This window comes from Juglans microcarpa x Juglans regia, chromosome 4S (genome assembly GCF_004785595.1).
Source record: "Juglans microcarpa x Juglans regia isolate MS1-56 chromosome 4S, Jm3101_v1.0, whole genome shotgun sequence".
In the NCBI taxonomy this organism is placed as follows: domain Eukaryota; kingdom Viridiplantae; phylum Streptophyta; class Magnoliopsida; order Fagales; family Juglandaceae; genus Juglans; species Juglans microcarpa x Juglans regia.
Window position 1 is genome coordinate 1,691,035 of NC_054601.1, and position 72,089 is coordinate 1,763,123.

A 72,089-nucleotide genomic window follows, 5' to 3' on the forward strand; every position below is an offset into this window, starting at 1 on the left:
TCACGGGAACTGTAAACTTTTTGTCACCAACCAATTCCCTCACTAACGAATGCATATATCACAGCAAAAAATATTATCTACAAACTTTTTTTTATGATCTTAATTTTGTGGGAAAAAGTTTTTAATTTTCACATATTGTAACTCATGACAAATAAAATTGTCCAATATAATTATTTGCGGCGAGAATTTTCTAACCACGTGAATTTGGTGGCAAAACGTAATTATTTGCTACCAAATAGTATTTGCGGGAACTGTAAATTTTTTGTCACTAACCAATTCCATCACTAATGAATGCATATATCACCGCAAAAAAAAAATTATCTACAAATTTTTTTTTTTGATGATCTTAATTTTGTGGGAAAAACTACTTTAATTTTCACAGATTGTAACTCGTGACAAATAAAATGGTCCAAAAAAATTATTGCAACGAGAATTTTCTGAACACGTGAATTTGGTGGCAAAACGTAATTATTTGCTACCAAATAGTATTCATAGGTACTGTAAATTTTTTATCACCAACAAATTCCGTCACTAACGAATGAATATGTCATTGCAAAAAAAATTATATGTAAACTTTTTCTGATGATCTTAATTTTGTGGGAAAAAGTTTTTAATTTTCACAAATTGTAACTCGTGACAAATAAAATGGTCCAATATAATTATTTGCGGTGAGAATTTTCTGATTACGTGAATTTGGTGGCAAAACGTATTTATTTGCTAACAAATAGTATTTGCGAGAAAACTTTCTCTCCCAAAAACCACTATTTTTTGTAGTGTGAGTTACAATCTGTAAAAATTAAAGATTTTTTCCATTAAATTAAGATCATTAGAAAAAGTTTGCAGAAATTAGTTTTTTGCATTGATATATGCATTTGTTAGTGATGGAATTGGTTGGTGACAAAAACTTTACATGACCCGCGTGTATTTCTTCTCACTTCAAACTTCCCTCTTATGTATTTCTTCTCATTTCAAACTTCCCTCTCACCAGACCAAGCCACTCTCATAATCTCCCTCCTCCAAGAGTGATAAATTTTTTTACCTTCATCCCCGTTAGTGTTGCGATTTCATGCAAGACCTAGAATCTCCTTGCCGCAACTGTCTCCACCGAGCTTGAGGGTCGTGAGATTGTGGTCGCCGTCGAGGCTTTCTCACCTGGAAAGCTAAACCGCAGCATCCCTCTACCACCACGTCAGGTGCATCCACCGTCAAGTATCGTCTTTAGTGGCTCTCATCGACGCCGGTAAGCTTTTCCCTCAACCCCTCTCACTCTTTGATTTGATTTCATTCTCACACACGAACACACAGGCCCTCACTTCTTCTCTGTTTGCACACACTCAGATCTCTAATTTCTCTCTCTCTCTCTCTCTTTGACTAATAGTGTGATTAGGGGTATTTTTTTATGTACGACGGGTGTGGGTATTGAGTTTGTGGTTGTAACGCCCTAATGAAAGACCCAAACCACATGACCTAGACTTCAAAAGGACTAGTCAATGATACAATTGGAGCTCCATTGAAACCTTATAAAGTTCAAGAACTTCTCATTCCCAAGCAATGTGGGATCTCATACACCACTTACCCTTATCCTTATCATATGAGATATCACAATCTACCCCTCTTAAATTCTCGACGTCCTCGTCGGGCCTGTTTGTTGTAGGTGGCACGGCTCAAGTCCCGCATTTCTGGTTGGGATAGTTTCGGATACCATTTGTAACGCCCCAATGAAAAACCCAAACTACATTGCCTATACTCCCAAAGGACTAGTCAATGATACAATTGGAACCCCATTGGAAACTTATAAAGTTCAAGAACTTCTCATTTCCAAGTAATGTGAGATCTCATACACCACTTACCCTTATCTTATCATATGGGGTATCACAGTGGTCGCCGTTGGGTTCTCCTCACTGGAAGTGTCGGCTGGTGGTAAGTTTTCTCAGTCATTCTCCCTCGTACTCATGCACACTTTGAGGCTCTCACATCCCCTTTGTTTAAACGCACACACACTCAGATTTCTCTTCCTTATTTCTTTGCTTTCACATGAGTACAAAATCATATGAAAGACTTGGATCTTTGTTTCCATATCTGAACTTTCTCTCCAAAGCTCTTCTTATAGAAGCTGCCAGACTAGTCTCTCCAAAGCTCTTCTTCCATAGTTGTTTATTTTATGAATTCCTATGTGTACGATTGTGCCCCTTTTTCCTAGCTTAGTTGTTTATTTGAAGCCAAATCTATAATGGCTCTCAATGGTTTGATAATTAATCACTTTGAATTGTTGTTTTGAAATTTGAGTTGTTGTTGGATTATATAATTATTACTAGTGTGGAACTGATCTAATTCAGTGGCTTGGAATTAAATAAAAGTAGTATGTTTTGCATGAATTGATGCAATTAGATGAAATAATTTAATTATAATTTGATTATTAATTAAAATATGACTGTAGAATTTCAATATATGAGAAAAATAAAGTAGATAAAAAATAATAATATTATTATTTTATTAGTATTTTTTATTTCATAAAGACTATTTCCGGTGATCATAAATCGCCGGAAATATTTTTTTGGTAGCAAATGCGTATTTCCCACGTTTTCCACCACGACATATAAGTATTTCCGACCCCAGTTAACCATGGTTGTTACACTTTTTCCATGAAAGTTTGCACTTTTTGCGTGAAAAAAAAATCATTGAAAATAAGAGTATTTCTGACACATATTTCACTCGAAATACTATAAGTTGCCGCGTATTTCTGAAGAGTCTGCAACGAATTGGAATGGTAGAAAAAAGTTATTTTGGACAAAAATATGGATTAATTGTGACAAAATTAGTTGTGGAAAAAAGGCTAATTTATTGTTGTGTTTGTAGTCACACTACAACAGAATGTGTCACAAAAAAATGGCAAACCGGCACAAAAAAATGGCAAACCGTCACTAAAGATATTTGGTGACGGCTTGAAACCGTCACCACGACAGTCACCTAAAGTGCGTCACATAAAATAATTGGTGACGGTTTACTGTTCAACTGTTACAAAAAAAATTTTTAGTGACTGTTGGAGGTGTTCCGTTTGGTAGGACGTTCGAACGTTCCATTTTTTGTGATGGTTGAGAACTGTCACAGAAAGTCACTTTCGGACGTCAAATTAAACGTTCGAACGGTAGCCCGACTGATTGGCGTTCGAATGAGAGAAGTTGACGTTCGTTGAATATAGTTCGAACGTATCATATTTACATTCGAACGTTTAAGTGTCTGAACGTTAATTAGAATAAAAGTTCAAAATTCCATTCGGACGTAAACGGACTAATGTTCAAACGTAAGCGTTTAACGTTCGGACGTTATTTCAAATGTAAACGAAGGAGCGTTCGAATGCAAGTGGTACGTTCGGAGGTTTGTTGGAACGTTAATCGTTTACTCATTCGAACGTTTTGTTCGTTTGAGGTTCAGCACGTTCAAACGTAGAGGCCTACATTCGAATGTTACAATACACAATATGTATTCACGTTCGAACGTTGGTTCAAATGTGAACAAACGTTTGAACGTTTTTACTTTACATTCAAACGTACAGATCAGAAATTCTAATTTCATAAAATTTAAAAACATATTACTTGTTTCATCATATTACATATCATCAATTAAAAACTAACAATGTCTTATAAAATTTTAAAATTAGATATTAAAACTAGCCACCACTACAAAAGGCAAATTTATTTCTTTTTTTTTCCTCGCCCACCGCGATTCTATTGCAACGACATAACACGCTCCATTTGCACCATCATCTCCCATTGCACTTGCTCTTGCACTTCACTGCGTATTCTTTCCTCCTTGTCTCTCTGTTGGTCCTACAAACGCGTCTCTAAATGAGACCGTCGTTCTAAGAGAGTCTCTAACTCTTGCTGTCTCGACCTTATATACTCATTCTTACGCCTTGTAGCTTCTAAATCTGCTGTAAGATTATTAATTTGTGAAGTCGATGGGGTTGAGGAGGATGAACATCTGTGCTTGATAGATTGTCCCAAACCTCTTGCCATACTAGATTACGGCCCGAGCACTTGCTTGAATATGTCTATGTCACTAGGAGAGGATTCCCCAGAAGTCGACTGCATCTCCATCATTTTTTCTTTTAATTTGAAAGGAAATGATCGTAAATAATTAGTAACGTATTAAAAGAAATAGAAATAAAAAATAAATTATTCAAATGTTACATAAATAATTTATTTAACAAAATTAACATTGCTTACATAATTATTTGCAGCGACATGATCCATCCACTCACTATGCTCATTAGTGTGAGCAACATCATAGACATGAATGAGGGAAAAGTTTTTAGGATCATCACGTTTCTAACAAAGCGACATTAGCAATTTTAAAAATATAATATTAATACTTAAATAAAAGAATATCAGGAAAATAAATGAAATCTAAAATTTTTTAATTACCATTTTTTCAGCAAGATGGTAGAATGACCTTGAATCGGAATGATGGTAGACAGTCAGAGCGGATCTATTCTGTGCATTTGTAGAACTCAAGTGCTACAAAATATATTAAGAATGTTTGTAATATGTATACATATAATATATAGAACGAATATGAATGTAAATAATTAAAAGATATAAATGTAAAATACCTGATAATCTGGAGATGCGAAAAGATCACAACACTTTCTCCAATCATCTGACTTCATCTGCTGAAAAGGAGACTGCCCAGCCTCTTCCAACGTCTCAAACTTCTTGAAGTGGTCATGACATCGTCCTTTATGACGTCAGAATAGTGTAGCCATCAACTCATTCACGTTTTCAAATCCTCGCTACAGCCAAAGTCGAGGTCGAATTCATCCTAACAAGGGAATCAGGTAAAAAATATTATATACTAATCTAGGTGAAAAAAATGTACTCTCAAAGTAAACTCACCAGCACACGACTTCAAATGTGCTCCTTAATCTCATTCGGAACATCTCGCCAAGAGCGCACATAAAATGTAGCATAAGCTTGAACTACTGTGCTAATATAGGAGGAAAGCGCTGCTGCACTATCATCTACTCCTCCAGTGGAATTATCAGGAATTGTGATCTTCAGTTTTCCGTGCTTTCTATTTTTTTTAAGAGAGATGCCACGTGTATAGCTACGACTGCGACGTGCAGATGCATCAACTACATGATAATAGATAGTATAATTATAAATTATATAGTTATTGAGACAAAAGTATTAACTATATGATTAATTATCAATGACAATATTTCCTTACTGGTAGGTGTCGACTGGCTGTTGTTATCTTCTGTGTTAACTTGATCTTCAGGAACGGATTCTTCGAGTGGGAAGTTTTCAATGGGTTCATAACTTGGACTTGGCAGAGGCACATTTTTTCGTTGTCGTTTTGGTGGCATTCTTGAAAATAATTAATTATATCAAAGAAAATTAATTAGAAGAAATTATGAAAATTCAAGATATTTTATAGTCACCTATATGAATTAAATATTTAGTACTTTTATTCATCTTCGGATGAATTTTCCATGCTTGTTTTAGAATCTCCATTTATAACATATTCATCATCATCATGCACCTCTTCTTCATTGTCCTTATCCACCTCCTGTCCGGATTCTGATTCGACTTCATCTTCTGACTCTTCCTTTTCTTCTTCCTCCTCACTTACTTGAATTGAATGATCATTTAATACAGACAGGTCAAGATGGACGGGTGGGACATCATCTCTACACAAGGGGAGCAACTCGAGTGCACTGAGATCAACAAATAAGTTAATACCCTCTCCATCTTCCTGGTATGCCTCTACAATCAGAGTGTCATGATCTTCATCTCCACTATTCTCGTAATCTGCACTCGTTCCTGCTTCATATATATTTCGAGGGACAAATTTTTGTACGACTCGCCAAGTTATCTCTCCACTAACTTCATCAGCACTTTTCATTGGATCAATCAAGTAATAGACTTGGGTAGCTTGACAAGCCAATACAAATGGATCATCTTCGTACCATTTAGATGCAGTATTGACACTCGTAAAGTGATTATTTGTATCGAAACCCGACCACCGCCTAGATCCCACCAATCACATTTAAAGACATATGTTACAGACCCACCCAGATATTTCAATTCGATAATATCACGTATGACACCATAATAGTCAATATCATCTGTTCCATGACTCCCCTCGACCAACACACTACAGTTTTGAGTCTTTCTCTTACGTTTATAGTCCAGAGTATGGAATCTATAACCTCGAACCGTGCATACAGTGTATCGAAGTGCTCTATTTAAGGGACCACGTGTCACGACCAAGTCCCAGGAAGGACGGAATCCTGACTTACATGCCTGTTCTTTCTTCTCTTTCTATCTTTTTCATCATTTTCTTTTTCTAATAACATGCGATCGGCATGGACATGACACACGTGCACTTTAAATTTTTCATTTAATAAAAGAGAACACCTAATGGACATTTTATTTGAACATTCATTCTTAAGAGATTCTCAGAGTCCATCCCAAAATAAAATATCTATACGTAACATAACCCATCATTCGTAACATAACTGTCCTCGTTAGGGAAGGTCCTAAGCGTCTGCCTCTCCATCTGCAGTAATGCCTTGCTCCCAGCCTTTTCATCATTACCTGGACATTTGAAACATTTAACACAAAATGAATCGAATACTCAGTAAGTAGTACACCATGCAGTGAACATACTAGGCATCTATTCTTTTCTTTTGAAACATGCATACATAAACATTTTCGTTATTCTTGACAATGCTTTCATGCATAATAGTTTAAGGAATAAGCCATACTTTCATGCATAAACATTTCTTTGCTTTCATGCATAAACATTTATTAGCTTTCATGCATAAACATGCTTTTCATGCTTTTCATCTTTTCACTTTCATAGGCCATTGCACATTGTTACGCCCCGCGTGCTAGGGTTAGTGGCCCTGTGGCCAATGGATTCGCTCGTAGCCACGGGTTGGAATCCCATTCCGTTAGGGTGTAGCACTGGGTGCACTACCAGATACTACTACCCGGCATTGCCATTTGCCCATTCATTCATTGGGTACCCCTTTTCATTCATTCTTGTGGCCGTTACGTAGTTTCATACATTAAAGCATTCATTCATTCAGTCCTTTCTTTCATTCATGTCAATCCTTTCAGTCCATTTCATCATTTAACAGTTCATTCATGGAAAACGTAATTTAAAAGCATGAACTTAACATCATCTTTTCATTTAACAGTGCATTCATGAAGGAACATCATTTTCAAAACATGAGCTTAAACATCATTATTCATGATATCCATAAAGCATCAGTTCATAGGGACAATTTAATATCAGTTCGTAGGGACATCTTAAAATGCTTTTCTTCGCATTATTTAAGACATGAGTTCATATGGGCATTTTAAAACACTTTCTTCGCGTCATTAAAAGCATCAGTTCATAGGCGCATTTTCAAACTCATTTAAAGCATCATTTGAAGCATAAGGCATGAAACATTTAAAACATTCTCATCATCTTTCTTACTTTGATGCACATGCATTTTCATGAAAAAGATACATTTTCATGCTATACTACATATAGGGATAATCAATAAGTTTATTGAGAGCATGTATGGAAACCTCATGACTTAGAACCTATGTGCATGCATTACCTTATACACATACACATAATTATAATCGATAGGGTGCTTAACAAGGGCTATCAAGAAAGAGTTTGTACATACTATATTCATTTACTCTTTTCTTTAGAAGAACATTTACAATAAGAGAGAGAGACATTCTTTCATAAAGAGAGCTTGGTGTAAGAAGCATGGTCATAGCTACTTACCTGGGAGCTTTACTAGTGAGTTCCTTTGATCTTGAAAATAAACTCATATTCAATGAAATGGAATAAATACATCAATATTCATTTCACTTTAAGCTTACTAACCGACACCCATACGAGCTCACTAAACTTCCCAAGTTAGAATTAAAACGTTTCCTTTAACCCATTTTAGGTACATACATGACACTAATTCAACCTTAGTATTCTCATTCCAATATTTAAGAACCCATGAAAGCATAAAGCTTACTTGCTGTCCCTCTTTAAAGACTACCCTTTTCTATACAAGGGATATGTAGGAATCATGAGTTAAAATGTATAGGATGGTAGGGATTTATTTGAGCATAGTAGGGAACAAGGAAGTACCACCCAAATCTGGAAATTTTATCAAAAGGGTACTTTGACAGCTTTGTAACATCATGTGGAAGTAAATCTAACAATAGGCCAATGCCCACAAGAGGGTTGGTTTTTGCACTTATTCTTCAAGGGTTCTTCCTACTAAGGTTTATCTTTTGGTTAGCCAAGGAGTGAGGTTGAGCAAAAGGGGTAAAAGGGCTGGTTTAGGCTTCCATGATGGAACATAATTTCAAAATTTTACAAGGCATGGGCAGCTAGCAAGTTCTAGTATTTTTATGGCTCAAACATCCTTCACTTAACTAAAATCCTATCTATACAATTAAACAATATAAGAGTGGTAAAAACTCAAGAAAGCCTTATATATGTATACATATTCTGAAAACAGTTCCAATAAAGAGATATAACTCTTGGTAATTTACGAATCCCTAAAGTAAGCTTACTAAATTAATTTAAAAAATCTTGGTGGCTTACTTAGGCCATAAATCTTAGGGAAACATGTTTAAACTATAAACTTTAACTCTATTAATTTAACACATAAATATATGACTTTAACAAGGTTAAAACATGGCTTAAACTTGATAAAACACAAGGGTGGACTACAAGTTTGCTTTGTGCAACACACGGCAGGACACTAAAACAGAACAAAGCATATTTCACAAAACATCTTCATTCCTCTATTCGGCTACCACCCAACTAGAGCAGTTAATAGAGGGAACAAATGAGAATTAAACCTAGAAATTACTATACAGAAATCGGTTCACACAATATTCCGAAAAATCCCAATTCACCAGAAGATTCGTGGAAGGTGTGTTACCTGGTTGGGTCTCTTTTGAAGCCACGAAGTACACGGCAACAAGAAGAGAAAGGAAAATCTGAAATCTCAAAGCTGGACACAAACAGGAAATTTCTTAAAAAAAATAAACCCTAGATTAAACCCATAAATTTAAGATTTCAAAATCAGAAATTAGAGTCATAGAAATCCACTTACAAGGTTGATTTCCTTGAAGAATTTCGGTGGGAAGCTTAGGTTTATGAAATGAGAGAGATCGGCTTGAAGAAATGAGAGGGATCGCGCGGCTTGGGTGAAACCAAAGGGTTTCTTGTGTGAAGAAGGAGACTGGTTTTCTCTTTTCTTTCGTATTTCTTATGACTGACGGATGAGAGAAGGAAGAAGAAGTCCAATAGCTTGTTGAGGAAGCCGGCGTGTAGGAGAAGCAAGGAGATTTAATTGGCTTGCTTGGGAAGCTACGGTTAGGGGAGAATAAAGTCAATGAGTTTAATCAAACTTATCCCATAAGCTAGGAGATAAATAAAAAAGAGTTTGGACCATTTTTTGAGTAAATAAAATTAAAGGGTTTAAAAAAAAATTGCGAAGTCATAAAAATCACACCTGTGAATTATTTCATAACCCACCTAAAAATAAAAGCACACCCATCTTTAAAATAGATTAGTAAAATATTAAAATGATAAAATTCTTTATCTCAAAATATTTAGCTTAAAAATATTAATAGATGATGTAAGGACCTACGTAGTAGGACTCGAGTATTACACCACGGGCCAATGCATACAATTCAGAAGAAATTGATCCGGAATCACGAGCACGTTGTTCCAAAATCTAAAAATTGAAATAGTATATATTTATTATTTCATTATCTAGAGTTAAAAATTTCAAAATATAACATATATTTAATTTTAGTTCATACACGTTCTTCAAACCATCCGGGAAATTCTTCCTCGTGTCTTGCCTCTATATTTTCTACGCTTTCCATCTTAAGTTTGTCTATGTGCTTACTGTTATAACATGTTGCAAAATAAGTATATTTTGAGCACAACAATTATAGTTAATTTTAAGAAAACTATAATTATTCGAAGCATGGAATGACATACCTGAGATAATCATCAATCTCTCGGTAATTATTTAGCACATACCACCGAACTTTACCCAACTCTTCATCAATTAAATCGTAACCCATTTGTGCACCCAAGGGTCGTACATTCTGAGAAAACAGTGATAGCTCACGAGGAGGTGGAGTAGCAAGATCAGCATTTCGCTCTTGAAGATTAAATCTTGTCTCAACACCACGAAGATATAGAGACCAAAATGTTAATCATTCATCGTGTATATAGGCCTCTGCTATTGAACCCTCAGCTTTGGCTTTATTCCCAACAATGCGCTTCAGTCGACCCAAATATCTTTCAACTGGATACATCCAACGGAACTGCACTGGTCCACCCAAAAGTACCTCTCACGGTAAATGTATTGCTAAATGGACCATGCCATCAAAAAATGATGGTAGAAAGATCTGGTCGAATTTACATAGTATAGTAGCAATGTCTTTTTCCAATTTCGACAACATATCTCGATTTACTACCTGAGCGCACAAATCCTTAAAAAACATACAGAGTTCAGATATGGCGACACGTACATTAGATGTCATCTTCCCATGAATTCCCACAGGTAATAACTTCTGCAAAAATACGTGACAGTCATGACTTTTCAATCCACTGATTTTCCAGTCATCAGGACTCACGCATCTACCAATATTTGAAGCATAACCATCTGACAACTTCACACCTTGCAACCATTTGCAAAAATCCATCATCTCCTCCCTGGTCATCGTAAAACATGCATGTGGCATGACCACCTTATTGCCTTCCACCTGCAAATGTAGATTATGTTTAATTCACATTATCTCAAGATCTTTTCTCGTCTTGATCTTGTTTTTCGTCTTTTTGTTAATACTCATCAATGTACCCAGTATATTATCACAAATATTCTTCTCTATGTGCATTACATCCAAACTATGTCGCAACATGCAGGACGACCAATACGGCAAGTCAAAAAAATACTACGCTTTGTCCAATTCAATTCTGTTGCGCCTCGTTTTCTCTTGTTCTTTCCCTGACCTTTGCCAAAATTGTTCACTTTAACATGTTGCAGTTGTTCCACTATCTCTTTCCCAGACAACTCTTTTGGTGCAATTCTATCCTTTACTCTCCCATCAAACTTAGCACATTCTCTTCTCCATGCATGATTTATTGGTAGATAACGTCGATGACCAATGAAACACAACTTCTGAGAATATTTTAGCCACTCACTAGCAGTTTCTTTATTACACGTCGGACATGCTAACTTCCCTTTCATACTCCAGCCGGAAAGATTCCCATATGCCAGAAAATCATTTATGGTCCACATTACCGCAGCATGCATCTGAAAAGATGTCGACGTGGATGCATCATAAGTTCTAACACCTGTTTCCCATAACTCTTTCAGCTCTTCAATCAACGGCTGCATGAATACGTCAATGTCATTCCCAAGTGATCTCGAGCCAGGGATGAGTAAAGTTAACAAAAATTTTGGCGCCTTCATGCACCTCCATGGTGGAAGATTGTACAGAATCAATACTACTAGTCAAGTGCTATAACTTGTACTCATATTCTCAAAAGGGTTGAATCCATCTGTTGTGAGTCCCAGGCGCACATTCTGAGCTTCTATCCCAAACTCTGGATATTGATTATCGAAAGACTGCCAAGCAAGTGAATCAGCTGGGTGCCTCATATATGCGTCATTCTTAACTCTTTTCTCCTCGTGCCACCTCATATCATGAGCTGTTTTCTTACACATATATAGTCTTTGCAACCTAGGTTTCAAGGGAAAATACCGCAACACCTTAACCGGCACGTTTTTCTTATCCTTCCACCTCGACTCTCCGCATACAGGACATGCTTGTTTCTCCTCGTTCTCCTTCAAGAATAGAACACAATCATTCTTGCATGTATGTATGGACTTATACTCAAATCCTAATCCATTTCTCAACTGTTTCGTTTCATAAAAGTTCTTGGACAATGCAGACCCTTTGGGAAGCACCTCGTTAAATAAGTCCAATACCATGTTTATTGCTTTCTTCGACATCCCATACAATGACTTAATGTGAAGCAACCGCACAATAAACGACATTTTGAAATGTTTTGTACAACCTGGATAAAGCTCGCGCTTTGCATCTTCCCACATTGAAGCAAAACTTTCACAATCAGTCCCTCCACCACTTGAGGCATTGTCGTTAACCTCATCCATAAACATCCCCACTCCAATGTCACCCAACATCTCCTCCATCTCATCCTGCTCATATTCATCATCCATGTGCCGCAAATAATTGTGATGATCGACCAATACATCTGTTGATTGTTCATACGGCTCACCATGCAGTACCCATTGGGTATACCCCAGATCCATACCATTTACAAATATATGACTTTCTACTTCATCCAATCCTATCGCACACAAATTTTTACACCCTCGACATGGACACTTAATGTAACCACGACTATCAGCAGAGGCCCGTGCAAAATCAATGAAGGTTCTTACTCCACGTGCATAGGGTACGTAATCCTTTCCAAGTTTATCGCTCAGACGCACCCAATTTTTGTCCATTTCTAAAAACATCTATCTATTAATAACACGTACATTGAAAAATCATATGCATCTCATGCTCCAATTCTCATTGCTTTTTTGATAAGGTAGTTGGTCCTATCCCATTCGAAATTATATTATTCATATTGCACAAATCTCGTCACTCTACTACTTTCTACGTTAGTAGAAATTTCGGCAGCACCTCCCCATAGTTCTCCAAATATACAAGTTCAAATAAAGGGATTGTGACCCTACGAACAGTATACTTGAAGAACAGTAGAGGAAGACACCGAAACTTCATATTAAAAGTGGAAAGTAAGGAGTAACAAAAATGTGCAATATAGATAATATAATCCCAAACTGTCCACACTGGACAATTCAGGAATTAGTGGACAAATAAATGTACACTAATTCCCAAACGGGTCTAAGGTTATTTATGCAATGACCCACCATATCTATAAAAAAACACTACAAACAATATCCTCATGTTCTGTGTCTAGATTGTCAAACAAATAGTATTGCATGTTATGTTGTTAAACTAGAGAGATAGAAGAATATCTTCACAAGTTTCCTATTATGAATAGATAACGAGGGAAAATGATCTTGAAGAAATATCTAAATTTTAGTCTAATTGCTTAACTGTTATAGACTCTCCAGTCCTGACAACTCTCAATTAGTAATTGTCAAGACTGGAGGGGAGTAGTCAAGGCCGGAGAGACAATGACAGTCAAGCAAATTGATAGACATTTCTTTAAGATCATTCTGCCTCATTATTATTATATAATTGTTATTATAATTGTTATATATAATTTTAAAGGTTATTATATAATTTTAATTATTATCATTCCACAATTATAATCTTAATTGTTATACTTAATTGAGTGAGTTATTTATTTATATAGACAATAAGTATATAATTTTTATATAAGCATTTATTTGATCCTTATTTACTTACTCTTTAGTTTATAATAAATAAGTATATTTATTCCAACTCTACTTATTTCGTAGGTACAATACTTTTTTATTGAAGAGTATTTTAAAGGTTATAATATAATTTTAATTATTATCATTCTTAAAGTATAATTTTAATTGTTATACTTAATTTCAAAAGTTATAATATAATATTAATTATTATAATTCTTAAAGAGTTATATTAATTGTTATACTTAATTCCAGATGTTATTATAATATTTTAAATATTATCATTCTTAAGTATCATTTTAATTGTTATACTTAATTTCAAATGTTATTATATAATTTTAATTGAGTGAGTTATTTATATTTAATAAGTAATTATTAATTATAGTTATTGTATGTATATATATATATATTTTATATATAGTTAAGTTATATACTTTTTTTTCTTTTTTTTTAAAAGCAAGTTTTATACTATAGTTATAATTAGAATAATAATCATATTCTAACTAAATTAGTATGAATATATTATATATACTTATTAAATGTTGGATATTAAATCTAATATTAAATGTATATTAAATACTTTTAATCTTTACTTAAATTAAAATCCTAAATTTATAATTTTCTTGTCAAAGAACAAATTCAAAAAACATAAAAAAAATTATTATATAAAAAATTCACATAAATACGAAAAACTAAACACAATATATTTCTAACCATATAAACATATATTCACACAAAATTCACAAATAATAATCACAATTATTTCAAGAGTAAGCATAAAATGATAACAATATGTATTAACATATTCCTAAACTTGAGTAAGCAATAACCATGTATTAACAAAACCTAAAGACAATATATTTCTAAACATGTTAACATATTCAAACAAAATTCACAAATAATAATCACAATATTTCAAATCCATATCACAACATATTCACAATAACTCACAAACTATTCACAAACTATTCAAACAATAATCACAATATTTCAAGAGTAATCATAAAATGTATAAACATATTGCTAAAGTTTAGAAATATACCTAGCACTCACAATATCCTCTTACAAATCCAAAGCTTCCAACTTTCCAAAACAACCAATCCTTAAAAAAAATACAACACTAATTTATTATTTTGTATTATATAACAAAAACACAATACAAATATCATAAAATTAAAAAAAAAACTCAATATTTTTTTTTACCAAAACTCAACGGGACTCTCACTCTAACTCTCGCTCTCCCTAACTGACGTCCCTCTCTCACTCAACTCTCTCTCACTTAACCCTCTCTCTCTCTCTCTCTCTCTCTCTCTCCTGCAGGAGACTCTCTCTCAACTCTCTCTCTGTTGCGCGCACGGGAGAAGCAGAAATGAGCCGCTTCCTCCCGTGCGTGTATTCATTAAGTTCTAAAATTATTAGATCAGACGTTCGAACGTTTAAGTTGTACGTTCGAACGTTATATTATCCCGCCCAATTTTAAGATGACGTTCGAACGTAAGAAAATAGGAAACTTTCCCGCACTTTTATTTTCATGTTTGAACGTTAATGAATTTGTCATTCGAACGTTCATAGATTTTCACCGACTGACGTTTGAACGTACAACTTGCACGCCGAACGTTCATATCATCAAAGAGTTACCATAATCGAGTGGGAAATTTTCCGCACTAATTTCCTAACATTCGGACGTTCATAAATTTGGAGTTTGAACGTTATAATTTTCTAGTGATTTTCAGTCACTAACATTTGAACGTACAGTATAAACGTTCAAACGTTTAGATCATCACAGAGATACCTTAATTGAGCGGAAAATTTTCTGCACTTTTAGTTTATGTTCGAACGTTATAATTGAAACGTTCAAACGTACCCTTCCTAACAGATATAAAAAATATAGCGGGAATACATTATTAAAGTTCGAACGTTAAAAAATCATGGTCGGGCGTAAATTTTTATTCAATAGTTAGTATTTCTTAATATGATAGTTATATATACGTATTTTTTTCTAGATACTCACAATATTTCTCTTCATTATAATTTTTTTTTTTAAAAAGTTGAAAAAAATACCAATTTCTTCTCACTATTTTCTTATTTCATACAACCTAATTGTTCGAGATATTCTTTGTTACTATATAAATTATGCATTATATATTATATTATAGTGTAGTATATATACTATATTTTATATATATATATATATATAGTATGATAGCATAGTACTTTAGATGAAAACATAATAATATAGTATATATACTATACCATATATATAAATAAATAATATATAATTCTTTGTTACTTATTAAATTCTGCATTATATACTATACTATAGTGTTCTATATATTCTATATTATATATATATATATATGATAGCATAATACTTTAGATGAAAACATAATTAATATAGTATATATACTATACCATATATATAAATCAATAATATATAATTAATAAAACAAACAACAAAACAAATATATATATATATATATAATGCACTATATAAATACTATATAGTAATGATTCTCTTGAATCACATTATCGGAGGTTCATAATTTGTATGACTTTCAACTGCATCCAAATATATGACTTTCAACTTCATCCAACCCAGTTCCATATCGTTCATAAACATTCCCGACTTTCACGACTATCAATTGTTACGGAATAAAACCACGTTTAGGCCGACATTTCCCTACAGTATCCCACGAGGAGGTAAGTTGTTCAGGCAGTTTGTGATTGGACCCACACCCGCCTGTTGACGCCCGCAAGGAAGGTAAGTTTTCATTTTCGAGCCGCCAAAGGCTGATTCGCACTTTGCTGTGGGAGGGATAAGGTAACCCTTAGGCCTACATTTTCCTACGGTGCCTGCGGGGAGGTTATCTGTTGATGATTTTGTTGACATAGATTTCGTTAGCTGCGCATTTTATTGTTGGCGCCTTATTGGTGATATGAAACCGTGGAGCAGATGTTCTGCATATTCTTGAAAAGTCACAATTTTATTAAATAAAAGGAAAAGTACAAGATAGGTGAAGAGGTGTTACAAAATTTAGGGACACAAAATTCCAGTTCGGGGAGGTCATCTTCCATTCTTCCGCGCACCCCCAGAGCTCTTTTCCCCCTCGAAATTGGTGGGGCGAATTGTAGACGGAGGCCTGTCGCGGTTTCTTAGATGGTGCCTAGCCTATTTTCGTTCTGTTAGTGTCGTCCAAGGTAGGCCTTTCATCTTTGTGCTTTAGCTCCTGGACATAGCATTCTCTCGGTGATATCTACTCTCCTCGGACTTCCCCCACTCCCTAGGGAGTTGGGAACTTCATTTTGAGGTGGTAGGTTGACGTGACGGCCCTTAAGCTATAGAGGGTGGGCCTCCCGATGATGTGTTGTATGCCGACAGAGTCTTCACCACCAGAAGTCAACCAAAACAGGGGCCATGCAGGTCTACTTCCCACCAGGATGGATAACGTGATGGTTCCCACTGGCTAGACAATACTTCTAGAGAAGCCTTTTAAGGGCATGGGGGCGGGCAGCAGCCAGACGACCTCAATACCCATCTTGGCAAAGGCTTCCCAGAACAGGATGTCTGCAGAACTACCTTTATGAATGAGAATTATGCGGGTAAAGTTGGCGACAAGCATGGGGACCACTAGCGCGTTGTCCTGGGGGTACAAGACCCCTTCTTCATCAGCCTCTGTGATAGGGGTGAAAATCGGCATCGTCGGCACAGTTTTTGGGTAAAACCGACGCCAATCGACGACTGAAAAACTGGGGGAGCAACCGACCTTAACTGGTCGGTGTCAATTCCACTAGCGGCGTGATTCTACTGAGAGAGAGAGAGAGAGAAAGAGAGAGAGTGGCAGAAGAGAGAGAGAGATGCAGATGAGATAGAGAAATGGAAGAAGGTTGGGGAAGAAGAAGACCCTATACCGAAACGACGCCGTTCTACATAAGTTTAAGTGGAATGACGTCGTTTCAGACAATTTTTTTTTCTTACGTCTTTAATAAAACGACGTTGTTTTCTTTAATACCAAACGGCGTCGTTTCTATTATCTATTGTATACTTATAGATATAGAACGACGTCGTTCTATTTGAAATTAAGTGGAACGGCGTCGTTTTGATTGTTCCGGTCGCCCAGGTCCTAGCTCCTTACCCTTGATCTTCCTTTCTCTCTTGTTCCTATTTTCAGGCTAGGGAGCGGCAATGTTTTTGCTATTTTGCATATTTCTTCCTTCCTCCAGGGGAGAAGCAGTCCTCGGTATTGCATGAGGTGGACCAATAGTACGTGCAATAGCAGCGCATTGCTCCCCGGTCATCTTCCTTTTGTATGGCGAACATGGTCCAGGTACCTTGCCGGGTGTAACACCCCGTATTTTAGTGTATTTTCACTGAAAAATTATTTTTAATAATTCAAAAAATTTATTCTCTTATTTTATAATTATCGGATATTTTAAATGGGTTATTTTATGATCTTTAAATTGTGAAAAATTAAATTGTTATGTTTTCTTAATATTTATTTACTGTTGTACATTTAAATTGTTCTTCTTTAAACTTAATTGATTGTGGGATTTAATTATTTTATTTTCATTGTATCATTACGTTTAATTTAATTTAATTGATTTGCTGTTTTAAAATCATTTTCGTTGGATCATTTTCTGTGACCCAAGATGTGAGGATCGGACCTCATTTCTTTTCCTTCATTTTTCTTTTTCTCATTTTCTTTTCTTTCTTTTCTTTTTCTCCCAGTTTTTTTTTCTCTCCCGCGCGACTCACTCTCTCTCTCTCTCTCCGTCCTGTTTTGCCTTCCGCCCAGCCCACCGCCGGTGACCGACACTGCCCCCACCGTTCAACTCCCCACCGGCCGGCGTCCCTTCCCCTTAAATCTCAGCTCCTCCATCGCCGGCGTTCTCCTCCACGCCCGGCTTGAAGCCGGGGCCTTCTCTTCCTTCGCGCGCCGCCGTCGCGCCACCTCCGGCCACCATCTCTTCACCACTTCATCCCCGACCTCTTAGCAACCCAATGAACCCAACTCCGGTTCTGATTCGTCACCGGTGAAGCACAACCAAGCTCATCTCCGATTTCGACTTTTTGGCCTTAAAACAGCCCTTTGCGCCGCTACCCACGGCAAACCACCACCACCATTGGTTTCACCGACCTCTCTAGGCCATACTCTATCAATTTCGGGTCTTGATTTGTCCCCATTCAAAAGTGGGTATTTGAGACCCACGGCCACAGTGTATTTTACACTGTTACGTTGCTGAGTCACCACTTCTTGCACCTCTGTGATCCTTCGAAAATCATATTATAGCGCTGTAAGTATTTTTCCAAATAACTATCGTGATTTAAATGTATTTTTACACTAACCCATATTATTGTGATCTGGTTGGACATGCCGAACTGAGTCCGAGGAGTTCGGGGGTCGGATGGACTATGGACGGAGTTGTGTGATTGATTGGTATTGTTGGTTGTTGGTTGTTGGTTTTGGTGTTCATGTACATAGCATATTGCACGCATGATCATGTTTGTAAAGGAAACTGGGTTTTCGTGTACATGCATCATGTTCATGTGTTTCATGAAAACTGGGTTTTCATGTGTTAAAGGATTTTGGGTGCGTGTGTATCACGACCCCAAGCCGAGATGGGGTATTATCTTGGTGGAGCTCTTCTGGTCACTCGGGAGCGGAATATACTGAGTGACGTCCCCTGGATTGTTGCTGGGCGACGATGGGATCGGACAAGATGGTCTCGTGCCGACTCCGTGGCCCCTTTGATGGTGGGGGCTAGAGGATGCTTGGCCACGTACGCGCTGGGCGTGGAACTGGGCATCGCTCGTTGCTTAGTGGGTGCTTGGCCACAAACGCGCTGGGCGCGGAACTGAGCATCGCTACGAAGCCAGGACCTGCGGATGATCCCTAAGGGAGATCATGGTGCATTGGTTAATGGAATATTGGGTTATTTTCTGGAAAAATGACAGAGTATTGTTTTTGGGCCAAAATGGGATTTTGGCGTGCGTTGGAAAATATCTATTTTCGGGAAAAATAGTATTTTTGGATTTAATGTATATCATCATATGCATGCATGTTAGTAGCATTAATGTATTTTTATCTTGTGGTTATTTGGGTTATACTTACTTGCGGTACCATTTTGTAGTAACGCAGATTTTGATGCAGAGGAGGTTGAGGGTGAGCCTGAAGAGTCGGCTCCGCTCGAGGAGTGATTGGATCACTCGTATTTGGTTGGGACTTGTAAACATTTATTATGGATGACTGTATAATTGTTTAAACCTTTTAACTGATTGTTTAAATTGTATTAACAATTCTGGTACTTAGTTGTATTAATTATCCGCTGCGTTGTTTTTGTACACTGTTGCATGTACACACACTTGGCACTAACGTTGGGATGTGTGACCCTGTTGTCATCATTCCGGTGTCTCGATTCCCGTGTCTCTTTACATGGGGGTCGTGGGCGCCACACCGGGACTTGCTTTAGCATCTTCAGCTAGGAACACTTCTCCCCTTTTTCATAGGGCTTGGCCTTAGTTGGGGCATTCTCCTTCCTCTATGCGCTCTTCACTTCCTTCCTTCGTGGCTCCGTCAATCCTGAAAGAGTGTCTTTTGCGTTGATAAAGTTGTCAGCCTGGTCCATGAACTCCCGCAATGTCGCAGGAGTCCGTCTGGCTTGCTCTGTCGTAAACTGGGAGCGTGGCTAGACTCCTCCCAAGAGCGCCGCCAAGGCAATTTTTTTGTCTTGGTCGTCAGTGGTCATACGCTCTCTATTGAACCGGGCTAAGTAGAACTTCAGGCTTTCATCCTCTATCTGTTTGGTGGTGAGAAGGTACGCAGCCGGATGCAGCCTCCTCCGACTGGACATGAACTAGATTAGGAACAGTCTGGCTAGCTTGCCGAAGCTGTCCACCGATCCAGGAGCCAGTGACCCGAACCATACGTGGGCCGACCCCGTCAGGGTCAGCGGGAATGCTCTACAAGTTATTTCCCTAGGGAAGCCATGCAGCGTCATGTGAGCCCTAAAGGTTTCCAGGTGCTCGATGGGGTCCCTTCCTCCGTTATACATCTCCATAGCAGGGACTCTAAAACTTTGGTGGCGAAGGAACCGCCAGTACTTCTTCAATATAGGGCAAGCTCATGCTCGTGAGCAAATGGTCTACCGTTGACGATGTACCCACTTTCCCTACTATTTCCTCATATTTCCCCTTAAGGCTGCGAAGCTCGTCCTCCATGTTTTTTACTCATCCTTGTTGAGTCTTGCATGCGATCCTACGTGCTCAGTGTCGCTGGACCTTGCCCCGCCATCTTGCTCCCGTTTAGGTTTTTTTAGTTCCTCGTTCTCTTTACGGAGTGTCTCTATTACGCCAGTTAGTTTCGTCACCCATTCCTCCATGGTTTTCAACCTAGCTTTCATGGCGTCTCCCATATCTCTCCTGAGTTGTTCAGAACGGGTTGTCGTAGACATGAGAATGGCATACAAGATCTATTATGATCCCACAGACGGCGCCACTCTTAATGTCGTGTTTCGCACACTTTTGGGCCAAGCTCTGACAACTCAGGGCCATGCACAAGGTAGAAAAAGTATGGCTTTGAGAGGGCGGCATCGGGCACGGGTAACCTCCGATGCCAAAGTTAGTAAATATTCTTGGAGTGTAGTAAATAAGTAAAAGAGTCTATGAATCAGAGAGATATTCTCGTTCCTGAGATTTGCTATTTATACCACAGACCTGGGGAGCAGATAATGCCTACTATCATGACGTCCCGGTTCTCAGTACTATTCCTTGTGTTAGAATCTTTAAATATGGCGTGGCTCTGCTATGGCGTCATTGATGTGGCGTAGCTCCACCGAGTTAATGCCCCATCTCGGCTCGGGGTCGTGATACACACGCACCCAAAAATATTATCACATAAAAACCCAGTTTTCATAAACACATGAACATGAATGCAATACACGAAAACCCAGTTTTCCTTTACAAACATGATCATGCGTGCCAAATGCAATGTACATGAACCAACACAATATCCAAACCAACAATTACCAATCCAATCAAATCCAACCAAACAACTCCAATCACAAATCCATCCGACCCCGAACTCCTCGGACTCAATCCTGCATGCTAAATAAATACAGTGAAATGGGTTAGTACAAAAATACATTTAAATTACGAAAGTTCTTTGGAGAAATACTTACAATGCTATATAATAATTTTTCGAGGATCACGGGTGCGCTCGAAGTGGAAAAATAGCTGTCGAACAGTGTAAAATACACTGTGGCCGTGGGTCACATATACCCACTTTTCAACGGTGACAAACGAAGACTCAAATTTGATAGAGTAGGGCCTAGGGAGGTCGGTGAAGCTAGTGGTGGTGGTGGTTTGCCGTGGGTGGCGGCACAATGGGCGGTAGAAGACCAAAATACCCAAATCGGAAATGTAGATGGTGGAGCTTCACCGGTGGCGGATCGGAGGTGGGGTTGGGTCCAATGGGTTGCTAAGAGGTCGAGAATGAAGTGGTGTGAAGATGGTGGCCAATGGTGGTGCGAGGGCGGCGCTGGAACGAAAGTGATGCCACGGCTTTGAAGGGCTACTGGTGGTTAACGGCGGCGCGAATGGAGGTGAGGTTGGTGGGGTAAGGTCGCCGGCGGCTGGGGAACCAAATGGGGTGGGCGGTGATGGTCACGGCGGCGGGTTGGGTATGGGCGACGGACGCACGGGAGAGAGGGAGAGCGGGTTGGGCTTCGCGCGGGAGAGAAGGAGAAATAAGGAGGAAAAAGAAAAGAAAGAAAAGAAAAGGAGAGGAAAGAAAAATGGAGGGAAAAGAAATGAGGTTCAATCCCCATAACTTGGGTCAGAAAAATGATCCAACGGAAACGATTTCAAAACCTCAAATTAAATAAAATAATTTAAACGTAATGGTAAAGTCAAATTAAAATAATTAAATCCCACAGTAATTAATTAAATATGAAAAACAATTTAAATGCACAACAATAAATAAATATTAAGAAAGCACATAAAAATTAATTTTCACCAATTAAAAATCCTAAAAATAATCTAATTAAAATCCAATAATTTTAAAACAAGAGAATAATTTTTGAATAAAATAAAAATAATACTTCAATAAAAATACACTAAAATACGGGGTGTTACAATACGTGGGCCGACCCCTTCAGGGTTAGCGGGAATGCTCTACAAGTTATTTCCCTAGGGAAGCCATGCAGCGTCATGTGAGCCCTAAAGGTTTCCAGGTGCTGGATGGGGTCCCTTCCTCCGTTATACATCTCCATAGCTGGGACTCTAAAACTTTGGTGGTGAAGGAACCGCCAGTACTTCCTCAATATAGGGCAAGCTCGTGCTCGTGAGCAAATGGTCTACCGTTGACGACGTACCCACTTTCCCTACTATTTCCTCATATTTCCCCTTAAGGCTGCGAAGCTCGTCCTCCATGTTTTTCTACTCATCCTTGTTGAGTCCTGCATGCGATCCTACGTGCTCAGTGTCGCTGGACCTTGCCCCGCCATCTTGCTCCTGTTTAGGGTTTTTTAGTTCATCGTTCTCTTTACGGAGTGTCTCTACTTCGCCAGTTAGTTTCGTTACCCATTCCTCCATGGTTTTCAACCTAGCTTTCAAGGCGTCTCCCATATCTCTCCTGAGTTGTTCAGAACGGATTGTCGCAGACATGAGCATGGCATGCAAGATCTATTATGATCCCACAGACGACGCCACTTTTAATGTCGTGTTTCGCACACTTTTGGGCCAAGCTCTGACAACTCAGGGCTATGCACAAGGTAGAAAAAGTATGGCTTTGAGAGGGTGGCATCGGGCACGGGTAACCTCCGATGCCAAAGTTAGTAAATATTCTTGGAGTATAGTAAATAAGTAAAAGAGTCTATAAATCAGAGAGATATTCTCGTTCCTGGGATCTGCTATTTATACCACAGACCTGGGGAGCAGATAATCCTTACTATCATGACGTCCCGGTTCTCAGTACTATTCCTTGTGTTAGAATCTTTAAATACGGTGTGGCTCTGCTACGGCGTCATTGATGTGGCGTGTTGCCTCGGTTATAGAGCCATTAATGCAGCGTGGTTATTTGATTTCCTTCTCTCAGACTTTCTTCCTCCTAGTCCATTCATGTTTTCTCTGTCAGTAGATCAATGGCTCTTCGTATATCACGCCTATTGTGTGGGCGGGCACTTGAGGACTGGACACTACTCGAGGGGTTCTCAGATCGACGAGTCTCATCCTCTGCAGCACCATCCCTCCTACAGGTCATGTATAGAGGAGTTTCCTCTTGGGTTGGGTTAATGGCATTTTCGTCTAGGCCGGGCTTGATGGGGTCTTTTGGGCTTCGTGGGGAAAATCACCTTACAGATATCATCCCAAGAGAGGGCTTCTATTTGTGATATGAGGAGACCAATATCTTGAGGGGCTTGTCTCATGGTTGATTGTTACGAGAACATGATTATGTGGAGGTTTTGCAAGTAATGTTCAGATCAAGAAGAGGGATGGATTAGGTAAGTGAATAGGAAAATGGTACTAGAAGGGACTAGAGAGGGGGGAGAGGCTCCGTTTGGATAGTAAAAGTGTTTCATTTTATCTCATTATTACAACTTTTTTAAAATTTCACCAAAAATATAATAAACAATTCAACTTTTTTAAATCTTAAAATAATAATAATATTACAAAATAATATTCTAATAATATTTTATTCAATTTTCAATTTTCATCTCAATTCATCTCATCCCAACTCACTATCGAAATGGCAACTTACTCATCTGGAGAGAGCTGCGCTTGCAAATCACTTTTTCCATCCTATCTTATCAAAACAATATATAAGAAGTTGTGCAAATCTAGCACCTTTAAATGCCAAACATAATTATTTAGGACGAGTACGCTATTAGCTTGCAAAAACTCAAAATTTAGGTGTAAGCAACTTTAGCCAGTCGGAGAACAAAATGTCTATATCATCCCCAAGCTGCCAGCCATCATTTGAATCTAGAAACAATGGCTGGAATAAATCTGCAGAAGAAACCATATTATAATTATTATCAGGTTGGTCGCCTTCAGCAGTACTGCTACTACTACCAAAGCCGCCATTAATTGTTCCCGTAATTTCTTGCGATAATGGAGGATTAAGAAGAGTGCCGCCGCTATCGCCTTCGATCGCGTTTTTCAGCTCGTTTATATTAACGTCACTGCGCTTCGCGAAATCGGAATCAAGCACGTTGCAAAATTCCTCCGAACTAAAGTCCATAATGAAGTTTGTCGGCGTGATTTCTATTTCCCCGGACGTTGATGACAGCGGCCCGGCTCTTGATTTTGATGGTTCTAGCTTGGGTTTGGTTAAGCCGGCTCCGGAGAAAGGTCCTGTTAATGCCGCGTTCTTCATGTCTGGATTTAATTGAATGACGTCTTCCTTCACTTGCTGCAGCTGCGGACCGACACCACAGGACAGCGCCGCCCCACCCTGAAGATCAACCCTAATGTCTGGCTTTTTGTCAGTAATCTCAACAGACCTTGTTGATGGGAACTGATCTCTGGCCTTCTTGGCTATATAGGAGTTCCAGTAATTCTTGATTTCGTTGTCTGTTCTTCCTGGTAGCCTCCCTGCAATCAGAGACCATCTGCAAATATTGCGTAATAATGCTGGATCAGTAGTAGTGTTGGATTGATATAAATATGGGAAATGATATTCCCACGGAAGAAATATCACCGATGAGTGCAGCGCTACTGCCCTATAAATATTTATCAGAAATATAATTCTGATTATAATTACGAAGTATAATCTATTAAGGACAAAAGTAGTAGTACCTGTTGCCTAAGAGCTTGTGCAGCCTAATGATTAGTTCTTCTTCATCTTCTGAAATGTTCCCTCTCTTTATGCCTGGTCTAAGATAATTCATCCAACGAAGTCTGCAACTCTTTCCACATCTCTTGAGCCCTGCACCAGACATCCATCAAAAGTACACATGCATATATAATATGTCCGTGGGTTAATTCTTGGAACTTGAAATAACTCATGCATGGAATTTTAGGATCGATTTCTCAAGTAGTACCTGTTTGTTTGGCAAGGTTACTCCATTTTCCTTCTCCATGGGTTTCGACATAATCTACGAGGATTTCGTCTTCCAGAGCAGACCATGCTCCTTTGGTTAGTCCATCCTCCGAACTGATTCGAGGACTTCTGCCCATCTCAAGACTAGTGTGTTTTTTTTCCTCGTACGTGATGTTTCTTGTTGCGAGACAAAACAGTAATCCTAGTTTGTTGGGGGAGGGTTCTGATCTTTTTTTTTTTCCCAAATGTTTGGGAAGGTGTCTGATCTTTATAGATGGGCGTGTCCTTTTTCTTCTTTCTTGTTTGAGTTTGCTGCTTACATCTCATTACAAAGAAAAATATCGATCAGATGAGTTAATTATATATATATATATATATATATATATGATGAAAATGACTATTTACAATAAAAACAAATTTATTTTGATAAAAAATAATTATTTTCCTAAGAAATAATTGATTATAACTAAGCATCTTTTAAGAATGTCTATTTTTATTTTTATTTTTTTTAATTTTTTTTTCTTGATCTAATTAAATTCTTCTATTTATTATTTATATATTACATATTTAATAAGAAAAATAATTAAAAAAATTATATATTGTGTAGAAATGATGAGCTTTTGTTTATTATTGGAAATAAAAAGAGAAAAAGGACAATGATGTGATCTATACGGAGGTTCGACGAATTTCCGCCTTTAATAAGCATTTATGGTGAGATACTATTTTGCTGAACAATTTTGGGGTATATATTCCGTCGACGACATTCTATTACTGTTGTTGAAAGAAATCGTACGTTGATCGCGTTACTATGTTTAAAAAGACTATGTACCATGTTTTGAAAGGCTATGTCCTATGTTTCAAAAGACTATCCTAATTTGATATTATGCATGGCTGTCACGTACACATCTGTCCTTCCAAAATGATTTATTATTTTTCTCCCAAGCGAACGTTTCAACGAACTACTGAAACTTGAAAGTTTGTTACTGGTAAAACCAAAATAAAAGGAAAAATAAATCACCAAACTTATTGTACGGGTCTTGCTCCAAAGCTAACTCTAAACGAGCTAGAGCTAGACATTTGAAAGTTTGTTTAAAAGACAAGTTATGCTGCTTGCTTATATTAGTGGATCAGATTTGGGTGAGTCACATATATGTTACTCGTTTGAGGAATATGGGCCCATCGACTCAACAATTACTTTAACTTCTCATGCCCAACCCAACAGGGCTGGGCCATGGAGACTCACACTCCGTTTTAGAATTAGAATTTTAAGGCTTTTAGATGTGAACAGTGAACACACGTTGGGCCAATTTTTTTTACTGCTACAGTAGCTATCTACGATTTTCAATTCTTTTTTGAAAGAAAAATGCTTAAGACAGTTGCCTGCCTCAAGCGCGGTGTAAATGGATACTGAGTTGGCAAAAAACAAAATGTTGCGTTTTATTTTTTGCCAACTTTTTGTTTATCCCGCTACAAGACCCATCCCTCTCCTCCATCCCAAATCACGCTGCAAGACCTTCCCTCTCTCTCCTCAGACCGACGCTGCAAGACGGCAAGACCCTTCTCGTGGTAGGGGCAAGGCGTGACGGGGCTAGGCTAGATGAGCCGTGGTGGCGCGGCTGAAGTTGGCTAAGGGTGTGAGATCCCTAGTTTTCATAGGTTTTAATTTCCTTTTTATTTATTTAATGTGTTATTTTATTTTATTTATGATATGTTAATTTATTTTGGTGTATTTTCGGTTTGGACTTTTTAATTAGCAATGTTTTATTTTTTTTGGTCTCTGTGTGTGTTGTTTGGGCCGTGTGTGTGTTTAAATTTGATCCAGCCCGTGTGTGTGTTGTGTTTTGTCCCAATCCGTGTGCAGGGCCCAGCCCGTGCGTTTTATTTGAACCCAGCCCCTTGTTTGTCAAAAATGGCACCGTTTTGGATTGGAACTTAGGGCTCCATCGTTTTCCTCTTGGCACCACACTGCTCTTCTTCTTTTCTTCTTCTACCATTTTCTAGCAACTTCTTGTTCCACCTGGTGTCGTTACTACCACCACCTTTCCATGGCAGCTCCATGTCGCTCAGTTGTGGCTCCGAGGACTCGCTATCCAGCTACTGCTCCACGTGGCCACCCCCTTCCACCTTGAGCTCCCATGATTGCCCCCATGTCGTTCGGCAACGTCTACCCCCAACTGTTGTCAAGCCATCACTTCACCACGCGACCCCCACAGCCACGCATCTCTTCCACGACTTACACTGTTGTTTTGTGCTTTTCTACCCATGTGACACACAACCCCTCCAACCGCCATACATGGCCTATAAATAGGCCACGGTTCCTCTATTAAATCCTCTTAGTTCCTCTTCCTCTCTCAAACTCGTATAAGCATTTTTCATCTCTAAGTGTTTAATGTGTTGTTCTGAGAATTTTGGTTGTTAATCCGAGAGCTTGAGGAGTTTTGTCGTGCTCTGTCTGTTCTAAAGTTGTGAAATTTCACTCAGTTTCTTGTTGAATTTTTGGTACTTGCCGTGAGTTGAGTTTTCCATCCTTTTTCCTAGCTCGAAATTCCCTTGAGAGAAAACTCACCAAAACTGTTGCTGTTTTGCCCTTGAATCACTGTTGCTGCCACCTTTGGCAGCACCTCATTTCGCGCGATCTTCCAGAAATTTTTCAACTTATGTATGTAATTTTTCGACGCAAATTCATGAATTTTAAAATAGCGTTATTGGCTTTTATTGATAAACTGTTGGTTTGTTGGAATTCAGCCCTGAGCCGTTGAAGTGTTGGGTTTTAATTGCAATTGGTGTTGATGTTGGGCCTTGAGCCGGACTTGGAGGATGGGATTGTGCGTGTAGTTGTGAAACTGTATATTTGTAAATGATTGAGATTTTATGTAAATGAGATATTTAATATGTCATCCAATAATTGTTGTCATGCACATTTATCGTCTTAAATAAATTGTGATATGAAGTCACGTTGTCTGTTTTGAAAATTGAGATTGATTATGTGGGTGCGTGTATATCACGACCCCAAGCCGAGATGGGGCATTATCTCAGTAGAGCTCCTCTGGTCACTCGGCAGCATAACAGACTAACGTGACGTCCCATGAGTTGTCGCAGGGAAACGACGGGAATGGACGAGACGGTAATGCTCTCATACCGATTTCGTGACCTTTTGGCTGGTGAGGTTAGAAGATGCTTGGCCATGTACGTGCTGGGCACGGAATTGGGCATCGCTCGTTACGAAGTCTCATGCAAGGATGTTACCCGTGGTGTGACGATGAGAGCCAGGGTATGCGGACGGTTCATAGGGGAGACCATGATGCATGCATAATAAGATAATAGTTATGATTGGGCCAAAATGAGATTTTTGGGGTGAGTAATTAAAAGTGTATTTTTTGGAAAAATAATGTGGTTTTGTTTTCTGCATATTTGTCCATATGGAGACGTGTGATTACATTAATGTGTTTTAAATCTCTTAGATGTTGTTTTGGTTAATTACTTGCTGAGGGCCAAGATAATTTGCTCTGTTATTGACTTCCTGAAACAGAGAACACGGTGGAGCATGTCTTACGGCATTATGGTTGCTGCAGTTTGTCGCCGGTTGCTCGTCTATGGAGGAAAGGCTCACAGTGTTTAGGGCATTGCTCAGTTTTGGTTTCTCATGGTGCTGCCTGGCAGGGCTTCCGGTGGAGGATTTGTTCTGGTCGTGCGTTGTGGAGACGTACTGGATGGGTCAATAAATTTGTTTGCAATTGGCAGATTAACTTGTTGTCTCATTTTGCACGATAATGTTCAGTTAGTGTTGAATGTCTTACATGAAATCTCAAGCTTGTGCAGTAAAAAAATTGATTGTAGCAGGTTTGGGTCCAAAGACTTTACATGAAATCTTGTATATTTTGTTTATTGAAAAAACTCTTTTACATGAAATATGAGGGTAAAAGAGTAAAATCACATATTTTTAAGTGGTGTGTTAGAGTGTGGGGCTTCTGTGTAGCATGACTCTAAAATATATGTGTTTCGTGTGGTGATCGTAATTAAACCATCCAGTACTTGGTGGGATATATGTTAATTATATATATGGAGCTCATATATAGCGAAATGGTCTTGTGCATAGGGTAACATGACTTGGACACACACAGAGATAAGCGCCAAGGTCGACGATTTTTGTCAATCTATTTTTTTTCCATTTTTGCCCTTGGTTTTATACAATAAGCGGGCTATTGAATAACTGTTTTTCCATTTTTGTCCTTCAATTGGTACTTCTTTGCTATTTCTGCCCCTGATACCTTTTTCTCCATTTTTGCCCCTGAATTGGTATTTGTTTGCTATTTATGTCCTTGCCATTCTTAGTCAATTTATGATGTTGTCCTTATTTTTTTCTTCTCGAATTCCTGTGTTTTCATTTTATCAAATTTCTAAATTTTTCTTCTCCTGTTTTCGACTGCCTTCATGATTTCATTTTTTTCATCTTATCAGATTCAAGATTTTTTTTTCGTCCCACCACCTTCTTGATTTCATTTTTTTTCCATCTTAAGCGTTTCCCACCGCCTCCACTGTTCTTCTCTTATCAGATTCTCATATCTTTTTTTACATTTCTTTATCACTTCCTCTGCCTGCTTCTTTGTATAAGAATAATATTCATTTTTACATTTATCAGAATCTGATCCTGTTTCTATCTTTTCTACCATTTCAACCGCTCTTTTTTTCTCAATTTTTGTTCTACCATTCTCTACCGCTTTCTCGATTTCTTTTCTCTCCATCTTATCACTGCTTCGGCCGCTTCTTTTTTCATCATCTTTATCATATTCTCAATTTCTTTACATTTCTTTATCGTTTCTGATTTCTTTCTTCCTTTTTTTTTTTGGTGTTGTCTACCGATTAAACCGCTTGTTATCAATTTTTTATTTGTTAAATTTCCCCACTGCTTAAGCAACTGCCATCAGATTATCTACGTAATTTTTTTACACCGTTTTCGCCGCTTTTGCTTCAATATAAAAGCAATTGTGATGTTTTATCTTTTCTGCTATTTGCAATCTAATAAAATCACAAAAATCTAATTGTTGCCTTCGGAGTTCTAAATTCCGTCGACTCTACTCTTTCATTTGTGGGTTTCGGAATGAATTAGGTATGCTTCTGTTAAAAATTTATGGCTTTGGTATTTCCGAATTTGTTGCCTCCAATAATTTCTATGCATTCATCAAATAAGACACCCTCATACATGTTAGAAAAAATTTAGAGTGGAAAAAAAATAAATAGATGCACATAGTATTTGAAGCTGTGTAGAGAACTAAATAGAAATAAATATGTGCATCTGAAAAACAAACAATATTATACAAAGTAAATTCCTAACATAATAGAAAGAAATCTAAATAAACAGATGCGCATAGTATTTGTAGCAGAGCAGACAAAAATATAGAAAAAAAATATGACTGAGAAAGATGCTCTTACTTAAGAACAAATCTGATATATGAAGATGTGCAGAGATGTGTAGGGAAAAAAATAAAAACAGAAACGAACATATATTCATTTATGTACAGATTCACAATAGATGAAAAACTAAACAAAACAAAGATCAAACGGAAACAAAAAATAAGCATCTGAATATATGTTCTAACGAAAAATAACCAACAGAAACTAACATCAATTCATTAATGTATAGATTCACAAAAGAAGAGAAAAGAAACAAAACAAAGTCAAAACATGTGAAGATTTGTTTAGATTTATAGACAAATGAACATCGCAGATTAGAACACATCCTCTTCAAACAAAATAAAACCCCTTACAAAAAAAAAGTACATCTACAGAAAAACATACAACAAACAGAGAAAGTTGTCTACATGGTTTCATGGAATATGGACCTCTCTATGCTTCCATATTAAACTTAAATATGAATTTTCCAATGCTTCCATGAAATAGTACATACACATGCATATAAATAAAAAAATCCCATGTAAAAAAATAAATAAATGCGTAGTACAATAGACTTGAAAAAGATTTAATATAAAAAAATATATGAGTAAGCAATAAACATTGGCTCTGATCTGAAGATTTCTAGATCTGTAGGGAAATAAAAAAAAAAAAATCCACCATTTAGATCTCAACACAATGTCTTCAAATATACAAATATTTGATCAGATATATAGACAAAATTTCAGAGATAGCCCAACTAAAAAAAATACATCAATTCCGATCTGCATATACAAAAACACAAACAAAATGAAAAAAAAAAACTATTTACAAAAAAACACCTACAGATTAATGAAAACGTAAGGAAAAAAAATCAAGAAACCAACTTCAAAAGGAATTTAAATCAAATTTCGACTTCTGTACAAAACACAAACCAAATAGAAAAAAAAAAAAAGAAAAAAAAAGAGAGAAATAAATAAAACCGCTTAATAGAAAAAAACCTACAGATTAACGAAATAAATAGAGGAGGAACAAAACCTAAGTCAAAAGCGGGAACATGAGTGAGGGAGATCAGAAAGGAGCGAAGAGACAATCCGACAGAGTGATATATATATATATATATATATATATATATAGAGAGAGAGAGAGAGAGAGAGAGAGAGATATAGAAGAGAAAATTTACCCTAGATTTTCTCGGCGTTGTCGGTAACTAAGGCAACGGCTATATCTGTTGCAGTGACTAATAGTGGTGAGAAAGGGAAATGACGGTGAGCAACAAAGGGAAGAGAGAAAGAGACAATTTTGACAAATAGAAGGGACTTCGATGGAGGAGAGGAGGAAGGAGGAGGAGAGAGAGACGAAAAGAAGAGAAAAAAAAAATTAGGTTTCGAAGGTTATGAGCCGTGAGGATGAAATTAGGGTTTGGTTGGAGAGAGGGGAAAGAAACGAAGGGAAGAAAAATGTGGAGGCCAAATACACTGCCCATTTCATTAAGAATGTATTTATAATGCTGTTGGTAGAGTTAGGGTTCCTTCGCCTGAAAATGTCGTCGTTTTAGTCTGGGGGTTCTTCTTTATACATGAGCACTGATGGGTTGAAAAATGTAAGCAAAAAATTAAAAAAGAAATTGAACATTACATCTTATTACAAATAATTCTAAAATCTCTCAATATATTATCAGGAAAACTCTAGTTGCAAGCGATCTGCGCAGGCGATTGCGCACCTATCCAACGTGGCTTAGATAAGTTTAATGAAACGATTCGTTTGGGCTGAAGGAATTGGGCGGGATTGAATTTTGAGCTACAGGCATGTCTCTTCGTTGTTAGTGAAACGATGCGTTTTAGAGCAAACGAACCGTTTGGGCTGAAGGAAGGAAGACGAGATTGAATTTTGAGCTACATGCACCTTCTTCTTCTCTGGTTGGAGCCCCGAAGCGCCCTTCTCTCTTCTCTGGTTTGAGCCCCGATGCACCGCAATCTGCTTCTCTTCTCCAGGCCGTCCGTTCTCTTCTCTCTTCAAGCCGTCGAAAGCTCCCATTTTTCGTGCCTAATCTCTTCTCTGGTTTAACCCCCATTTTTGGTCCGAGCCCTAATATTCTCCGCGTGCCTTTGTTGCGCCTCTTCCCCACGAACACAGCTGCGGCCATCAGTTCTCTCTCTCTCTCTCTATAACAGATTAATGCAGTTGATTAATTTTCTATTGTGCATATATTTTTATTTTGTGGTTCTGAATTTAGGTTTTGAATTTAGGTTTTTACATTCTCTATAAATAAAAAATGGTAAGAATTAAGCAACTGAAACCTAAGCCTCGAAGTTCTCAGGTAATAAAATTTAGGGGAAAAAGATATGAAAAAAAAATGTTGTTGGTAGGCTGGTTGGTTTATTGAGCATTTTATATTAATTCTGAATTCTTGTTTTTAGTTTATTTGAGAGTACTCTCAGATGCCTTGGATTTATTTGAGTACTCAGGTAATAAAATTCAGGGGAAAATGTTGCAAATTGCGTGAGTGGAGTACTCTCAGATGCCTTGGATTTATTTGAGTACTCAGGTAATAAAATTCAGGGGAAAATGTTACATATTGCATGAGTGGAGTACTCTTAGATGCCTTGGATTTATTTGAGATTGATTGCTGAGTTGCCTCTTTTTTATTTGTAAGGCTTTAAAAGATTTTAAAAGTTGGGGTTGATAGATAGAAATAGAAAGCCTACAGATGAGTCGTGCATTTATGTGGAACACCCATATGATCATGCCCCTTTCTGACTCTGTGTGTGTGTGTGTGTGTGAGAGAGAGAGAGTGTAACACCCCGTATTTCAGTGTATTTTTACTGAAGGATTATTTTTGATTGTTCAAAAATTTATCCTCTTATTTTAAAATTGGTTGGATTTTTAGTAAGTTTATTTCTATGATTTTAATTTGGTGAAAATTAATTTTATGTGCTTTCTAAATATTTATTTATTGTTATGCATTTAAATTACTTTTAATATTTAAATTAATTACCGTGGGATTTAATTATTTCAATTTGACTTTACCATTACGTTTAAATTATTTTATTTAACTTGTGGTTTTAAAATCGTCTCCGTTGGATCTTTTTTGTGACCCAAGTTATGAGGATTGGACCTCATTTCTTTTCCTCCATTTTTTCTTTCCTTCCTTTTTCTTTTCTTTCTTTTCTTTTCTTCCTTATTTTCCTCTCCTTCCCGCGCGAGCTCTCTCTCTCCTCTCCTCCGCCCGTTTCCTTCGTCTCCTCCCAGCGCCGCCGTCGCGCCGCCGTGCGCGACACCGCCCAGCCGACCAGCTCCCCCTCCCTCCGGCGACCTCACCTCCCAAACCTCAGCCCCTACCTCGCCGCCGGTAGCCCACACGCCCCCCACGAAGCCGCGGCCCACCTTCACGCCAGCGCCGCCGTGAGCCGGCGGTGGCCCTCACCGCCCAGCCCGTTAGCTTCCCCAGCCGCCGGCGACCTCACCCCACCAATCTCACCTCCATCCGTGCCGCCGTTAACCACCAGTAGCTCTTCGAAGCCGCGGCACTCCTTCCGCCGTTGCGCCGCCGTCGCACCACCATTGGCCACCATCTTCATACCACTTCATCCCCGATCTCTTGGCAACCCATTGGACCCAACCCCACCTCCGATCCGTCACCGGTGAAGCTCCACCGACTACATTTCCGATTTGGGCATTTTGGTCTTCTACCGCCCATTCCGCCGCCACCCACGGCAAACCACCGCCACCATTGGCTTCACCGACCTCCCTAGGCCCTACCCTATCAATCTTGGGTCTTCGTTTGTCCTCGTTGAAAAGTTGGTTATTGTGACCCGCGGCCACAGTGTATTTTACACTGTGGTGTTGCTCAGAAATCACCACTTGCAACTTCGAGATCCTCCGGAAATTATTATATTGCACTGTAAGTATTTTCCTTAAAGAACTTTCGTGATTTAAATATATTTTTGCACTAACGCATATTATCTGTGAATTGGGTTGTTTTGCCGGACTGAGTCCGAGGAGTTTTCGGGGGTCGGATGGACTGTGGACGGAGTTGTGTTTGTTTGCATTGTGAATTGTGGTTGTTGGTTATGACTTGTTCACGTACATCGTATATTGCATGCATGATCATGTTTGTAAAGAAAACTGGGTTTTCGTGTATTGCATACATGTTTATGTATTTATTGGATTTGGATTTTCATGTGAGTAAAAGGAAAAGAGACTGTAGGGATGGTGGTAAGCAGGGATGGTGGTTGTGTCCCGCCTGTGATTCCCGCCTACAGTGCTTTGTTAAGTATTTATTGTGTGTAAAGGAACTGTAGGGATGGTGGTAGAGTCCCGCCTGTGATTCCCGCCTACGGTGCACGCGTTAGGGATGGTGGTAAGCAGGGATGGTGGTTGTGTCCCGCCTGTGATTCCCGCCTACGGTGCACGCGGTAGGGATGGTGGTAAGCAGGGACGGTGGTAGAGTCCCGCCTGCGATTCCCGCCTACAGTGTCCGATAAATGGATTGTTTGTGTGGATCATTTTATGGGAAAATGTGTTACGGATATTTTGGGCCAAATGGGATTTTTGGCGTGTGTTAGAAATAATCATTTTTCTGGGAAAAAAATGATATTTTATGGCTAAAGGTATTTTGTTATTTTGTTGGTTGCATTAATGTATTTTTATCCCGAGAGTTGTTTGGTTTATACTTACCTGTGGTACCATTTCATGGTATCGCAGATTTTGATGCAGTCGATGATGACGAGCCTTAGTTTGGCTCCGGTGGAGGAGTGATCCGGGATTGCTCCTGTTCAGTGAGCTATGTTTTTATCAATTACTGTATTTACCTTTGTATTATATTTGGGATGACTGTATAATTTTTTTAAAGATAAATTGTGTTAAATATTTGTATTTAAATTCTGGTACTTAGTTGACTATCCGCTGCGTTATTATATTTGTACACTGTTGCATGTACACACACTGGCACTTCGTTGGGATGTGTGACCGTGTTGTCACCATCCTGGCGTCTCGATCCCTGTGTATTTATATAAGGGGGATTGGGGGCGCCACAGAGAGAGAGAGAGAGAGAGTTGTGTGCTTAACAGTCCAAAATCCCGACAGAAATTCACCCATATGATCATGCCCCTTTCTTCCACATGTTTCAAGTTTTCAACCCTATTAGGCCAAGCCCGGAAGCCCCCCACCAAACTGTTCCTGGACAGAAATTCACAAATACTTCCAAATTCTTTTCTTTCCACCAACAGAATGTTTATCACCATGTTATAATGTTTTTATCAAAAAGAAATTATAAAAGTAAAACTTAGAAAAGAAAACCAAAAATTTGAAGATATGTCTCATCTTAAATAGGAATGGTATTCTTTTCTTTGTGGGTTTAACTGCAGCATATATTATGCCATGAGATGACAATCTAAATGGTAAGAGTAAACATGTTGATGCTTGTGATTTGCTTGTACATGGAGGACAAGCATATTTTCTTTTCTTTGATCCAATGGCTGTACTCTGTTTCATCCTGGATTGCTCACTGTTATTGTGATTCTAATTAAGATATTATATATAAAGTGCAGCTATCAAGTTGAGCTCCTTTCATTATATCTTGTCTACTTGATTGTCTCAATTATTTTGCTTGTGAGAGTGACTGTTTTGTCGTGTGCATGCAGATTGGTAACTTGCAAAGTTTTGGTAATATAGAATTGAGCTATTATTCAAAGTTTTGCACAAAGTTTTGGTAATGTGCAAAGTTTTTGTAATGTGCAAAGTTTTGGTAACTTGCAAAGTTTTGCTTGTGATATGCAAAGTTTTGGTAATGTGCAAAGTTTTGGTAACTTGCAAAGTTTTGCTTGTGACATGCAAAGTTTTGGTAATGTGCAAAGTTTTTGTATTCTTTGGTTGATTTGTTGACATTGTCTTCATTAGGATGTCATCCTTAGTTTCTTCATGGATTTCGACGAACAACCCAATGTGCACTTGTGGGAAGCTCGCAAAACTTAGAACATCGAATACGCCAAAAAATCCGGGCCGATCATTTTTTGGATGTCCAAACTACAATACAGAGGTAGAAATTTTTTAGTATAACTTTGACGTGCATTTGAGTTTCTACAAAAGTTTGATATTTTACGTTTATTTCTTTATAATTAGGTATTACCACACTGCAACTATTTCAAATGGGCAAATTACAGTGAGAAAAGAGAAACAAAACTCTTCAAGATAGACGATGAGTTGTTAAGAAATGAGGAAGAGTTTCGAAGAAGAGATGAAGAGATTGTAAAGTATAAGTTGGGAATTCACAATGACCAACTTGATATTCAAAGACAACAAGCAGACATCCGGCGTGAACGCACACTACTTCGTGTATGTTGGATTATTTTTATATTAATTTCATTGTATTGCGTCTGTAAACAATGAAACCATATTACTAGAGGGAACTTTGTATATACTTTTGTGGCCTTTGTTGTGTATAACCTTAAGCAACTAGTTGAGAAATTGAGATGTAAACGATGCATGCGCATCAATGTTCTTGTATATAACTTATCTATGTATGAAGCTGGGAAGTGTTTCCTAAGATTATTTGTTCCCATGAAAGTACTTTAAACAGGTTGATACCAGATATTGTCCTAGTACATCAGTAGACATTAGTAGACAGATCATGGCAAATTCGTTGGCAAAAATAAGCTATTCACCAAGCATATAATTTCAAGTCCCTGATTTCATTTTAACCAAGCAACTATTCACAAATCCAAGCAAAATTCTACAACTCAGTAGCATAACTTCAAGTCCCTGATTTCATTTAAAAAAAAATATAATTTCATTGGTTGGCAAAATGAAATCAAGCAACCATTCACAAATTACATGAAAAATTACACAACTCAGTAGCATAACTTCAAGTCCCTGAATACAATTTAACAAAATATAACTTCAACTCAGCCAACTTGTCAAGTTACATCACATTAGCATTCCCTTGAATTCATGTACGGAAAATGCAAGTAACTACTATTACATTCACTAACATTGTACAAATATTATGGTGGAACCCGCACGGCCACATTTCTTCTCTAATAGCTACAATGAAGCGAAAGGGTATCTGAGTATTTTTTCATATCAGAGCAAATCAGGCAAGGAATTCATTTGCATAACTTCAGTTATCTTCAATCTTTAACACTTTAGCGAACCTGCAAAAGTGTTAATTAGATAGATGGAGAAACACAGGTGAAATAGTAAACTTGAATGCATAATCATAATGATCAATAACGTTGGGCATACCTTCCAACAGGCTGAAAAAACAGGGAAGAGAAAATATAAAACTTCAACAAAGGCAAGTTATACCTTTATCTGACTCAGTGCTGAAAGCTTCAGGCCAGTCATGTCCAAAACCTTCACACAAGAGTAACAAGTCAATACCACAGAGAGCAATGCAATTAAGCTCATTACTTAGTGTAAGGTGCTCCCCATCAAGCAACATATTACAGTATTGAATATGTAAGCACTGTCCTGATCAAAGGTAGTGGAGTCTACAAAGCTGTGAACAAAGCAAATTTTTGTGAAGAAATCAAGCAACCATTCACAAATTACATGAAAAATTACACAACTCAGTAGCATAACTTCAAGTCCCTGAATACACTTTAACAAAATATAACTTCATTAGTGTCCCTAATTTCACTTTAACAAAATATAACTTCATTATATACAAGATTCCATTGCATATACATGTAACATTCTACCAACGAAATTAATTATAAATGAAAGTCCCTAAATACATCTTCAGTCCTGCACGTGTCCACGATCTTGAGTCCCATCTAGAGCTTTATGAAGTTTTGGTTGTCTCCCATCCCCAAGTTGGGTTTCACTAAAGTCCAACAATTCGGTAGTGTTTTGAGGAGGCTAGCAATAGATAAAAAAATAAAAAAGTCAGAATCATATTACCAAACATTGCAAAAAATAAGAATAAAAAGTAAAACAATAGAATCCTAAGACGCCTGAATGACAACACTCTCTTGAGTCCCAACAATTGTTTGCCCAAATAAATTCCTGCATGTGTCAACCCTATCGATATCTCTTCCATGTGGCTACAAATCAATAAAAAAACCAGATTATGTCCAAGAAACAAATACACAAGATAAAAATATCAAATTTTCATAATGGAACACTAAGTTTACCTGTTTACGTTTTCCCTTCTGAGTAGTCTTCTTCACCGTGGGTTTGACTCTCTCAATCATTGATTTTTTCCTGAGGCATGGTGGTCTTCCTTTGCCTCTAACTACAAGGGGACTTAGGACTTTCTTTGAACTCCCAGCTGTACTTGCATCAACAACTGTATCTGCAACATGTTCCAAGGGTCGTTGGGGTGACTTCTTGGTGCGGTAGACGATGTTCATTGCATGTAACTTATCTATCATATCATCAGCATGCTCATCACATGACGCTGCATTTGTGGCAACGTCATAGCATACCTATTCAATTTTTTTTTTTTGTTAAGTTCAAAACAAAATAGGAATGAACAATCCAACTATGCAACAAACCACTAACAAAAAAATATACGTGAAAATAAGATTGACTGCATACCTTCAAAATACAGGAATATCTGCTCACTTCTGGCCTTGCATCAACTGAGTCATAAGTACTGCGTATGAGAGTGTATGTCCTTTTAATGTCTTTTCTCCATCGATCTAATATATACTTTTCTGGCACATTTTTTACTTTGTTAACTCTCATAATAGCTAATGCATGTCTACACAATATCCCTCTCATTTCGAACAGTGAGCATTGACACTTCACATCAACTTCGGCCTCATTAAAGTACACCGTTTGAGTCACCTCCTTGATGAAATCATCAACTTCTATTTCATCTTCTACATGGTACGTTGCAATTATACCAGCTTTTCGGTGTAGAGTTGGAAGAACACCAAGCATTCCCACTACTTCTTTTTGAACTTCTCTAAATTTAGAGTTCGTATATGTGGCTTGAAATATCTTCTCAAGTGGAGAAATAGAGACGGCAGGAATTGTGACGTTGAATGAGTGGAAGTCTGCTGCATTTTCATTCTCAATCTTCTTTCTCAACGCATTATCGAATTGATCAACAAACTCTTTTAAGTTTGTCCTAGCATGAACGTACCCGTCAAAGAAAGCATTCATGCTCTCGCTTCGTTGGGTTGTGCTCATTCCAGCCCAAAATATTTCTTTCAGGAATACTGGTGCCCAATAGGTACGCTCAGTATATAAACTCTGCAACCAAGCATTCTCCTGCAAGTTGTATGTTGTAATCATCACTTCCCAACAACTCTCAAACTCCTCTATTGTTTGAGAGTCATACACACACTTAAGAATTTGACTTTTCAACCCATCTTTGTATGCACCATGTGAACTGAGTTTTTCAGGTAATTTCTTCAGTATGTGCCATAAGCAAAATCGGTGTGGTTCGGAAAGACAAGCGCAATCGCATTTTTCATGGCTCTATCTTGATCTGTGATAATAGCCTTTGGAGCTTCACCATCCATACAGTTCAACCAACTCTGAAACAACCATGTGAATGTTTCTGTATCTTCATTAGAAATCAATCCTGCCCCCAAAAGGATTGACTGTCCATGGTGGTTTACACCAACAAACGGTGCAAACGGCATCCCATACCTATTTGTCAGATATGTAGTGTCGAACGTGACAACATCATCAAAATATTTATATGATGCCCTACTTCGTGAATCTGCCCAAAAGACATTTTTCAACCTCCCATCATCATCCATATCCATTAGTGAAAAGAATCCATTATTTTTGTATTGCATCCTAGCAAAATACTCATGGAGGGCTCCAGCGCCACCTTTCCCAAGTCGAAGGTGGCGTGCCTTGTCAATGTAGTTACGACAGTCTTTTTCATTGAATGGCAAGTTCTCAAACCCGCCTGCTTCTTGCACAAGAGCGGCAAAGCTCTTGTTCATTCTGATACCAACCTGATCATTTGTATCTAACATTCTCTTAACAGACAAACTCACTTCTCTATTGCAGCGAAAGAACCTCGACTTTTGTGGACTTAGTCCGTGATTGTGGGTATTGTGAACAGTCAATAACTTCAACACCCCTTCAAAAAATGTAGCATTTATCCTTGCACTACAACCTGTCTTTGATGTCGGACGTGGTCGAGCTACATTTGTGGTCCGATTCCGTGCCTTCCCGCCACGAGCACAACCCAATGTGATATATCTGAGCCTCCCATCCTCAAACCTATGGCTCCTTTGTGTCATTATTCCAAAGCCGCATTATTTCCCATAGCTTTTATAGTAAGAAATTAAATCTTCTTCAGATTTAAACACCATCCCCAACTTTGGCTCCTCAGTATGCACGTTAATTTGTGTCCCTTCTTCATTGTAATCTTTGGATTCAGAGGGCATAGACAAAGTTTTAACCTCCCTCGAGTCAGGTGTGGGCTCCTGAATTTCTTCCATATGGCTTGAGCTTGCAGAGTTTAAACCAATCGCAGAGGGGGCTGATGACTGCAATCCCTACATAAGATTTACATTCAATTTACAACAATATTTTGAATCAATTTAAGCATTTTCAAAAATACACACGCTACTTCAAAATTTAACTCATCACCTGACAAGTCCATGGAGATGGATTGGCATTAGGACGAGGTAAGAATGGTGGGAACCAAGCATGTGGCATTGGTGCATGGCCCTCATGCATATAGCTTGAGAAATCCGGATAAAAAGGCATTGGTATCACCTAACATATAGATCAATAATGACAATTAACCAAAGATGTAATAATAAATATAGACATTAATATAAAATAGATTATATATACATTAATTCAATCACCTAATGCACGCGATCGATCCTTAAAAAACATGATATATAGGTAATAATTAATTATAATAAAATAAAATTAACAATCTATTTCATTAGCTAAGATTCTCTCAAAGATCATCCATATATATTATAAGCAGTACCTACCACTACTACTTTCATATATATATATATATATATATATAAATATAGAATATAAGTAGAGGCTGCTTTTTATGTCAGGGAATTACTAATTTCATACAACTATTCACTATTTAGAAAATTACTAATTAGCTCAATCTATAAACATGTTATTTCTTTATAGGCTGCTTTTAGGGTCTATCATGATTAGGATGAAGATAGTAATTACAGGGTGATTTGTGTTTTAAAAGACCTTCCCTAGCTACCAACAAAAAAAAAGGAAATATTTTGACATCCAGCTTCGTCTTTTTCTTATTCACTAAATTAATTTGTTGTCTCACAAAGAATTCCTGCACGTGTTGTTTTTCCAATTAATTCATATCTGTATATATACACCAATTCAAACTAAAGATTTGAAGATAGATCAAAATCAAAATTAAATATATTGGCTGGCCTGTTCTAAATTTTTTATATTCATAATACCTGAGTTGCAGGATTGATAGATGGATCTCTGCTAGGAGGTGTTGACAAATATGTATAAAATGGTCTTGGTATCATCTGATTTGATGGATTTGGTGATAGATTTGTGGTAGGAGGTGTGATAGGAGGTGTGATAGGAGATGCGTGCTCTTTCCCTTTCTCCATCAGAATACTTTGTTGGAAGAGGAGCCACTACAGACTTATTAATTTTGTTGATCAGTGCTTGAATGTCCTGTACAAGAATAAGAGTGTAAATTAAAAATTAATCCAATACGATCACTAAATGGACAAGACAAAGCTTAAAAGCATAGAAGTTGCAGCGAAGCCTTCCAACATTAATCATGAAGAACAAGTTACCAAATAAAAACAAGTTATATCAAAGGAACTACACAATCATACAACCAAATTTGTTGCATTTACTGATTTTTAACATACTTGGAATTCCAAATCCAAGCAATGCAAAGAAGAACTTCAAATATTTGAAACTTCTAAAAAATCTCAAACTAAGTTCATAACAAGTGGATATTCTAAATTCTAGAAATGCTAAACATAGATAGAATTGCACAACTAATAAAAGTTTTGCTTTAGATGATTTTCTTGAAGTATGAAATTCTCCAAAATTGAATTTTCATGAAGTTCCAAGCTAAGCCTTGAATCCAAAAGCAGCCATAATTGAAACCACTCATTCAAACTTTTAGACTTAATTATTTATGTGTGATTGCACTCATAGACAAGAAACTGAGCCAATTAGAAATATCACGTATACCTATTTGTTATCACTTAAAGGGTTCTTTTCTTGTAGATCTTCCCTCATTGTAAGACCAAAGTGGGTCCAAAGCCACCAAGACATATAGTTTTCCTCACTCCAATTATTTGAAGTTTTACACGTAGCTCTCACTACTGTCACTCCAATGGGAAAACTGCATGAAGAGAGATTTGAAAAGAGGGGCAAAGAAATCACCTCCAACTATATACATTCCCTAGGTGCGTGGCGGAAATCTTTTTTATTTTATTTTTTACTTAAGTTTGTTAATGTGAAATATTTTTGTGATTATTTGTTCTATATCTCTGTCAGGAAACACTAATTACTTTAATTAGATTTGAATAGCATGGAATCTAATATTCCCTCAAAAGCAAGAACAAAGAGTAAAGTAGTGCATTCATCAGAAAAATAGAAAAAAAAAAGAAGCATAATCCTAATTAATCCTAGAAGTGGGTGACTCATTTAGAGCAAAAGCTACTCTCTTTTTCACTCCTCATGGTTGATATTTAACCTCTTCTTACGGGGATTTTAACACTAAAGCATGCTTTTTTTTTTTTTTTAACATTCAGATGTTCACCTTTTTCATTCTTAGAAATTTTAGTGGCGAAAGCAGAAAAAATAAATAAATAAAGATGTTCTTGTAGCTCAATGTACAAAACCTTATTACTTGACCATGTGCATCACTTTTCGGTTGGTTGATTCTTCATAGGAGATTTGGAGAGATGGAAGGAAGCAGCTTTTGATTTCGGAGGGAGACATGAATAGTTCTGCTTTCGATCGAGGGAGACGGAAGAATAGTTCAATTTTTCTTTGTTTAATTGCTTTTCTTTTCTTAGTTCTTATAATTACATAAATGCCCCTATTACATGCCATGTCATCTTTCGGTACACAATTGGTACGCAGTTCGGCTTGTATGTAGCAGAATTGATATTATCATATATATCTAACATGTATTTCTTCTTATTTCAATATTTTGCTTTAATTATTAATTCAAATTTTCAGGGCAACAGAAAATACATTGGTTGAAGAAATAATTGCAAACAATTTTAATAGGCCAAGCGCGTCAACTTCAGGCAGTTCTACTGATCCATTAATGAAAATATCTAAAATTGCAGAAGGCTTGAAATCTATATAGCAATGACAGTATAATTTTATTGTTTAAAATCATATTCCTATTTTTTATAAATAATTATCTTTTTCACACTTTTGTTTTCTTATCTTCTTTTGAAATACGGAGAATGGAGGTTGGTTGGGATGAAATGGAGATGGAGGATATGAACTTTTGAATTGTGTTGCGGCTTTAGAACAGTGCATGTGGTTAAATTTAGAATGTTATTGTTTGTTAAGGTTCAATTTTTATTTTTCTGGAACAGTTTTTATTTTTCTTGTGTTTTTGTAAATCTGTAAATCTGTTATTTTACTCTTTACATTTGTTATTATCTCAAACATCTAAGACTTCAAATTTAAGATCATAGCATAGATGTCACAAAAAAATAAATCTCCACATCTCACAGAGAAATCATATTAGCATCTTAAACTTCAAACATCTCAAAATTCGAATTTGAATATGTCACAAACAAAAAAATCTCCAAATCTCAGAAAGAAATCATATTAGCATCCCAGACTTCAAACATCTAAGATTTCAGGTTTAAGAGAATAGACATATGTCACAAACAAATAAATCTTCACACCTCACAAAAAAATAATATTAACATCTCAGAATTCAGCACAGGATTCAGATTGGCTACTTGATAACCATAACATAGAAATTTTAACTATAAATGGACAGATTTATGTCTATATTTTTTAGAATTTTTTTATTGTTTACAATACATATTATACACATGATCTACATAATTTTTATAACTATAATACAACAAGTTACAAGAACCCAGTCACAACTTTGAGATATATACAACCGACTTTTATAATTGTCGGGCATCCCAACCTAAGTATCAAAGCAGTTGAATGGGTTTTGCTCCTAGTCTTTGCCATGCCTATTCACACCAGAGTTCGACAGATTGGGATGCTCAACGATTATAAAAATCGGCCGCATACATCTCAAAGTTGTGACTTGGTTCTTGTAAGTCGGTGTATTATAGTTATAAACATTATGCATATAATATGTATTGTAAACAATAAAAAAAATTCTAAAAATATAGACATAAGTATGACCATTTATAGTTGCAAAAAAAAAAAAAAAAAAAGTGGTTTAAAAATAAGATGAGAAATATTATTTTTATAAGAAAAGTCTATGATGCATATACTCAAAGTTTTATGTCATGCATACATGTTCATACATCTATTTATGTTTACTTTTATATGCCTATGATATATGTGGTATGTTGTTTGTTTACTTATTAAGATTTCTTGAAATCTCACTGTGGTAGTTTCCACTACCATTCCCTATCCGGAATGGTAAAAGTTGTAACAAAATTAGAAAATCCCGATGGAAAATTACAAAATGATAGCAACTCCTCCAGAAAGGATTGTGCCTAAAATGGTTATAAGCTCGTCCAAGCCCTCCATCTTGGAACTCCTTGAGATACTTGACTAATCTATCATAGAGATACTCGACGATGAAAACATACATATAAATATGATGAAAACATGCAAGTGATTAAAACAGAAAATGATTTACTTTTAGAAGATGCTGTAAATACATTAATATATGCATTAACTAAACACTTTGTTGGTGATCCGGTTCAATTTAAAGAAAGAACTAGTGATTTATTGATTGATTTAAAATTCTCCCAATTATCTGATTTCCGTTAGTATAAAAATGTATTTCTAACTAAAGTTATGATCACAAATGATTGCCAACAGCTATACTGGAAGGAAACGTTCATAGCCAGACTTCCATATTACTTCACCCAAAAGGTACGAGAATCATTATCAAAATCAGATGGTACTATTGACTTTCATAATCTCACATATGGTGATATAATAAGTAATATTAATATAACTGGATTAATTATGTGGAACGATTTAAGATTAAAAAAGCAAATGGAGAAAGAAAAGAAATTTGCCAAAAAAAAATTAGGTACCTTTTGTGAACAATTTAGTTATACCCCTTTATTAGCCCATTCAAGAAGACAAAAAAGGAAAAAAATTTTGTAATAATTATTCTAATAAAAAACGAAGATGCAAAAAACCCTATAAAAAGATAAAAGATAAATAAACATATAATAAACCACTAAAAAGTCCTAAAAAGACTAATAAAAAGAAAAAATAAATTATTTGTTATAAATGCGGAAAAGTTAGACATTATAGATCAAATTGTAAAGTCAAACAACAGATTAATGAACTGGATATATTTGAAGCATTAAAAGACAAATTATTAGATATTTTTATAATACATTCAAGTGAAGAGGAATATAGTTCTTCAGAAGAAGAAGAAATATATCAATTAAAATAATCAAGTTTTTCAGAGCAATCTTCTGATAGTGTGTGACGCTCCGACTCCCACGTACAAAAGAACGGGAATCGTGACGTCGGGATGATGACAACACGGTCACGCATCCCAATGAAATGTGCTCAAGTGTGTGCAACATGCAAATGTGCACAATAAAAGTCGCAGCGGATAATATAAATAAGTCAAATAAGTACCAGAAATTTAAATACAAATATTCAACACAATTTATCTTTAAAAATATACAGTCATCCCAAATATAATACAAAAGGTAAATACATAAATTGATAAAAACATAACTCACTAAACAGGAGCAATCCCAGATCACTCTTCCAACGGAGCCAAGCTAAGGCTCGTCATCATCATCTGCATCAAAATCTACGATACCATAAAATGGTACCATAGGTAAGTATAAACCAAACAACTCTCGGGATAAAAATACATTAATGCAACCAACAATATGACAAAATACATTTAGTCATAAAATACCATTTTTTCCAGAAAAATGATTATTTCCAACACACGCCAAAAATCCCATTTTGGCCCAAAAATATCCGTAAAACTTTTTCCCAGAAAATTATTCACACAAACAACCCATTTATCGGACACTGTAGGTGGGAATCGCAGGCGGGACTCTACCACCATCCCTACAGTTCCTTTACACACAATGAATACTTAACAGAGCACTGTAGGCGGGAATCACAGGCGGGACTCTACCACCGTCCCTGCTTACCACCATCCCTACCGCGTGCACCGTAGGCGGGAATCGCAGGCGGGACATAACCACCATCTCTGCTTACCACCATCCCTATCACGTGCACCGTAGGCGGAAATCGCAGGCGGGACTCTACCACCGTCCCTGCTTACCACCATCCCTACAGTCTCTTTTCCTTTTACTCACATGAGAATCCAATTCCAATAAACACATGAACATGTATGAAATCATACGAAAACCCAGTTTTCTTTACAAACATGATCATGCGTGCAATATGCAATGTACATGAACAAGCCATAACCAACAACCAACAACCAACAACCACAATTCACAATGCAAACAAACACACAACAACTCCGTCCACAATCCATCCGACCCCCGAAACTCCTCGGACTCAGTCCGGCAAAACAAACCAATTCACAGATAATATGTGTTAGTGCAAAAATATATTTAAATCACGAAAGTTCTTTAAGGAAAATACTTACAGTGCAATATAACAATTTCCGAAGGATCACGAAGTTGAAAAAGACGACGTTTGAGCAACACCACAGTGTAAAATACACTGTGGCCGTGGGTCACAAATACTAACTTTCAAACGGAGGCAAACGAAGACCCAAGATTGATAGGGTAGGGCCTAGGGAGGTCGGTGAAGCTAATGGTGGTGATGGTTTGCCGTGGGTGGCGGCGGAATGGGCGGTAGAAGACCAAAATGTCCAAATCGGAAATGTAGATAGTGGAGCTTCACCGGTGGCGGATCGGAGCTGGGGTTGGGTCCAATGGGTTGCCAAGAGGTCGAGGATGAAGTGGTGTGAAGATGGTGGCCGGAGGTGGCACGACGGTGGCGCTGGAACGAAAGTGACGCCGCGGCTTGAAGGGCTACTGGTGGTTAACGGCGGCGCGAATGGAGGTGAGGTTGGTGGGGTGAGGTCGCCGGCGGCAGGGGAACACAATGGGGTGGGCGGTGAAGGCCACCGCTGGCTCACGGCGGTGCTGGCGTGAAAGTGGCCCGCGGCTTCGTGGGCTTCGTGGAGGCTAACGGCGGCACGAACGGAGGTGATATTGGTGGGGTAGGACGGCCGGCGGCAGGGGAATGCAAGGGACCGGGCGGTGTCGACCACCGCCGACGGACATCGGCGCTGGGAGGGGACGTTAGAAACGGGCGGAGGAGAGGAGAGAGAGAGATCGCGCGGGAGAGATGAAACCGAAGGAAAAATAAGGAGAAAAAGAAAAAAGGGAGGAAAAGAAAAGGAGAGGAAAGAAAAAGAGGGGAAAAGAAATGAGGTCCAATCCTCATAACTTGGGTCACAAAAATGATCCAACGGAGATGATTTTAAAACCACAAGTTAAATAAAATAATTTAAACGTAATGGTAAAGTCAAATTGAAATAATTAAATCCCACAGTAATTAATTTAAATATTAAAAGTAATTTAAATGCATAACAATAAATAAATATTAAGAAAGCACATAAAAATTAATTTTCACCAAATTAAAATCATAGAAATAAACTTACTAAAAATCCAACAAATTTTAAAATAAGAGGATAAATTTTTGAACAATAAAAAAAATAATCCTTCAGTAAAAATACACTAAAATACGGGGTGTTACATAGTGAATCCGAAGGATATGAAGTACAGATTTGTAATTGTCTAAATAAGGATAATTGTATCTGTAACAAAACCATTAATGTACTTTCAAAACAAAAAGACATTATATTAAAATTAATATTCAAAATTAGTAACCCTCAAGAAAGAAAAGATTACATAGAAAAGTTAAAAAATACTTTTAATAATCAAAATACTTCGATAACATCATCCTCAACACCTTACAATTTTTCAGAAATAATAGGAAGATTTAAAACTGACAAACAGAAAATTACGATACAAAATATACAACAAGAAATCAATGAGATAAAACAAGAGATTAGAAATTTAAAAACATCCAATCTTAAATTAGAAGTTTCAAATGAACAATTATTACAAGAAATTATACTATTAAAAATAGAGAAAAATAGAAATAATTTTTATAATAAAGAACATAATAAAGAACGAGGAGAATGTTCAACATTAGTTATAAAAGATGAAACAGACAATTTTATTAATATCCTTGATAAGATAAATTTTCAAAAATGGTATGCTGAAGTAACAGTTTCAATTAATCAAGAATTTTTTTTTTACTACAATTGCCCTATTAGATACATGAGCAGATTTAAATTGTATACAAGAGGGATTAATACCTTCTAAATTTTTTGAAATAACAAAAGAAGCATTATTCCAAACCATTGGAACAAAATTAAATATAAATTATAAATTATCCAATGCACATATTTGTAATAATGGAATTTGTTTTAAAACAACATTTATTTTAGTAAAAAATATTAATACTAAAGCAATATTAAGAAATCCCTTTCTTGCTCTATTTTATCATTCCTCTGTAACAGAAGAATGAATTTTTACTAAAATACTCGAACAAGAAATTCAATTTAAATTCTTATTTCAAAAGAAATTAACTCTTTAAAGGAAGTCTCATTAACCAGAAAAATTAATTTTCTAACAAAAAATAGAATTAGAAGAAAAGAAAATCAGATAAGTTTCTTAAAACAATAATTAAAATATAAAAGAATTCAAGAACAATTAAAAGACCCGTTATTAACCCAAAAAATTGATAATTTTAAAACTATAATTGAAAATGAAGTATGTTCTAACCTGCCTAATGCTTTCTGGAATAGAAAACAACATATAGTTGAATTTACCTATGAAAAAGAATTTTCTGAGAAAAATATTCCAACCAAGGCTAGGCCTATTCAAATGAAGAATGAATTATTAGAATACTGTAAAAAAGAAATTAATAATTTAAGAACAAAAAGATTAATAAGGAAAAGTAAATCACCATAGAGTTGTGTTGCCTTTTATGTTAAAAAACAAGCAGAATTAGAAAGAGGAGTTCCTCGTCTGGTCATTAATTATAAACCGTTAAATAATGTATTACAATAGATTAGATATCCAATTCCTAATAAAAAAGATTTATTATCCCGACTATACAAGGCTACAGTACTTTCAAAAATTGACATGAAAAGTGACTTTTGGCAAATTCAAATTGTTAAAAAAAGACCGTTATAGGACAGCATTCACAGTTCCCTTTGGACGTTTTGAATGAAACGTTATGCCTTTTGGATTAAAAAATGTTCCTAGTGAATTTCAAAAGAATCCACCTCCTTGGACAGAAAAATATACTAATATTATAAAACAAATTAAGGCTCATGTTTAGAAATTACCATGCTTAGGACTCTCATCTCCTCATACTTTTAAAATTGTTGAAACAAATGCCTCTAATCTTGGATATGGAGGAATTATGAAACAAAAATTATCAACTGATTTGAAACAGATTGTTCGATTCCATTCAAGATGTTGGAATCTTGTCCAAAAGAATTATAGTACTATTAAAAAAGAAATTTTAGCTATTATATTATGTATTTCTAAATTTCAAGATGATTTGTTGAATCAAAAGTTTTTACTTAGAATAGATTGTAAATCAGCCAATGAAGTTTTGATTAAAGATATGAAAAACCGGGCTGCTAAGCAAATATTTGCTAGATGACAAGCTATATTAAGTATTTTTTATTTTGATATTGAACATATTAAAGGAGAATCTAATTCTCTTCCTGATTTTCTATCCCGAGAATTCTTACAGGGAAAATCATGTCATCTTCAAAGTCAAAAGTAAAGTCCAAATCTTCATACGCACGACCACCATCTCCTCCTTATCATTCACCTTGTCCTTCTGCAACTCCAAGACCATATACGGTATTGGGGTCATTACTACAAAACATTAAACCATCTTACAATTCATTTTCACCGTTAGTCTCTCCAAAATTATCAACCTACTCCAAAGTTATTTCCCCTTCTTCCTCTTCTCCTTCCCAAATTATTAATCCTCTATTATTATCTTAGCCTTCTTCATCTCATATTATCATCAAATCTCATTGGCACCCAGTCTTCTCCATCGAATATGAAATTCAACACCTATCTGACTTCCATAAATTACTTGATATCTTTCTTTTACCCGACTGGCATTATGTTCAGCAAAATATTAAGAAAATCCAACATTTTTATGAATTCATATTAGTAGATACAGACTCAATTATTCTCTCTGGAATTCCTTGTTCTTTTCAAACTCAACCTTCTCCACCTGCATCTCCAATTATTATTTTTCATAAAGTCACCATTAAACAGGTTCTCACTTTAGAACAATGGGGAAAAAATTCCTATTTAACAAGAAAGTTCTATCATCCTTATGATCCTCCTTATTATGATTACTAGCAAGCATAGACAAAAATATTTGTAAAACAAAATAAAAATTTACGCTATTTGTGTTCCTTCATTTTGACAAGTTACAAGAAATCAACATACTCCCGAAATGGTTTTCACTATGGTGGGAATATTATGGACACGAACCTCTTCTGCTTCCAACTCCTTTGAGAATTAGTCTCATTGTAAGTATTATGTTTTTAATGAAGAAATTTATTTTGTATATCTTTTCTATATTATTTACTTCTTCATGTACATGGTCAGTTATACCGTCTGCTTTATCTGCTATCATGCATATGGCCGGCTTTATCGCATATTATTCTTTTTAATATTATACTAATATTATTATCTATTTATTATCTGGAATTTACGCAATTGGTATCAGAGTCTTTGGTGATTATATTGTTATATTGTTATTCTATTTTGCCTTTTAGATTGCTATTTTCCTTGTTGTTTAACTTTGATATAAATATTTTATGATGAATAATTATTATGCTCATAGTACTGATTTTCGTGATATATATGAATTAAGATGTCTAGATTATAATTTAAGGCTTGAATTAGAAATCTTGATGAATAACATAAGAGATCTTAAGAGACAACAACAAATAATGAGGCAAGATTATACATTAATGATGACTAAGTATCATGTATATCAAAGTAGACAAGCGGCAATAGAATACTATGAAGTTGACTGCAACTTCTTAAGAAACAAAATTAAAAGTGTAAGAAATCATTTGAAAATCATTGCTTTATTAAAAAAAAAAAAAAAGAAAAAAAAAAGAGTAAGAAATCACTGATACAGATTTTTACAAAGATAACTAATAACTAAAGAGAATGGAGTATATTGGGAAGCTTGTGTTGGTAAGCAATGAAAAACCGATGGTCAGCCCATTCATGCCAAAAGGCTTTAAGGGTGGTCCCGGTGGTGTTCCCTCAAGTTCTTAATCTACTTATTTCTCTTTCGATATAGGAAATATTTGTTTAAAATCTGTCTCAATGAATTCTTTATTCAAACCTAATGAATTCACTATTAGTATCCCCATATAACCTGATAACATCAATCAAGATGATTATAGCATATTAGATATGAAAGAAATCTACAAGACTGGACAATTCCTAATGTTCCAAAAAGTCAAATATACAAACATTCTACTTTTTCTTCTAAATTATCATTTCTTACAAATTATACAATTAAAACAGTAGAAAAAAACCATTAGTTTAAATAATGATTATGAATCGTTACAACTATTAACAAAAGAAGCAATTAGACATCACAAAGAATAGAAATATTCTTTCATAGATATTGGACTAGTACAAGTAGCTATAAAACCACTTACTAGAAGTGGATTAAACACCTCAGTATTACTCTATTTAAGAGACGGAAGACACTATAATTTTCATGATTCATTACTTGGAATGATAGAATCAAGCCTGTTCAAAGGATTAGTTTATTTTAATTGTTATCTCAATTATTCTCTTTCATTATTCGATGATAATATTTTACATACTTTAACATTAAATATTAAAACAAATGGTTATCAAATGATGAAAGGATCACATCTTTTAACAGTAGTTTATAGGATCCATTATAAATTAATAAAAACAACAATAGAACCACAAGCTCTTATTACCAGTCCAAAAGGATATACATTATTATTACAATCTAGTACACAAAACTCTAGTATACAAATCCCAAAACAAATCAATTGGAATCAAATTACTCTTTCTAATGAATGACAATTAGAGAATATTACTCCATTACCTAAGATAGAAAATAATTCTAAAGATGACCTTGAATACATAGATCAAAAAGCAGACGGAACAGTCCAAATAGCTTTTCAACCTTTTAGAAGATCTTTTTCACATTATTCTTCTCCGGCACCCTCTAGTTATTATACACCCAGATCTGTGCTTACATCAATCTCTATGAATAAATCTCAAAATTTTGATACCAGATCTTTTGACATTAGATCCCAGAATCTTGACATACAAATTCTTAAAATTATTTCCGGAAATATTATTGATACACCAGTATATATTGTTAGTCATCCTGATAAAGCATTCACCTCTCATAATCCTGAAAAAGAACATTCTTCTCCAATATATTCACAAGTAGTTGAAGATGATTAAGTAGTTGGAGATGATGCCCAAATATATACCCTAAATTATGAAAGAAGAAAATAGTCACAAAAGAATAATATTTTTCTCAACCTTTACTAAAATAGAAATAGATTATATTCAAGAAAAATATTACGAGGACTTAGAAAAAATACACATTAATATAACTTTCTTTACATGGTTTGAGATATATAAATCAAATCAATTGTCTACCATAAACAGAACTACTAACCAATGGATTAAAGAAGAGAATAATCAAATTATTTATGAAGAATACCCGCTTTTGAAGTCATCAAGTTCAATAAGAGAAATACTCAAATTTTGGCTTCACCAATAAATAAACATAATATTACAAACACTGATAAAAATCTTGATAATATAATTCAACAAAACAATTATACCAATTTATATCTAAAAACCATGGGTAAACAATTAGAAAGAATTGAAGCCCAAATAACTCCTATAAAACCCACTATTAAAAAAGTAAAAGAAACCCCTTTATTTGTTCTCATGAAATTCCATCACATTTAAAAACTATTTTTTCCAAAAATAAAAAGAATTTATTGGAACAAATCTTTAGTAAATTAGAAAAACTAACTATTAGTAATACTGCATCTACCTCAAAACAACCACATATTAATATATTAAGCAAGACAGACTCACCAGTAATATCTGACCCTGAAATTAGTAATATTGAAAACCAATTTAAAAATCTAGATTTACAAATAAATAAGATTAGAGGAGATCATGTTAATAGTTTTTCAACTAGAGATTCTAAATATCATGTTTCTATTACTCGTAATTGATATCCTAAGCCTACTCCACCGGATATGCAATTCGAGGAAAAAGAACATATAGTAAGATCTGCTTTCGCACTAGATGTATTATATGAATGGAATATAAACGGATTATCTGAGTATGAAATATTAAATCATTTTTTGAAATGATTATTGTTGCTAACGTCTATAAAAGTAATAGAAAAATTGATCATCAAATAGTACATATTACTACCACAAGATTTACTGGTCAATTAAAATGAAACTAATTTTGATTAATAATTTACTTTTTTATACATGACTTGTATGAGAGTTATGTTCCTAGTGCAGCAGCAAGAAATTAAAGACCCACCCACCTTCAAATCAAACCAAATTTAATTAATGGTACTGTCACCTCCTCGATATAATTCATTCCAGCCACAAATCCGTGGGTCGATATTGAACCAGCTATCTAGCTCACTCATGTCATGTAATGCCCCCCCACTTTGGTAAAAAGCTATATATAATTCTCAAAACTTTCACAAACAATTCATATTTAGCAGCACATGAGCTTGGTAGAGTCTAAGATACGTTTGGATATCATCTTAACTCATTATTATAATTTTTTAAAATTTTAACATAAAATATAACAAATAATTCAACTTTTTTAAATTTTAAAATAATAATACTATTAAAAAATAATATTATGACAATATTTTATTATTTCAACTCAACTCAATTCAACATCCAAACACAACCTAAACTTTAACTTTCTAGATTATATGTATAAGCATTATTAATGTTGATAATTTTGGTGTCTGTGTGTTTAAATAAAAGTTATTTCTCAGTTATTAATTTCAGTACAAGTTGGATGACCAATTTGATAATTTTTTTCGTTACGACAGAGATTCAGTACCAATTAGAGAATTAATTGCTGTTGTTTTTCCCTACAACTAAAAATTGTCTATGAAAAAGAAAAGAAAGAAAAAAGAAATTAGCTAAATCTGCAAAGACTTGCAAAATAATACCGGATGACAAGGTGAGCCCAACAATATTAGCCAGTGCGTTTTTTCTTTGGTGCTGTCATTGTGTTACTGCTGTGTGATTGCGTGTTTCCTTGGCTAATCCACCACACCTTCAGCACATAACTTTTTTTTTTTTTTTAAACACCTTCCCCACATACTTAAAGGTAGGGGTGTGCATCCGGATCGGTTTTTTTTTCCGGTCCGGTCCGGAACCCAGAAACCCGGGTGCATCCTGGCGGTTATCCGCCCAGATTACACTGAGGCGGTTAGTAATATTCCGGATCCGGTTATGTGACTCGGTTATCCGTAACTGGATCCTTTAAAATGAAAAAATCCGCCCCTTTCTGAGTTTATCGTCTTCTCGCATCGATTAGGGTTTGCACTTGCATCCGCCTTCTCGAATCCACTTTCTCGTCTCGACATCTTCTCGAATTTGCCTTCTCTTCTTGACGTCCTCTCGAATCCGCCTTCTCTCTCAAGTCTTTCCAATCCCCAAATCCCTTCTGGCCTTCTCTCTCAAGGCTCTGTTCTCTCGCAAGTCTTTCGACCTGACCGAAACACGAAAATAGAAACTTCAAAGTGCCTTGCGCATCTGGGTAAGACACGTGGAGGCTACCATCCATATTCTCTCTCTATCTAAGCTCTTAAGATATTTTCCTTTGCTCTGTAAGCTTATTTCGATATCTTATTAGTGAATTTTTTCTTTTGCTCTGTTTTTCACATGGGATTTAGTTTTAATCAATGTTTTATGTAATACTCTATTTGTTTGGTTTATATTATTTTTCTTTTGCTCTGTTTTCCAGATGGGATTTAGTTTTCTTGCCATTACAGTAGGTTTATGGCATTATGCCTTCTATGAGAATGGAAGGGGACCATATCTAGGTTTTGATGAATGTTTCATTGTAATTGCATGTAGGAGTATGAATAAATTGTATTTCTTACTTTGAATCTAGATCGAGCTAGCTAAGACTTCATGAGTACTACTAGTACCTACTTGTCCCAGTCTTACTTTGAATCAGCAGGCACATGATTTTTATTTTTTAAATTTGGTTTCTCCATTTTTTTGCACTATTGCTTTTGCTGAACTCGGTACTGGTTTGTGTGTCATGTGTGTGTGTGGGTACCTATTATTGTCTCAAATGATCTTAAAAAGAGGTGTTTAATTGAAATTTCCACTCCTAAAAAATATATAGGATTAACAGCTAATTATCTAGCCATTTAGTAAAAGAATGAATATTTTTTTAAAAAGAAAATATACCTATTATAGGTACCTATTATTATCAAGAACAAGTTGAGAAAAATTGGTAAAGCTAGCCATACGTTCCCAATGAGCCTTTATGAGTTGATATTCTTACTTGAAGAATTAGCATATATGTGCAATGATCAGTTATTGCCTATATTCTAAAATGAACATGCAAAAAGGAAATGAATTATGATCCAATTTAGCAGAGTCGATCTTAATTACGCACATTTTCAACAAACACAGTGCCAAAGATGCTCACAATGCCTAAAATTGAATGCAATTGGCTAAAATAAGACATAACACGAGAAAATCATGCTTATTAAGTTGGAGCATAAGTTGAAGTTACCCAAATTTGGCAATAACTGTCTACAAGTATGTCAACAACCTGCTGATCTGTTTGCAGAACACAACTGTAGTAGTGACACTTTTTTTTTACACCAAATCATGTACTGAAGTAGCATCTAATTAATCACAATTTCTGATAAGCTGTCCACAAAACTAGCTCCACATTGCCTCTGCTTACCACAACATTGCTCCCCAGACTGCTTGCAACACTCTCTGATCTTTGCAATCATGAAGCATCGGTGACAAAAGATATCTCCTGGCCAGCAGTGGTAGAGGCAGTATTAATAATAGTTGCACCCTGTGCTACACCACATCCGCTGCAGCATTTCCTTTGCTGAGATTGAGCTTCACTGTTTTGGGGATAACAAACTTCACTAGTTTCTGCTATGTCTTCAAATGATATTAGACATACACTCTGTGGCGCCCCCAATCCCCCTTATATAAATACACAGGGATCGAGACGCCAGGATGGTGACAACACGGTCACACATCCCAACGAAGTGCCAGTGTGTGTACATGCAACAATGTACAAATAAAATAACTCAGCGGATAGTCAACTAAGTACCAGAATTTATTTACAATCAAACATCAGCAAAAATTTAAATAGCAGTTATACAGTCATCCATAAAAATATAATACAATAGTTTTCAAATAAACAAACGAGTGATCCCAGATCACTCCTCAGGCGTAGCCGTCTCCTCAGGCTCGCCCTCCTCCTCCTCATCTGCATCAAAATCTGCGTTACCACAAAATGGTATCGCAGGTAAGTATAACCCAAATAATCCTCAAGAATAAAATGCATTTAATGCAACCAACATGCATACATATGATGAAATATGCATTTTTCCTCAAAACATCATTTTCTCCGAAAATGATAATTTTCCAACACATGCCAAAATCCCATTTGGCCCAAAAATAATCCGTAAAACATTTTCCCAGAAAATGATTTACACAAAATCCAACGCACACTATTTTCCCAGAAAATAGCCAATTAATCCGTTATTACCCTATGCACCATGGCCTCCCCTATGGACCATCCGCACGTCCTGGCTTCGTAGCGGTGCTCAGTTCCGCGCCCGGCGCATACATGGCCAAGCACCCACACTATGCAACGAGCGATGCCTAGTTCCGCGCCCAGCACGTACGTGGCCAGACATCCTCTAGTCCCCGCCAGCAAAAGGACCACGGAGTCGGCACGAATCTCTCGTCCGATCCCATTATCGCCCGGAGACAATCCAGGGGACGTTACTCAGTATATTCCGCTCCCGAGTAACCAGAGGAGCTCCATCGAGATAATGCCCCATCTCGGCTTGGGGTCATGATACACACGCACCCAAATTCCATACTCACTTGAAAACCCAATTTTCATAAACACATGAACATGAATGCAATACATGAAAACCTAGTTTTCCTTTACAAACATGATCATGCGTGCCAAATGCAATGTACATGAACCAACACAATATTCAAACCAACAATTACCAATCCAATCAAATCTAACCAAACAACTCCAATCACCAATCCATCCGACCCCCGTACTCCTCAGACTCAGCCCGACAAAACCAATCAACAGTTCAAATATAGTGAAATGTGTTAGTGCAAAAATACATTAAATTCACAAGAATTCTTTGAAGAAATACTTACAGCGCTATATAGCAATTTCTGATGGATCACGAAGCTGCAAGAAATGACGTCTGAGCAACGTAACAGTGCAAAATACACTGTGGCCGTGGGTCACAAATACCCACTTTCAAACGGGGACAAACGAAGACCCAAAAATGATAGAGTAGGGCCTAAGGAGGTCGGTGAAGCTAGTGATAGTGAAGGTTGGCCGTGGGTGGCGGCGCAATGGGCGGTAGAAGACCAAAATACCCAAATCGGAAATGTAGATGGTGGAGCTTCACCGGTGGCGGATCGGAGCTGGGGTTGGGTCCAATGGGTTGCCAAGAGGTCGAGGATGATGTGGTGAGAAGATGGTGGCCAATGGTGGTGCGACGGCGGCCCAGCGGCGGAAAGAGTGCCGCGGCTTCAGTGGGCTCGTGGTGGCTAACGGCAGCGCGAATGGAGTTGAGATCGGAGGGGTAGCGTCGCCGGTGGTTGGGGAAGCTAGCGGGCTGGGTGGTTGGGTGGTGAAGAAGGAACAGACAGAAGAGAGAGGGAGGGGGGACGGGCCTCGCGCGCGGGAAGGAAACCGAAGGAGAAATAAGCAAAAGAAAAGAAGGAGAAAAGAAAAGGAGAGGAAAGAAAAAAATAGAGGGAAAAGAAATGAGGTCCAATCCTCATAACTTGGGTAACAAAAATGATCCAACGGAAACGATTTTAATACCATAAGTTAAATAAAATAATTTAAACGTAATGGTAAAGTCAAATTGAAATAATTAAATCCCACAGTAATTAAATAAATATTAAAAGCAATTTAAATGCATAACAATAAATAAATCTTAAGAAAGCATATAAAAATAATTTTCACCAAATTAAAATCATAGAAATAAACTCATTAAAAATCCAACCAATTTTAAAATACGAGAATAAATTTTTAAATAAATAAAAATAATCCTTTAGTAAAAATACACTAAAATGCGGGGTGTTACACACTCTTTTCCCACTTTATTCTTTTATTTTGTAAGGTGAGATCACCAAAACTGATTTGGAGCTTCACACCCTAACCCAAAGTTTAAGTTACATTTTTGTTTTTTTGTTTTTTGAATTTTTATTTTTGTGTTGCAAGCAGAATATCTTCCATGCACAATAATATGTGCTTAAAAACGTTCATCAGATAAGTTATCATGACAAAAGTTTGGCTATAGTGACTGCTATTTTTGCTTTGCCATTGTTCATAATATTATAAGCTGTGGCCTCCACAGTCTGAGTTGGGTACTAGAATCCACACAAGCAAACAATTTTGCAGATATGGAAGAACAATACAAATGAAAAGAGAACGATAAAATAATAGAAAATAATTAAGACCTTGCTTATTGTAATCCTTCTAGAGTCAACCTGATCTGCAATTTACAATTTGCTCATGAAAAGACCTAGCTTATATATTGTTGCATTTTCAGAACTGATTGTTGCATTTTCAAGGGAGGGGCCAGAGAATGAGTATGTTCAACATACATAAGTTGATGGACAAAGTAGCTCAATGTTGCATTTTGATCTTTGTAAAGTTATATTTTAGTTTAATTAGTTGTGATGTATTATTATTTATTTTGTTCTTTGAAAGTTTATGTTTTAGTTAATTAGTTGTGATGTATTATTATTTATTTTATTTTTTGTAAATTTATATTTTGCATTGTGATGTAACAACAATATTATTTATTTTGCATTTTTATTTATTTTGTTTGTTAATTTATTTTTTTTATAAAAAATTTTTAAAAAGTGTTTAATTTTTTTCTTTTTTTTTTTAAATCTGGGCAATTTAAAAAACAAGTGCTATAAAAAGATTTTTTTTTTTTAAGTTTTAAAGTCTTTTTAAACAAATTAAAACCGATCCGGTTATAACCCAGATCCGGATTAAATCCAGATATCCGGTTACAATCTGGATATCAAGCGGAAGGCAAACTTTGCTGCTCATGGGTTAGCAAAAACTCTATTTATACAATCATTTCAACTCAGCATGTCAAGCAGGAGGCAAACTCTGCTGCTCATGGGCTAGCAAAAGATGATTTCCATTTTGATGAAGACAAGTTGGTTGTCGAGGAAATACCTAATTGTATTATTTCTATTGTGTTGAAAGAAATGATATAATTTCTCTGTTTAAGGAATAAAACTATCTTTTCCTAAAAAAAAGGGTCACTCTATGCTTTTTAAAATAGCACTACAAAACACCAATTAACCTGACCGTCTTCCCTAAAAAATAAATGAGAAATTAAAATAATTACAAAATGAGAGGGAGAGAATTATGTTCACCCACTTCTTGTCGTTGGAGGGAGTGCATGGCAGCACATGACACGTCTTTAAATGTCACCGACTCTCCATTATCTCACCCTCATTTGATTTCAAGTTATTCTTTAAGAAAGCCTTACATCACACATTTTTAGTACTTAACCAATATCTGATTTTTTATTTTTGCCTTTCTATTTAAACATACACATATTTAAACATGAAAAATTTTGTTTACAGTCCCAGTCTAGGATTACATCTGAAACCCCTTCTATCTGAAACCCTTTCCCCTTCAAAATTGAAACCCCTTCCCCTTCGTTTGACAAAGGATTACTCAGATTACATCGACTGCCAAATTACATTAGTTAGATATATTGATCTTGTGGTGAGCAATTAACAAAGGATTTTAAGAAATAATTCTTAAGCAATAGAGAAGGTTAGCAAGGTTCAGGATTAGTTATGCATTTCACTCATTAATTTCATTTCAGAACAGTTTTCTTATTTTATATGAAATCCCTTTTCATCTCCCTCACTAGGATGCTACTGTTAAGATTCTTGAACGCATTGATTGCAAATTGGGAAAAAAAAAGTATGAAGATTCAGATCTAGAAAAAAACAAGTAGACCCCTAGAAAGTATCACTTTTCATGTCAGTTCACATCTAAACATAATTTCGATGAATTGTCAGAAGGTGGTGGAGAAGGCCGACAATGGTGGAGGCAGACACGACCACAGTATTAGAAGAAATGATCCTGTTATACATTTAGCCTCACAGCAGAAAGGAACACACACTACAGCATCAACATCTTCTAAAATAGAACCGTAGGAAATTTGTTATTCCGTCCAGTACGTTGTAACCAACTTATATTCTTTTATTCTTTGTAATGTGTACAAATACACTCAACTACTCAATGAAATATATGAGAGAAATTCTGCAAACACTATCTGTCTAACATGGTATTAGAGTAAATCGACTAATCATCACTCTGATCCATGGCTACACCATCCTCTTCCTCTCCTTCTCCACACCCCTCCATTTCATCATCATTCTCGCATATTGTTACAACAAAATTAAGCACAAAAAACTATCTTCTGTGGAAAGTACAGATCTCTGCATACCTAAGAGCGCAAAATCTCTTTTCTTACATTGACGGCACCTTCCCCTGTCCCTTTGAATTCCTACCTAATACCTCTAATACCTTACAAAAAGATAATCCAACTTTTCTTTCTTGGAGACGTACTGACCAGCTTGTTTTGAGTATATTGTTTTCTTCACTTTTAGAGTCCATCATAGGTCATGTCCTTTCTTAAAGTATAGCTCGAGAATCATGGGTCTCACTTACATCTATGTTTGCCTCTCATTCTCAAGCAAAAGAGTTTTAGATTCATTTCCTATTCACTAATCTCTCACGAGGAGATCAAACCATCTCTGACTACTTTGGGAAGGTACGCTCCCTTGCAAATTCATTAGCAGCCACTGGTAATCCTCTTCCTGATAAAGAGTTTGTTACCTATTTACTAAATGGAATAGGACCTGCATATGAGACCTTTATCACCTCAGTCACCACAATGGCTGAGCCCCTCTCTTCTTAAGAACTATATCAACTTTTACTTATTCATGGAAATCGTGTTTCTCATAATACAAGGAGTGGCATCTCCTCTTTTGAGCCATATGTCAATTTCAGCTCTACTGCAAATCGTGACCAAAATGGATGTGGCTTTCCTCATGGTGGACGTAAAGGTTATGGCAGAGGGAGTTTCTCTTACATTGGTCAAGGTCGTGGAGGATGTTCCTTCTCTTCAATCAACACACTACAACAGTATAATGCTCATCGACCCACATGTCAGGTTTGCAATAAAACAGAGCATGTTGCCCTTCAATGCCAACATTGATTTGATCACTCTTATTTGTTTGAAGCCCCGATATCCTTCTCGACAAATTACACTGAACCTAATTCTCTCTCCGATACTACGTGGTATCCTGATTCAACAGCAACCCATCACATTACAAATGATTTGACTAACTTGAATCTTTCATCTAAGCAGTACACTAGTGGTGAAACTATTCGAGTGGGTGATGGCTCTGGCCTTGCGATCCAACATTTCGGCGACTCTTCTTTTCAAACAGTTCATCTTCTTTTATTCTTCATAATTTACTCAATGTCCCTTCCATCACTAAAAAGCCGGTTTATGTTCTTAAATTTCTTGTTGACAGTTCATGCTTCTTTCAAGTTCACTCTTCTCACTTCTCTATGAAGGGCAAGTAGACGGGAAAGCTCCTCCTCATCAGACCTGCCCGTGATAGACTCTACATCTTTCCCTCCACACTGCTTCTCTCCTCTTCACCTTCTGCTCACATCAGTGAAAGAACTACTCTAGCTCAGTGGCATTGAAGGCTGGGACATCCATCCTTAGCTCTTGTGTCTCGTGTGCTGCACCCAAACTGTTTGCCCCTCTCTCCAACAGAGTCCACCTTTCAATGTCCCGAGTGCCCCTTAGATAAAAGTCACCAGTTGTCATTTTATGCTAGTCAGGCCACTTACTCTAAACCATTAGAATTACTCTTTGCAGACCTTTGGGGTCCAGCCCTTTATGTTTCTCAAAATGGGTATAAATACTATATTTCGTTTGTTGATCATTTCACTTGATTTACGTGGTTCTTTCCCCTTAAACTTAAATCAGATGTTATTCATGTTTCTTCTAACTTCTTACCATTTCTTCAAAGATTAGTTAATACTAAGTTGATTACTCTCCAAACCAATGGAGGTGGTGAATTTACCCTTAGAATTACTCTGTGCAGACCTTTGGAGTCCAGCCCTTTATGTTTGTCGAAATGGGTATAAATACTATATTTTGTTTGTTGATCATTTCACTTGATTTACGTGGTTCTTTCCCCTTAAACTTAAATCAGATGTTATTCATGTTTTTTCTACCTTCTTACCATTTCTTCATAGATTAGTTAATACTAAGTTGATTACTCTCTAAACCAATGGAGGTGGTGAATTTAAACCCCTCACTACTATGTTTCAAAAACTTGGTATAACTCATCTTTTCTCATGCCTTCATACACATCAACACAATGGGCTTGTTGAAAGAAAACATCGACATATTGTTGAAACTGGGCTTGCCCTTTTGGCCCATGCTTCCCTTCCTTTTACTTATTGGGCCGAAGCCTTTGAAACAGTCATGTATTTAATTAATCTCTCCCATCTCATGTGCTTAAAAATAAATCTCCTTATTTTCTTGTTCACAACTATGTTCCCGATTACAAATTTTTTAAGGTGTTTGGTTGTGATTGTTGGCCCAATCTGAGACCATATCTTTCCAACAAATTAAATTTTAGGTCTGTTTCCTACCTTTTTCTGGGCTACAGCTCCATTCAGAAAAGGTACAAATGTTTAGACCTCAAAAATAATTGACTATATATCTCACAGGATGTTACCTTTAATGAGGCCTCCTTTCCTTTTTCTAAAACTCGGCCCAACCCACCTATACACACCTCTACTTCAGACACGACTCACTTACCACTCCTTGCCTCTTCCATTCTTGGTCCTGGCCTAGGCCCAACATCTCAAATATCAACCCCACATCAAACACCTTCATCTTCTACCTCTCGATCCTCTGTTTCTCCCGTACCAAATCCTTCAATCCTCTCGGTTCCTGCATCCTCTTCTTCTCCTCCAATCCTTGTTCCACCTCGTTCTCACATCATCACCCGTGCTCATACAAACTATTCACGACCTCGTCTCTTTACTGATGGAACCATACCATACCTAAATCGACCCAGCCTCACCACCTTTATTACTATACCAGATGATCCCTCAAGTTACTCAGTAGCTTCAAAATGTCCCGAATGGCGTGATGCCATGCCTCAGGAATATGCTGCCCTTGTCCAAAATAAAACCCGGAGCTTAGTGCCTTCAGTTCCTCTCTCTAATATTATTGGATGCAAGTGGGTATTTCGCACCAACACTAATGTCGATGGCTCTTTCGAACGAATGAGGGCTCGTCTGGTTGCCAAAGGCTACCTTCAGTAGCCTGGCATAGATTACCATGAGACATTCAGTCATGTGGTCAAACCATCTACTATACGCTTAGTTCTCTCCATTGTAGTGGTTCGTGGATGGCCTTTGCGCCAATTAGACATCCAAAATACTTTTTTGCATGGTTCTCTAACTGATGATGTCTACATACAGCAACCTCAAGGTTTTATTGATCCTGCTCACCCCACATACTTTTGCAAGCTTCACAAGGCCATCTATGGTCTCAAGCAGGCATTGAGAGCAAGGTTTGCTCAGCTTAGCTCATGGTTACTTGGTTATGGTTTTCATGCATCTAAAGCAAATCCTTCTCCTTTTCTTCTAACTTATAGTGATGTTCAAATTTATCTTTTGGTCGATGTCGATGACATAGTCATCACTTCATCCAAGCAATTTGCCACTGATACTCTTATTCACGACTTGGGACTTGCTTTTCTAGTTAAAGACCTTGGCTGTCTTTCATTTTTCCTTGGCTTAGAAGTTGATTACACAGATGGTGGTGTATTGCTTTCTCAAAGAAAAGCAATGGTGATGTATTTCAGTCAAAACCAATGTCGTCTCCAATGGAAGCTTTTCTCAAGTTGTCTAAGTTTGATTCTCCTGCCTTTGCCACTGAGACTGGTGCCGAGACTTGGAGATTTTATTTGTTTCGTTGTGATCTTTTTTTTTTTAACACATGCGACCGCATTTTGCTGCGATTGTATATATATACATATTGACTAGTGCACATATCTTGTTCGCCATATCTCACCTTTGCTTCTTCTTTCTTTCTTCTTCTTTTTGGTGGTCAGCCTGAGTAACCATGGTGAAGGGTCTGTAGATCTCTTACCCACCCCGCTAGCCGGTCATGCTGCACTTGCTTATCCTATATGGATAGTCGTTCTCTAAATGCGATCATCGTCGTAATTGTCATTTGGGCGGCCATGCTTTTGAAGTTTCTCGGCCCATCCCACTAGCGTCCGACTTAACCTTCCTGACCCTGCTAGCTGCTTAATCTTTGGTTCATGTCTCTAATAATGGCTTCCTTCATTTTTGTTCTGCTCTGTTCCCGACTTTAGATTCTGAAAGCAGCCGCGATTGTTAGGCTGACTTGCCTTGTTGACTATTCAGCTCCCTTAGGCCGGGTAACGGTTAGAGACCCAGAGGGCTTTAAGTAATGGGAATAAATCCCTTAAAGTTACCCTGCTAATTTTTTTCGAACGAGTCCGAGAAGAATTCTTCTTATTTTCTCTAGCCTTATGCCCTGTCTGGTCGCACGCCGAGTGTCCGTTACCATTTGTAAACGTGGCAACACCATGTCGATTACACATCTGTATTGAAGGGTGCCCCTTCGATTTCTGCATTATGGCTCCATTTTTCATGGTCATTAATTCTCCACATAGTATCAATAGATATGTTCTGCTGCGATTGCGATAATCAAGTGATTCTGGTTCTCTGGGGAAGGCGCGTGGTGATACGTGGAGTTATGGCGCCTTGTGAGTGCAAGCGTCAACCCCGCCTATATAAGGACCCTCCTCTACGCTAGGAAAACCATTATACTCACTGTCTTTTTTATTTTATCATGCGACTCTTGCTCTGCTGCTTGAGTTCTTTGTTCCTTTGTTTTCCTTCGCTTTTCTTCCAAAGTTACTTTGCATTTTCTTATATCCGTCATGGCTCCGACGAAATCTTTACACCTTAGTGGGTGATGGGTCCTCTAATGGCACTCCGGCCGCTGCTGGCTGTGGTGGTCTGAGCGTTAGAGGGTGGAACCATCAATCCATTGTTGTTGGGGTCCTGGACCTTTGTTCTCGTTCTTACCTTTTTATTTATTGTGCCTCACTTGTTCTCGCCCTTTTTCGTAGGGCTTGGCCTTGGTTGAGGCATTCTCCTTCCTCTTTGCGCCCTCCACTTCCTTCCTTCGTGGATCCATCAACCCTCGAAGAGTGTCTTTCACGTTGATAAAATTGTTAGCCTGGTCCATGAATTCCCGCAATGTCACTGGAGTCTGTCTGGCTAGCTCTGCCGTAAACTAGGAGCGTGGCCAGACTCCTCCCAAGAACGCCGCCAAGGCTATTGTCTTGTCTTGGTCGTTGGTGGTCATACGCTCTCTATTGATCCGGGCTAAGTAGGACTTCAGGCTTTCGTCCTCTGTCTGTTTGAGGGTGAGGAGGTACGTAGCCGGACGCCGCCTCCTCCGATTGGACATGAACTAGGTTAGGAACAACCTGGCTAGCTCACCGAAGCTGTCCACCGATCCAGGTGCCAGTGACCGGAACCATAAGTGGATCAGATTTGGGTTGTCACATACTCATATATGTTTCTCGTTTTTGGAATATGGGCCCATCAACCCAACAATTACTTTAACTTCTCACGCCCAACCCAACAAAATGGGTTGGGCCATGAGGACTCACGCTCTGTTTAGAATTACATTGTGAACACGCGTTGGGCCAATTTTTTTACTGCTATAGTAGCTCCCATTGATTTTCAATTCTTTTTTTTCTTTGAAAGAAATTCTATAGAGATGTTCGGCGGTTCAAAACCGGCTTGCTCAAAGAGTGTCTTTTGCGTAGATAAAGTTGTCATCCTGGTCTATGAACTCCCGCAATGTGGCAGGAGTCCGTCTAGCTTGCTCTGTTGTAAACTGGGAGCGTGGCTAGACTCCTCCCAAGAGTGCCGCCATGGTAATTTTCTCGTCTTGTTCGTCAGTGGTCATACGCTCTCTATTGAACCAGGCTAAGTAGAACTTCAGGCTTTCGTCCTCTATCTGTTTGGTGGTGAGGAGGTACGCAGCTGGATGCCGCCTCCTCCGATTGGACATGAACTAGGTTAGGAACAGTCTGGCTAGCTTGCCAAAGCGGTCCACCAATCCAGGTGCCAGTGACCCGAACCATACGTGTGGCGCCCCCAATCCCCCTTATATAAATACACAGGGATTGAGATACCAGGATGGTGACAACACGGTCACACATCCCAACGAAGTACCAGTGTGTGTACATGCAACAGTGTACAAATAAAATAACGCAGCGGATAGTCAACTAAGTACCAGAATTTATTTACAATCAAACATCAGTAAAAATTTAAATAGCAGTTATACATTCATCCATAAAATATATTACAATAGTTTTCAAATAAACAAGCGAGTGATCCCAGATCACTCCTCAGGCGGAGCCGTCTCCTCAGGCTCGCCCTCCTCCTCCTCATCTGCATCAAAATCTGCGTTACCACAAAATGGTATCGCAGGTAAGTATGACCCAAAATAACAACGTAATATAAAATGCATTAAATGCAACTAACATGCATGCACATGAAAAAAATATGCATTTTACTCAACACATTATTTTTCCCGAAAATAATTATTTCAACACACGCCAAAATCCCATTTTGGCCCAAAATCCCATTTTGGCCCAAAATATCCGTAAAACATTTTTCCAGAAAATGATTTACCCAGAAAACCAACTCGCACTATTTTCCCAGAAAATAGTGCATTAATTCCATATGCACCATGCATTAATTCCATATACACCATGGCCTCCCCTATGGACCATCCGCACGTCCTGGCTTCGTAGCGGTGCTCAGTTCCGCGCCTGGCGCGTACATGGCCAAGCACCCACACTACGCAACAAGCGATGCCCAGTTCCGCGCCCAGCGCGTACGTGGCCAGACATCCTCTAGTCCCCGCCAGCAGAAGGACCACGGAGTCGGCACGAGACCATCTTGTCCGATCCCATTGTCGCCCGGCGACAATCCAGTGGACGTTACTCAGTATATTCCGCTCCCGAGTAACCAGAGGAGCTCCACCGAGTTAATGCCCCATCTCGGCTCGGGGTCGTGATACACACGCACCCAAAAATATTATCACATAAAAACCTAGTTTTCATAAACACATGAACATGAATGCAATACACGAAAACCCAGTTTTCCTTTACAAACATGATCATGTGTGCCAAATGCAATGTACATGAACCAACACAATATCCAAACCAACAATTACCAATCCAATCAAATCCAACGAAACAACTCCAATCACAAATCCATCCGACCCCCGAACTCCTCGGACTCAGTCCGGCATGCCAAATAAATACAGTGAAATGGGTTAGTGCAAAAATACATTTAAATTACGAAAGTTCTTTGGAGAAATACTTACAATGCTATATAATAATTTTCCGAGGATCACGGGTGCGCTCGAAGTGGAAAAATAGCTGTCGAACAGTGTAAAATACACTGTGGCCGTGGGTCACAGATACCCACTTTTCAATGGTGACAAACGAAGACTCAAATTTGATAGAGTAGGGCCTAGGGAGGTCGGTGAAGCTAGTGGTGGTGGTGGTTTGCCGTGGGTGGCGGCGCAATGGGCGGTAGAAGACCAAAATACCCAAATCGGAAATGTAGATGGTGGAGCTTCACCGGTGGCGGATCGGAGGTGGGGTTGGGTCCAATGGGTTGCTAAGAGGTCGAGGATGAAGTGGTGTGAAGATGGTGGCCAATGGTGGTGCGACGGCGACGCTGGAACGAAAGTGACGTCGCGGCTTTGAAGGGCTACTGGTGGTTAACGGTGGCGCGAATGGAGTTGAGGTTGGTGGGGTAAGGTCGCCGGCGGCTGGCGAACCAAATGGGGTGGGCGGTGATGGTCACGGCGGCGGGTTAGGTATGGGCGACGGACGCACGGGAGAGAGGGAGAGCGGGCTGGGCTTCGCGTGGGAGAGAAGGAGAAATAAGGAGGAAAAAGAAAAGAAAGAAAAGAAAATGAGAGGAAAGAAAAATGGAGGGAAAAGAAATGAGATCCAATCCTCATAACTTGGGTCACAAAAATGATCCAACGGAAACGATTTCAAAACCTCAAGTTAAATAAAATAATTTAAACGTAATGGTAAAGTCAAATTGAAATAATTAAATCCCACAGTAATTAATTAAATATGAAAAAAAATTTACATGCACAACAATAAATAAATATTAAGAAAGCACATAAAAATTAATTTTCACCAATTAAAAATCCTAAAAATAATCCAATTAAAATCCAATAATTTTAAAACAAGAGAATAATTTTTGAATAAAATAAAAATAATACTTCAATAAAAATACACTAAAATACGGGGTGTTACATCCTCCCCCCCTTAAAAAAAATTCGTCCTCGAAATTAGCAAGGTCAAACATTAAACCAAGACAGGATCAAGATTCAACCGAGAGCATACTTAGAACATACCGTCAAAATCAATCAAACAAGTACGGATATTGCTCCCTCATGTCGGCTTCTCTCTCCCAAGAGAAATCTTGAGCCAACGGATCACCCCATGACACTTTCACCATAGGTATTATCTTGGACCTTAACTCTTGCTCTTTCCAATCCACGATCTGTGTTGGGGCAACTTCATAAGTAAGGTTGGGCCGCAGTTGAATGTGTTCGGGATCCACAAAACGTGGCTCTTGCTGTCCAAAACTCTTCTTCAATGAGGACACATGAAACACATCATGAACATCCCCAAAATAATCTGGCAAGGCAATTCTATATGCAACAAGCCCAACCTTCTCTACGATCTGAAAAGGGCCAACATATCTTGGACTAAGCTTTCCTTTCTTACCAAAGCGCTTAACGCCTTTCATAGGAGAGACTTTAAGCTAAACCCAATCACCTTCTTCAAAGGATAAGTCTCTTCTTCTTGTATCTGCGTAACTTTTCTGGCGACTTTGCGCTTCAGCCATCTTCTTCCTGATAAATTGAACTTGATCCTTCATTTCTTGAATTATCTCAGGCCCAAACAATTTGTTCTCGCCAACTTCATCCCAACATAAAGGCGATCTGCACTTCCGTCCATATAAAGCTTCATACAGGGCCATCTGAATGGAGGAATGAAAACTGTTATTATAAGAGAACTCAATAAGCGGTAAGTGATTCTCCCAACTTCCTTGGAATTCCATGACACAAGACCGCAACATATCCTCCAGAGTCTGAATAGTACGCTCTGATTGGCCGTCCGTTTGGGGGTGATACGCCGAACTAAACTTCAATTTAGTGCCTAATGCTGCCTGCAAACTCTTCCAGAAATGGGACGTGAATCGCGAGTCCCGATCTGACACGATACTCTTGGGTATTCCATGCAAACGCACTATCTCCTTGACATATAACCGAGTCAACTTACCCAAAGAGTCAGTATTATTAACAGGCAAGAAATGGGCACTCTTGGTCAACCGATCCACAATCACCCAAATGGAGTTCTTCCCACTAGGAGTCCTCGGCAAACCTACCACAAAATCCATAGAAATATCATCCCACTTCCACTCCGGAATAGGGAGAGGTTGGAGTCTACCAGCAGGTCTCTGATGCTCAGCCTTCACCTGTCGGCATGTGCCACATTTCTCAATAAACAAAGCGATGTCCAACTTCATTCCTTCCCACCAGAAATTCTTCTTTAAATCTCTATACATCTTCGTGCTTCCTGGATGAACCGAATAAGGAGCCGCACGAGCTTCTGCTAAAATCCGCTCTTTAAATTCAGAATCTCGGAGAATCACTCTACGATCCCGAAACCGAAGAATGCCATCCTTATCCAAGCTGTAATGCAAGGGTCCTCTAGACTTTCTGACTCTTTTCCTAATAGCCAACAAATTAGGGTCCCTTCTTTGAAGAGTCTTTAATTCTTCAAAATCCACTACTCGGACATCCAAGACTGAAGATAATAATTCTTCTTGCTGTGAACTCTCGATAAGAAGTCTCCTCATTCCACAAAAGAGAGAGTCCACATCTGATGATTCTGCTTCATCCACTTGTTGTGACTTCCTACTCAAGGCATCAGCGACTAAATTTGCCTTTCCTGGATGATACTTGATTTCACACTGATAGTCGCTAATTAGCTCTAACCACCGTCTTTGCCTCATGTTTAGATTCTTCTGAGTAAACAGATGCTTCAAGCTCTTGTGATCAGTATAAACTTCACAGGCTTCGCCATACAGATAATGCCGCCAAATCTTAAGCGGAAAAACTATTGCCGCCAACTCCAAATCATGCGTGGGATAATTCCTTTCATGAATCTTCAGCTGACGAGATGCATAAGCAACAACCCGTCCCTCTTGCATAAGAACGCATCCCAACCCGAATTTGGATGCATCACTAAAAATCACAAATGACTTGTGTGGCTCCGGAAGTGCCAAAACAGGTGCCGTTGTCAATCTTCTCTTCAACTCTTGAAAACTTCTCTCACATTTGTCAGACCATACAAACTCAGT

At 37.3% G+C, this 72,089-nt stretch overlaps 3 protein-coding genes and 1 long non-coding RNA gene across 4 annotated transcripts; 1 reads left to right on the plus strand and 3 right to left on the minus strand.

The window, feature by feature from the left end:
- Nucleotides 1-24,360: 24,360 nt before the first annotated feature.
- On the minus strand, nt 24,361-25,746 carry LOC121262322 (trichome differentiation protein GL1-like). Its single transcript, XM_041164758.1, has 3 exons — nt 25,520-25,746; nt 25,275-25,404; nt 24,361-25,087 (listed from the first exon to the last, which is right to left on the minus strand). Exons 1-3 carry the CDS (start codon nt 25,653-25,655, stop codon nt 24,376-24,378), a joined length of 978 nt encoding a protein of 325 aa, XP_041020692.1. The 5' UTR covers nt 25,656-25,746; the 3' UTR covers nt 24,361-24,375.
- A 7,170-nt stretch (nt 25,747-32,916) lies between these two features.
- LOC121263272 lies at nt 32,917-37,434 on the plus strand. Its single transcript, XR_005940232.1, has 3 exons — nt 32,917-32,948; nt 36,808-36,946; nt 37,030-37,434. It is a non-coding gene; the product is annotated as an uncharacterized LOC121263272 (long non-coding RNA).
- A 592-nt stretch (nt 37,435-38,026) lies between these two features.
- Nucleotides 38,027-40,155, minus strand: LOC121262699 (protein FAR-RED IMPAIRED RESPONSE 1-like). The gene is made up of 6 exons (XM_041165286.1): nt 39,451-40,155; nt 39,045-39,338; nt 38,865-38,954; nt 38,215-38,262; nt 38,152-38,162; nt 38,027-38,060 (listed from the first exon to the last, which is right to left on the minus strand). Exons 1-6 carry the CDS (start codon nt 40,153-40,155, stop codon nt 38,027-38,029), a joined length of 1,182 nt encoding a protein of 393 aa, XP_041021220.1.
- Nucleotides 40,156-40,274: 119 nt separating this feature from the next.
- LOC121262700 (protein FAR-RED IMPAIRED RESPONSE 1-like) lies at nt 40,275-41,123 on the minus strand. The gene has a single exon (XM_041165287.1). The coding sequence runs from the start codon at nt 41,121-41,123 to the stop codon at nt 40,275-40,277; it is 849 nt and encodes a 282-aa protein (XP_041021221.1).
- Nucleotides 41,124-72,089: the final 30,966 nt, after the last annotated feature.

Excerpts from the sequence above, each read along its gene's own strand:
- LOC121262700 (XM_041165287.1), bottom strand. The coding sequence starts at position 41,123 with ATGACACAAAGGAGCCATAGGTTTGAGGATGGGAGGCTCAGATATATC.
- LOC121262699 (XM_041165286.1), bottom strand. The coding sequence starts at position 40,155 with ATGATTACAACATACAACTTGCAGGAGAATGCTTGGTTGCAGAGTTTA. Across the intron at positions 39,339-39,450 it reads GATATTCCTGTATTTTGAAG|GTATGCTATGACGTTGCCAC; the intron begins GTATGCAGTCAA and ends AAAATTGAATAG. Across the intron at positions 38,955-39,044 it reads AGAAGGGAAAACGTAAACAG|CCACATGGAAGAGATATCGA; the intron begins GTAAACTTAGTG and ends ATTGATTTGTAG.
- LOC121262322 (XM_041164758.1), bottom strand. The coding sequence starts at position 25,655 with ATGGGCAGAAGTCCTCGAATCAGTTCGGAGGATGGACTAACCAAAGGA. Across the intron at positions 25,405-25,519 it reads TAACCTTGCCAAACAAACAG|GGCTCAAGAGATGTGGAAAG; the intron begins GTACTACTTGAG and ends TGTCTGGTGCAG. Across the intron at positions 25,088-25,274 it reads CACAAGCTCTTAGGCAACAG|ATGGTCTCTGATTGCAGGGA; the intron begins GTACTACTACTT and ends CAATATTTGCAG.